We start from the raw sequence: 71,334 nt of genomic DNA on the forward strand, positions 1-71,334 counted from the left end.
ACGGTTGCAGGAACTGGGTATGTCTAGTTTAATAGAAAGAAGGATTAGGGGAGACATGATAGCAGTCTTCCAATATCTCAAGAGTTGCCACAAAGAAGAGGGAGTCAAACTATTCTCCAAGGCACCTGAGGGTAGAACAAGAAGCAATGGGTGGAAACTAATCAAGGAGAGAAGCAACTTAGAACTGAGGAGAAACTTCCTGACAGTGAGAACAGTTAATCAGTGGAACAGAAGTTGCCTCCAGAAGTTGTGAATGCCCCAACACTGGAAGACTTTAAGAAGATGTTGGATAGCCATTTGTCTGAAATGGTATAGGGTTTCCTGCCTAGGCAGGGAGTTGGACTAGAAGACCTCCAAGGTCCCTTCCAACTCTACTATTGTATTATTATTGTATTGTATTGTATTGTATTGTATTGTATTGTATTGTATTGTATTGTAACTATTAGGGCAGCAAAACAAACTCAAAAGCAAAAATTGCACCCAGCTCTTTTCCAGTCTAAAGGAGACGCAGCAAGGGGAGTTTCAATGAACAGGGCAAAGAAACTCAAAATACATATTTTCTTGAGGCTCCCAAGGGCAATCGGAAAATAATAATAACAACAAAATTATTATTATTATTATTAATAGTAGTAGTAGTAGTAGTAATAGTAATAATAAGCCAGAGGATTTCAAAAAAAGAATGATGAAACTGTGGAAGGAACAACGCCCGGAAAGTGATATAACTGAACAAAGATTAATGGATCAAAGGCACTTCATCATCCGTAATAAAGTTTTCACAGAAGTGGAAATGCAACATCTAAAAATATTGGCTAAAAAGAAAAAAACAAGGGGATGATGAACAAGCTGAAGAAATTGCTCAACACCTGAACAAATTGACCAGCCAGTAGAAGGAATACATCAGGAGGGTCCGCAAAATATTAAAATCAAAGCTGAATGCTGGAAACATAATTAAAGCCATTAATACATGGGCAGTTCCAGTGATAGGCTACTCAGCTGGAATCATCAACTGGACTCTGGCTGAACTGGAAAACTTGGACCATAAAACATGTAAACTTTTGAATATGTACCACGCTTTACATCCATGAATTGACATTGACAGGTTGTACCTGCCAAGAAAAATAGGGGGCAGGGGGCTATTGCAAATCCATCAAACTGTAGAAGAAGAAAAGTTTGATTATGTGAACCAAAGTACCGAAAAATTGTTACAGGCTGTGAAAACGGAGAACAGCATAAAAACAACAGAAACAAAGGCAGAATATAAGGGAAAACAGCTGGATGACAGATTAAATAGATAGAAAAACAAAGCTTTGCATGCACAGCACTTGAAAAACATTGAAGGAAAATGTGATGACAACTAGACATGGACATGGCTTAAGTTGGGAACCATCAAGAAAGAAATGGAAGGTTTAATACTGGCTGCTCAAGAACAAGCACTACAAACTAATGCCATGAAAGCGAAGATACAAAAATCCACTGACAACCCAAACTCCGACTTTGCAATAACAAAGTTGAAACGGTTTCACATTTAATATGTGAATGCAGCAAAATTGCACAAACTGATTACAAAGCTAGACATGACTGAGTTGCTAAATTAATCCACTGGTCATTGTGTAAAAAATATGATTTACCCGTATCCAGAAAGTCATGGGAACATAAAGTGGAAAAAGTTACCGAAAATGAGAAGGTGAAGATCTTGTGGGACTTTCGAATACAAACGGATTGTCATTTGGAGCTCAACACGCCAGAGATCACGGTTGTAGAGGGCCGAAGTGTGCATTTTATTGATATCGCTGTTCCTGGAGATTCCAGAGTCGAAGAAAAAGAACTAGAAAAAATCATGAAATATCGCGATCTGGCCATCGAAACTACACGGCTATGGATGAAGCATGTAACAGGGATACCCATTGTCATCGGGGCACTTGGCACCATGTCCAAGAATTTTACAAGATACAGCCACAAATTGCAGCTTCCTGCAATAACACCAGTGGAACTGCAAAAAACTGCGCTACTTGGAACATCTTATATTTTAAGAAGGTCCTTGGTTGATCCCTAGGACGCTGGCAGCAAACCGTATCAACCATTGGCCCCAGTCACTGGTATTTGTAATGCATTTTTCAATGTTCAGTTGGCTGAGATTCATGTTTAATGAATAAAGTATATAATAATATAGATGCTGGCAGCCACCTGTCTCAACTATCTGCACCATGATATTTGTGATACATTTTTAAATGTTCAGTTGACTGAGTTTCATAGAATCAGGATAGAATCGAGATCACGTGAAGGGTTAATACCACTTTGTAAGGTCTTGGTAAGGCCACACTTGGAATACGGCATTCCGTTTTGGTCACCACGATGTAGAAAAGATGTTGAGACTCTAAAAAGAGTGCAGAGAAGAGCAAGAAAGAGGATTAGTGGACTGGAGGCTCAAACATAGGAAGAACGGTTGCAGGAACTGAGCAGGTCTAGTTGAATGAAAAGAGGGACTAGGGGAGACATGATAGCAGTCTTCCAATATCTCAGGGGTTGCCACAAAGAAGAGGGAGTCAAACTATTCTCCAAGGCACCTGAGGGTAGAACAAGAAGCAATGGGTGGAAACTAATCAAGGAGAGAAGCAACTTAGAACTGAGGAGAAACTTCCTGACAGTGAGAAAATTAATCAGTGGAACAGAAATTACCTCCAGAAGTTGTGAATGCCCCAACACTGGAAGTCTTTAAGAAGATGTTGGATAGCCATTTGTCTGAAACGTTATAGGGTTTCCTGCCTGGGCAGGGGGTTGGACTAGAAGACCTCCAAGTCCTTTCACATTCTATTCTACCAACGGCATTGACCCTCAGTCAATTGCAAAAGGCAGTTTGACTCAGAATAGCTTACATCTTGTGACAATCCCTTTAACACCATCAAACATCCACATCTGTCCATCCCAGGTCCTTGGGGAGGGACTCAATAGGTGGACTAAAATGCCAAATGCAGTCTAAACATCTGGCTGTCTGTGCAATCAACCATAATCATAATAATTGTTGACAAGAAAGACAAAAATAATAACAATTGTTGATAATACATTACAAGTTTATTATTGTCATTTATTTTAAAAATGTGCTACGCAAATTAAAAATAAACCCAGACAAAGCATCAAACTTCCAGAGTTAAAGCTGCAAGAAATACATGTTTGACTGAAGAAAATAAAACCACAGAGATCCCAGCTAAATTAGAAAATTAGTTATTTTATTGTAATGAGTTCCCTAGCAAATTCTTTCTTCCCCATTTGCAGAAATGTTTAATCTATTTCTAGATTCTGCAAGCCTTTTCAAGACATGAGTCATTCAAATGTCAAGTAAACTTGGATGAAGAATTTATGTCATGTTATCACTACAGTAAGAGTTATTATTTTAATGAAGAACACAATAATCTTTAATCAGCTTTTCCCTAAGTTGTTAACCCATTTGTTGCAATAGAGTAAATCCCATATCCTGAGCAAAAGCTGAGGGGAATTGTAGTCCAAGTTGTCCAGAAAACCCCTGGCTGGGCAAAGCAAATTAGCCCAAGAGATTTAGCAAGAAAAATGCCCGGAAAAGCTTCATTCACACATGCAACTTAAATTAAGGGATCCATTTCTGGTTTGGCACATCACGTTGAAGTCTTGGAATGGGACAACTTGCCAATTTGCCACAGCCAATTTTCCATGGCCAACCTGCTGTGGGACAATTTAACATTTCTATTGAAGTATTTAAAATAAATAAAAATTATTTTAATTTTTGCCATTCACATTTCATTCTTCTGTCCCTCCTTTTGCATCCTTCCGCTACATTTTAGATTCATTCTTCCTTCCTTCCCTTCTCATTCTCTTCTCATGCCTTCCTTCCTCAATTTTTTGTCTTCCTTCCTTCCCTTCCTTCCTTCCTCCTTCCCATCTTTCTTTCTGCCTCCCTCCCTTCAGAAGGATCTTCCTTCCTTCCTTTCCTTCTCCTTCTCTTCTCATTCCTTCCTTCCTCAATTTTTGTCTTCCTCCCTCCCTCCCTCCCATCTTTCTTTCTGCCTCCCTCCCTTCCATCTTTCTTTCTTCCTCCATCCCATCTTCCTTCCTTCCTTCCCTCCTTCCCTTCTCATTCTCCTCATCCCTTCCTTCCTTAATTTTTGACTGCCTTCCTTCCTTCCCTCCTTCCTTCCTGTGGCAAGACGGCCATGTCGAGTTGTCTTGCAATGAGTTGGCCAAGGCCAGTTGGCCGTGGGGAATTGCCACAGTCCCTTGAAGACTTGGGGAGTGTATCACAAACACCACTCCATCAGAAAGCAAGCCAGGTTGCCCCACACGCAAGGGACTCTCTGCCGTGTGAATGCAATCTCTGGGGCTTTTACCTAGCTGGTTACGTGTCAGAAGTGAGTGTCAGAAGTAGCATTCGAACTCAGGACCAGGGTTCAGATTCACGTTGAGAGCCTGCTGGTCCTAATCAAGTTGGCGAGATTTGATGGCTACAAGAACCTTGAGGCTAACATTTCTGTTGTGAAACAAGGTAGTTGTGAAGTGTCTTGTGCTCCATTTCACAACCTTTCTTTTGCTCCTTGCGAAGTGAATCACTGCAGTTCTGAAGTTAAGTGGATCCGGCCTTCTCCCTTGACTTTGTTTGTCGCAAAGGGGATGCTGCCGGGACTCTGTGGCCGTCATAAATATGAGTCAGATGGCAAGGCTCTGAATGTTGATCCGGTGACCATTGGGAATGCAGCAACGGTCGTAAGGGTGAAAAACGGTCACAAGTCACTCTTTTCAGGATCATCTAAACTTTGGCCACTAAACAGCCATTAAATGAATGGTTGTAAATCAAGGACCATCTGAGTAGCAAAACCAGGAGAGTTGCACATCACAGCTGCTTCGCTTAGCAACGGAAATTCAGCCCCCAATTGTAGTCGTAAATTGAGGACTGCCTGTAACCTAATTCTCTTTCTCTGACATCTCATTCCACCAGGTTTGGGAGGAAAGAAGGAAGGAAGGAAAGAAGGGAGGAGGGAAGGAGGGAGGAAGGAGATGGAATGAAAGAAAGGGTAAGGAAGAAAAAAGATAAAGGAAGGAAGAAGGAAGGAAGAAAAAGAAAAGGAAACAAGTAAGTAAAAAACAGAGGGAAGGGAAGAAGAAAGAAAGAAAGAAAGAAAGAAAGAAAGAAAGAAAGAAAGAGATGGAAGGAAGGAGAAAAAAGAAAGGAAGGAAGCAGGGAGGTGGAATGAAAAGAAAGGGAAAGGAAGAAAGAAGATGCAAGAAGGAAAGAAGGGAGGGAGGAAGAGGAAGGAGATGGAATGAAAACAAAGGGGAAGGGAAAGGGAACAGAAGAAAAAAATGAAGAAAAAAGAATGAAGGAAGAAAGAAAATAAAGAAAAAGAAATATGTAAGAGATGGAGGGAGGGAGGGAAAGAAGAAAGAAAGAAAGAAATCTGGAGGGAAAACGTCCAGATCAGAATCCGATGCTGCCCCGAGCGAGGCAATATCCCAGTTTATTTTGGTTTCCAAAAAAGGCCATCACTCCAGTGTAGGTCTGAATGCGGATGGGCTCGCTCACCAAAACCACCCCGGGAATCCAGCCTGGCGCAGGGGCCATTTCTTGGGCATTCTCCACAGCTTGGACCAGCTGAGCCTTGAAAGCAGAAACCTGCAAATAAACAAGATAATCTATTTCCCCTCTTCCTTGCAATATTTCCCAGACAGGGTTAATTATCCTTTTTTTTAAATTGTTTTTCCTCTTACTGGAGCTTAAAAGTGCAAATATTAAAACTAATGCCAACTAAAAATATATATATATAAAAGAAACAATGCAGAAAGGAAAAAGAGAGAGAGAAATTTTTAAAAAAAGAAATAATTCATGGTTATTTTAAATAATTGGATAAGGGGTGGGGGGGAGTTTAAAAATGAAAAGATAAAGTATCAGCTAAAAAAATTGTGAGAGAAAAAAGTGGAGAATATAAACAAAGAAGGTAATTATCATTTTAGGTAATTAAGTAAGATTAATCATCATTTTTAATAATCATTTCTATTGGGTTTTTAAAATGCAGAAAAACCCCTGAAAGATGTAGCAAAAATAAAAAAAGGCAGAACCAAAAGGAGGGGGGAAATAAAGATAGGTAATTATCATTTTAGATAATTAGAGGAGATTAATTGTCATTGTTTTAATCAATGTTGAAGTTTAAAAATGCAAAACTAAAAGTAATGCAATATTAAAAGGCACAGTATACAGAGAGGGAAAAAAGAAGAAAGGAAACATACAAAGAAAATGGGTGATTCTCATTTCAGACAATTTTTTATAGTCTCATTGTAGTACAGAATACAAAATAACGGAGTTGGAAAGGACCTTAGAGGTCTTCTAGTCCAACCCCCTTCCTGGGAAGTCCTTGACTTATGACCATTTGTTTGGTGACCGTTCAAAGTTACAACGGCACTGAAAAAGGGGCACTTATGACCAGCCCTCACACTTACGACCATTGTAATATTTCTGTGGTCATGTGATCAAAACTCAGACGCTTAGCGACTGACTCATATTTATGACGGTTGGGTGATTCCCTTTTACGACCAAAGCAAAGTCAATGAGGAAACCACATTGATTCAGAGTTGAGGAAGGATAAACTGGGAACCTTTGGTCACAAATGATTTAATTACATTCCTACCTGGAGCAGGGGGTTGAACTAGATGACCTCTGAAGGGCCCCTTCCAGCTTACACATTGTATTCTTCTGGAAGGCGCCTGCTTGGGAAATTCCTGCCTGCATTTCCCTGGAGAACTAGAGGTAGCCCTCCACTTATGACCACAGTTCGGTCCAAAATTTCTGTTGCTAAGTGAGACAACCATCACTGTTGCTAAGTGAGAGGAGTCTTGCCTCATTATCCGATCTTTTGTGCCACAGTTGTTAAGTGAATCCGGCTTCCCCTTTGATTTTGTTTATCAGATGCAAAAGGGGATCATGTGACCCCGGGACACTGTGACCGTCATAAATACGAGTCAGTTGACAGTGAGAACAATGAACTGCTTGACCCCAGAAGTCGTGGCTGCCCCATCACCGGAGGCTTTTAAGAAGAGACTGGATCATTTGAATCACCTGAAATGATCTGCAGTCTGCTGCTTGAGCAGGGGGTTGGACTACAAGACCTCTAAGGTCCCTTCCAACTCTTATTCCGTTATTAGTGGCCAAGGGTCTGAATTTTCAACACAGGACCACAGGGTTGCTACAGTCACCATAAGTGTGTGGGGGGGGGAAAGTCCCTTTTTAAAAGTTCTGTTGCAAACTTGGAATGGAACGGAGCAGGAGAACTTATGGCTTACGAGAACATCTCCGACAAACAACTCCAGAAACCGGATCCCTCCATATGAGAGGGATCTAGTGATGTCCTTCAGCCACCTCTCCATCATAACACAGCTGGGACCCTCCCAGATTTTTTTGGGGGGGGTAGGGGGCAGAAGGGTGTTGTTGCCAAACACTTGCGAACGCGTCTCTTGCATGCAAAGGATATTTTTCATGCCCAGGTTTAAAAACAGCTTGGAGAGAGAGAGAAGGAGGGAGGGAGCGATCGAATGCACTAAAACATCCTCTCCATGCCAGGAACACAAAGGGGTTGAGTTACACACCCCACAACGACGGATGGACAACTGGAAAGCAGCCCAGTTCTCGAGGATAAACTGAGACAGAAGCAGATGGGGGGGGAGGGGGGAGGAAGGGGGGGGTCCCTCTCTGGATGGAAATGGAGCAAAGCACTTGACAGGCGACCTACGCTGACCCCTGTCTTGCTCGCTCGCTCCTGAACACCCATGCAGCTGTTTTTGCTTTAACTGGATTTTAAAATTTAAGACCCCCGTTCTAAATGTTTCCCGTGGCACTTTTACGGAAGGATTGTCTGCGAGATAAGCAGAATATAAGTTTGTTTGTTTGTTTGTTTGTTTCTTGCACTTAAAGGCAAAGGTTCCCCTCGCACCTATGTATTAGTCATTCCCAACTCTATGGGGCGGTGCTCACCTCTGTTTCAAAACCGAAGAGCCAGCACCATCCGAAGACGTCTCGTGGCCGGCATGACGAATCCTATTTCTCTATTCGCATTTCTTAAGTTCAAGTAAATGAGGGCAGATACGATATTGTTGCCATTACAGAAACTTGGTGGGATGAAACCGACAAATGGAACATACAGCTAGAAGGATTTAAATTATTTAAAAGAAATAGACCAAATAAAAGAGGAGGTGGAGTTGCACTATATATAAGAAATAACTACCTCTCTACAGAAATAGAGCACAACAATGATGAGAACTTCTTGAATGCATTTGGGTCAATATTAAAGGTTGTGGGGGAAATGACATTGCCATAGGTCTATACTACAGGCCACCCAACCAAGCAGAGGAAGTAGATGAACTTTTTGCTAGTCAGCTAACTAAGGTATGTAGGAAGCACACCACAATAGTAGTGGGGGATTTTAACTACCCTGACATCAACTGGGAAACAAACTCTGCACCAAGTGGAAGATCCAACAGGTTCCTAACAAACCTAGCAGACAACTTTGTTTCCCAAAAAGTAGAGAAGGGAACAAGGGGATCAGCCATATTGGACTTAATTCTCACTAACAGAGAGGAAATGATAAAAGGTGTTGAAGCCATAGGAACCCTGGGGGCAAGTGACCATGCAATATTGGAATTCAACATTATCCAAACAAAAGTAGTAGAACAAAGTCAAACTAGAGTCTTGGACTTTAAGAAAGCTAATTTCAATAAACTTAGAGAGAGCTTGGGAAAAATTCCATGGATGAGAATCCTCAAGGGGAAAACAACTCAAGAAGCTTGGGAAATTTTGAAAGATGACATTACAAAAGCCCAGTCTAGCACACAATACCAATGAAGAAGAAAAATAACAGCTCCCAAAAGAAACCAGCATGGCTGCATAAAGAACTCTCTGACAAATTGAAAGACAAAAAAGATAAGTATAAAAAGGGGAAAGAGTGGGACATAACTAAGGCAGAATATCAGCAAATAGCCCGAGCCTGTAAAGATGAAATGAGGAAAGCTAAGGCTCACAATGAAGAAAGACTTGCCACAAAAGTAAAAATTAACAAAAAAAGCTTCTTCCAACATGTTAAAAACAAGAAAAAAGTTAAGGAAACAATCGGTCCATTGCTGGGAGAAAGTGGCAAGAAAGTGACAAGCAACAGGGAGAAAGCAGAACTATTTAACTCATGTTTTGCATCTGTCTTTACACAAAGGGATAAAACAGTCCAACCTATCAAAAGCAGCACCACAAAAATCAGATTAGGAACACAAGTTGAAATAGGGAAGAAAATGGTAAGTGAGCACCTGTCTACCCTAGACGAATTCAAATCACCAGGACCGGATGGATTGCACCCCAGGGTTCTGAAGAACTGGCAGACGAGATCTCAGAACCACTGAATTATATCTTTCAGAGATCCTGGAGCACCGGGGAACTACCAGAGGACTGGAAAAGAGCTGATGTGGTTCCCATCTTCAAAAAAGGGGGAAAAATAGATCCAGGAAACTACAGACCTATCAGCCTGACCTCAATATCAGGAAAGATTCTGGAAAAAATAATCAAGCAACGAATTAGCGAACACCTAGAAGTAAACAAAGTAATAGCCAAAAGTCAACATGGATTTGTCAAAAACAGATCATGCCAGACTAATCTTATTGCATTCTTTGACAAAGTGACAAAATTAGTGGACCAGAGGAATGCCGTTGATATAGTTTACTTGGACTTCAGTAAGGCATTTGATAAGGTAGACCATAACCTACTACTAGATAAAGTAGAAGAATGTGGGTTGGACAGCATCACCACCAGATGGATTCATAACTGGCTGACCAACCGCACTCAATGTGTAGTCCTCAATGGAACTGCATCTACATGGAGGGAGGTATGCAGTGGAGTACCCCAAGGCTCTGTTTTAGGCCCAGTACTCTTCAACATCTTCATCAATGATTTGGATGAGGGAATAAATGGGAAACTCATCAAATTTGCAGATGATACCAAGCTGGCAGGAATAGCCAACACTCCAGAAGACAGGCTTAAAATACAGAAGGATCTTGACAAACTTGAACATTGGGCACTATCTAATAAAATGAAATTCAATGGTGAAAAGAGTAAGGTTCTACATTTAGGCAACAAAAACGGAATGCACAGGTACAGTATAGGTGATACCTTGCTCAGTAGTAGTAACTGTGAAAGGGATCTTGGAGTCCTAGTGGACAACCATTTAAATATGAGCCAGCAGTGTGCAGCAGCTGGCAAAAAAGCCAACACAGTTCTAGGCTGCATCAACAGAGGGATAGAATCAAGATCACGTGAAGTGTTAATACCACTTTATAATGCCTTGGTAAGGCCACACTTGGAATACTGCATTCAGTTCTGGTCGCCACGATGTAAAAAAGATGTGGAGACTCTAGAAAGAGTGCAGAGAAGAGCAACAAAGATGATTAGGGGACTGGAGACTAAAACATATGAAGAACGGTTGCAGGAACTGGGTATGTTTAGCTTAAGAGAAAGAAGGACTAGGGGAGACATGATAGCATTATTCCAATATCTCAGAGGTTGCCACAAAGAAGAGGGAGTCAAGCTATTCTCCAAGGCACCTGAGGGCAGAACAAGAAGCAATGGGTGGAAACTAATCAAGGAGAGAAGCAACTTAGAATTAAGAGGGAAACTTCCTGACAGTTAGAACAATGAATCAGTGGGACAGAAATTGCCTCCAGAAGTTGTGAATGCCCCAACACTGGAAGTCTTTAAGAAGATGTTGAATAGCCATTTGTCTGAAACGGTATAGGGTTTCCTGCCTAGGCAGGGGGTTGGACTAGAAGACCTCCCAAGTCCCTTCCAACTCTGCTATTGTATTGTATAAGAAGCAATGGGTGGAAACTAATCAAGGAGAGAAGCAACTTAGAACTGAGGAGAAACTTCATGACAGTGAGAACAAGTAATCAGTGGAACAGAAATTGCCTCCAGAAGTTGTGAATGCCCCAACACTGGAAGTCTTTAAGAAGATGTTGGATAGCCATCTGTCTGAAACGGTATAGGGTTTCCTGCCTAGGCAGGTGGTTGGACTAGAAGACCTCCAAGGTCCCTTCCAACTCTGCTATTGTATTGTGATTGTATTTGTATTGTATTGTAAGTGCTTTTGAACTGCTAGGTTGCCAGAAGCTGGGACAAGTCACGGGAGCTCCCTCCGTTACGCAGTGCTCGGGATTCGAACCATCAAACTGCTGACCTTTCTGATCGACAAACTCAGCATCTTAGCCACTGAGCCACCACATCCCTCTCTTATTACACTTACATGCTGCTTATCTGGCTGACATTCCTTCCGTAAAAGTGCCACGTAAACCGTTAGAACAGAGGTCTTAAATTTCAAAATCCAGTTAACGACAGCACGCTTGTGCGGCCTTTCACAGAACATGCTAAGCTTACTTAGCACTGCAGGGATCCCCCGACTTACAACCGTCATTTGAAGTTACGACGAATGTGTAAAAAGCGACTTATGGCCGCCTTTTTACGCTTACGAGCGCTGCAGCCTCCCCAGAGTCACATGATCAGAATTCAGATCACGCTTGGCAACTGACTTGGATTTATGACGGAGTCACGCGATCCCCCTTTGGTGACCTTCTGACGAGCAAAGTCAATAAGGAAGCCAGATTCACTTAACGACCGTGTCATCCACTGAGCAACTGCAGGGTGTCAGAGTTCCAAGTAACACCCCCAACAATAGAAGACTCCGAGGCTTGAGTTTCCTCATTCGCTTAACAGCCGTTGCAAGGAAGGTTGTAAAATGGGGCAAAGCTTGCTTCATAACTCTCTCCCTTAGCAGTGGAAATTTAGGGCTGGGTTGTGGTCATAAGTCGAGGACTGTCTGTAAAGCTGGTCGTTGTGGGAGCTTCATCACGGGAAGCTTTTAAGAAGAGACTGGACCGCCGTCTGTCAGAAATGGAGTAGTGTCTTCTACTTGGGTGTGGGGTTGGACTAGATGACCTCCAAGGTCCCTTCCAACTGTGGTATTCTACTGTATATTCAATGAAACAGAAGTTGTCTTCAGACGTTGTGGGTGCTTCATCCTTCATTGGAAGCTTTCAAGAAGAGGCTGGACTGCCACCTGTCAGACATGGTGCAGGGTTTCCTGTTTGGGTGGGTGGGTTAGACTAGATGACCTAGAAGGTCCCTTCCGACTCTATTATTCTGTTCTGTTCTGTGAAAGCTTTCAGCTACCATTTTCTATGTTTTTTCAATGTTTTTGGCAGATTCTCTCCAACACTTCCACCCCCACCCCCCCTCTGCTCAGCTCAACTTTCTCTTTTATTTATTTACTCTTTTATTTATTTATTCGGCTTCTAAACTATCAGGATTCAGTTTATTCTCTGCGGTCTCCTGAAATAAAACATCCAGAGCACAACACTACAGCTCAAATGGCAGAACCATTAAAAAAAAACCCAAAATCGGGATCATTAAGTGAAAATTAAAACGCTCGGACCATAACAATCGGAGGTGTTTTTTTTAAAAAAAATGTTCTTTCTTTTTTGGGCAGCTTTGAGTTCTAAGAATAAATGGGTAAAATTGCTGCTTTTTCCAAAGGCCTTGCGGCTTCAAAGAACATAGCATCCTAGGTCTGAAAGGGAGCTCGGAGATCCTCTAGTCCAACCCCTGGCTCAAGGCAGGAGACAGCCTTCCCTACAAGCAACTGCCGTGATCCACTTAACAACTGTGGCAAGGTCGTAAAAGTGGTCAAAACTCACTTAACAAAGTATTTGAGTTTCTTCTTCAGGATCTGGCCTTCTAAAGAGCAGTCAGGGTGGATCTCCTCCAGGACTGACCGGTTGGATGGCCTTGCAGTCCAAGGGACTCAGTGCAGGAGTCTTCTCCAGCTCCAGAGTTCAAAGGCCTCCATTCTTTGGTGCTCAGCCTTCAAGTGAAGGGGGGAATTCAGCCATAATTAAAATGAGGTCAGATGAGACTGCAGTGGGGCACTGCCGAAATGGTGTCCCTGATAAATGACTGGGTTTCTTTTGAAACTTGGCTCGAAGCTCATGAATTAATTAGAGCATCTTTCGAAACCTGACATTTTTGTTATGTAGAAGAGACTGGCTCAGGCCTTTTAATGGCCCATTGAGAAAGGCTATTAAGAGTGACTCTGTTTCCTGCCTAAAAACATGTTTCTCCATTTCTGATCCAGGGAAATATAACATTCTGCCTTTTTCAATATTTCCCAGGATATTTCATTTTTCTAGGGGAGGGGAGGGCTTTTAACTTCCTACACAAGAATCCGTTTTTTTAAAGTGCCCCACTACTCAAAACAAGCAACGGAGCATGTTTAATTAGCCGAAGAATATTATTTGCATAAGCTACCTCCTCGTTTTAATGGATGTGGGGATGTATGATTTGGGACAGGGGGTCTCCAACCTTGGCAACTTTAAGCCTGGTGGACTTCAACTTCCAGAATTCCCCAGCCAGCTTTGCTGGCTGGGGAATTCTGGAAGTTGAAGTCCTCCAGGCTTAAAGTTGCCAAGGTTGGAGACCCCTGATTTAGTATGTAGCAGGAAATAGGTAGGGGGAGGTCAGGAAGCGTGTAACCTCATAGCAGCTCAGCTAATGGGGAACACGGAGGCATGCGGTGCTGGGGACAGAGTGATATAAAGAAGGGGATATTTTGGATCAGAACCTTGGAGAGAAACCAAGTTTTCATAAGCTTCTCTCATCGTTTGTCGTCATAAATGTCTTTGCTGGTTATTGGTCAGGCGAGCTTGCCTCTGGCCACCAAGGGAAGGAGCCAGGAGCAAGTAAACAGCCTGAAAATGTGTGTGTGTGTGTGTGTGCCGGAGAGAAAGAGCACACATGTTGTGGGATGCAAACATCCCCCCTCCTCCCCAGCCACGTATCTTCCCATCTGCAATTTGGCTTAGGAGAGAATTAGTAACCGGATCTCACCCATTTTAGGAGAGAAAAACAGCAAGCAAGAAGTAGTCTTTGAGATCAAGTCTTTCGGCTGGAGGGAACACGTGGGGCTTTTCTTTCTTACAGGGAGGAGGGGTATCAAGTGAGGGGGGAAGGATTGGGGGGGGCATAGGCCTATGGTTTTCCCAGTTGCAATGGATGGCTGTGAAGGTTGGACCATAAGGAAGGCTGAGCGCCAAAGAATGGAGGCCTTTGAACTCTGGTGCTGGAGAAGACTTCTGCATTGAGTCCCTTGGACTGCAAGGCCATCCAACCGGTCAGTCCTGGAGGAGATCAACAATGACTGCTCTTTAGAAGGCCAGATCCTGAAGAGGAAACTCAAGTACTTTGGCCACATAAGGAGAAGAAAGGACTCCCTGGAGAAGAGCCTCATGCTGGGAATGATGGAAGACAAAAGAAGAAGAAGAAGGGGACGGCAGAGAAGGAGGAGGCTGGATGGAGTCACTGAAGCAGTTGGAGTGAGGCTGTGAGCTTAAATGGATTCCAGAGGATAGTAGAGGACAGGAAGGCCTGGAGGAACGTGGTCCAGGGGGTCGCGATGGGTCAGACAGGACTCCATGACTAACAACAACTATATAGAATTCTTGCACAAGGAACTTGCAGAAAAAGATGCAGCTACAGGCCCAAAGCTCCAGGAACAGAGACTGTATGGCATGGCCAACCTCTAGCACAGGGGGGTCCAACCTTGGCTGCTTTAATCAGAATAGAGCTGTGAGGGGGCTTGGAGGTCTTCTAGTCCAGCCCCCTGATCAAGCAGGAGACCCCCATATCCTTCCAGACAAGCGGCTCTCCAGTCTCTTCTTAAAATGAAAGGTGGAAGAATTCCTTGTCTTTCAAATGTTCTGCGCACTGCAAATGCAGAGATTCGAAGCTGAAAACTTGTTCCTCCTGCAAAATATTTGTTTCTCTTCTCACAATTCTCTCAACTAGGTCAAGTAGTAAAGGCTAAATTAGGATACTATTACCTAATCCAGATTATTTTCTACTGCGTGATCCCAACTTGATGGGTTAATTGTGGTTCAATGATGGGGTGAACTTGGGACAAATGTCTTTACAGGTATAGATTAAGCAGGATGTATGAACACACCCATACTAGCTAACCAAGTTTGTTTAGTTTATGGTTAAGTATCAGACCCATTTGTCTGAAATGCTGTAGGGCATTGATGGCGAACCTATGGCACGCGTGCCACAGGTGGCACGCGGAGCCATTTGTCAGGGCACGCGAAGTCACTTCCGGTTTGCTCGGAGGGTCGTTTTAAGTGCTCCGAAGGCGTCAGGGAAGCCTCCGGACGGTCCCTGAAGCCTCCGGAGGGCCTCCGGGGGAGGCTCTTTTCGCCCTCCCCAGGCTCCTATAAAGCCTCTGGAGCCTGGGGAGGGCGAAAAAAGCATGTAAAAATGGGGGGTCACGCATTGCATTATGGGTGCGGCATGCCCGCACACGACCCCCCTGCGCTCCCCCCAGTTGTGGCATGCGAGCCAAAAAAGGTTCGCCATCGCTGCTGTAGGGTTTCCTGCCTAAGTAGGGGGTTGGACTAGAAGCTCCCTTCCAACTCTGCTATTCTATTCTATTCTATTCCAGTCCAGTCCAGTCCAGTCCATTCTCTATTCTATTCTATCCTACCCTACCCTACCCTAGTCTAGTGTAGTCTAGTTTACTCTAGTCAAGTCTATTCTTTCTCTTCTCTCCTCTCCTCTCCTCTTCTCTTCTCTTCTCTAATCTATTCCATTCCATTCTCTATTCTATTCTATTCTATCCTATCCTATCCTATCCTCCCCTCCCCTAGTCTACTCTACTCTACTCTACTCTACTCTACTCTACTCTAGTCAAGTCTATTCTTTCTCTTTTCTCCTCTTCTCTTCTCTAATCTATTCCATTCCATTCCATTCTCTATTCTATTCTATTCCATTCTATTCCATTCCACTCCACTCCAGCCCAGCCCAGCCCAGTCCAGTCCAGTCCAGTCCAGTCCAGTCCAGTCCAGTCTAGTCTTTCTGTCCTGTTATGTTCTCTTCTCTTCTATCCTTGCAACAGACGCTTGGTGTATGTTAACCATGGTTGGGTTTTTCATGGGTTAGGGGAACATGCAAACCCAACTCTATAACCTTCCATCTATTTTGCAAACTAAGGAAAATGGATTAGTGTGAATGTAACCACTCTGGCATATAAAACTCCCCCTCCTCCTTGCAACCTCCCCCCCTCCCTCCATTTGGTTGAGGTGGTCTCTCGGTGACCCACCTGACAGATGGGGCTAAGCCTCGGGCAGCCATTTTTGACTGGGTGCTCCGTGAAGGTGGTGTAGGGCATATTGGTGGACCATGGGTTCCAGCGGGAGAGGAAGTCTGGTTCTTGCTGTTTGTCCCAAAAGATCCTCAGGCCTTCTCCATTCCTCCTAGGAAACAAGACATTTTGGATCAATGTTTGGCCACTTTAGCCACTTGAAAATATGTGGACTTCAACTCCCAGAATCCCCCAGTCAGCATCTGTGGACTTCAACTCCCAGAATCCCTCAGTTACTGTTTTGGCCCAACAGTGGCCAGCTGAGCTGTTGGTGGAATCTGACAGCGATAAACACTATGGGACTGCCCTGGAGGCTGAGGAAGACTCTGGGGGATGTTCGGAGTCAGAGCAGGGACTAGAGAGGCCTGTTGGCCACCAGGTGGCGTCAGAGTCAGGGAGCAGTGAGGAGGAACAGAGGGAGGCTGTCCATGATGTGCGTATATGTAGGGCTGCGAGGAGGAGGGAGCAGCTTTGGAAAAAGGGTCACAGAAGGAAATAGGAACAGGTGGCTACTGATTGGCCCCTCCCGGAGAGCTTATAGGTTGGGCGACGGGAGGAGAATTTTGCAGGAAACAACAATTTACTGATCCGGCCTAGAGAAAGATTGGGAGAATTTCGTGAGTTCAAGCCTTGTTTCATAGAGATATCTTTCTGGGCTCCCAGCCAAGGGGTTGCTTATCTCCCTCCTTAGTTGTGGCAGATAGCCAAGTCTGCAGCCATATATATTGTAGAGGCTTGGGACAGAACAGTTATCATGTGTAGACTTCAATTCCCAGAGTTCTCAGTCAGCATGAGTGGAGTTCCCCAGCCACATAGGTGATCTTCAACTCCCAGAATCCCCCAGTCAGCATGTGTGAGCTTCAATTCCCAGAATTTGTCAATCAACATGTGTGAACTTTAACTCACAGAATCCCTCAGTTACCATGTGTGGACTTCAACTCCCAGAATTCCTCATTCAGCTTGTGTGGACTTCAAGTCCCAAAGTTCCTCAGCTAGCACTATTGGCCTTCAAATCCCAGAATCCCTCATCCACCATGTATGGATTTCAACTCCCAGAGTTCCTCAGCCACCATGCTACCTGGGGGAATTCTGGGAGTTGAAGTCCACCTATCTTCAAATTGTCACGGTGAAAGGACACTGTTAGGGGTGAAGTGGTCTTTTTGGCTTGCTCCAAAGGTGGGACTCCTTTAGATGAACCAAGCATCCAAGTTCTCCAGAAGAACCAAAATGCCTGGACATACAGAACACAGAATAACAGAGTGGAAAGGAACTTTGGAGGTCATCTAGTCCAGCCTCCAGGGATGGAGCACCTGGTGATCCCTGCAGGGAAGAAATTCCTAGGACCTAGATGGAAGAAGGTTTTGAAGGACATAGTACCTTCATGGACGTAAGGTAATGTTGGAAGAAACGTCCTTCTGGGTTCAGCTCCAAGTGGGGGGAAAGACACTGGAGACATGGAGGCTGCTTGGAAAGATGGTTTAATGGTGGACAGGTTCCCATGGCTTGAGCTCCTGGACAGAAAAGGGGGATCACATCCTTCCAGATGTTGGGTGAAGAAGAAAAGAGAGGGGGGGAAGGGGCTTTCTGAGCATTCCGGAATTTTTTATACTCTGTTCGGCCCCCACCTCTCTGTTTCCTCTTCCTGTGTAAAAAATATATATTCTGATTGGTTGTCAGACTCCCAAGGGCGGTGTATGTGTGTGTTTAGTGTTAGCTAACTTTGTACATTGTTGTGTCTTTTGAGTCCCAAGCTTGGTTGAGTTCCCAGGTGCCATGTGGTGAGTTTCTGTTGCAAGCTGATCCTACCTATGTTACTAAAGAGTAAGGTTCTACATTTAGGCAACAAAAACGGAATGCACAGGTACAGTATAGATGATACCTTGCTCAGTAGTAGTAACTGTGAAAAGGATCTTGGAGTCCTAGTGGACAACCATTTAAATATGAGCCAGCAGTGTGCAGCAGCTGCCAAAAAAGCCAACACAGTTCTAGGCTGCATAAACAGAGGGAGAGAATCAAGATCACGTGAAGGGTTAATACCACTTTATAAGGCCTTGGTAAGGCCACACTTGGAATACGGCATTCAGTTTTGGTTGCCACGATGTAGAAAAGATGTGGAGATTCTAGAAAGAGTGCAGAGAAGAGCAACAAAGATGATTAGGGGACTGGAGACTAAAACATATGAAGAACGGTTGCAGGAACTGGGTATGTTTAGCTTAAGAGAAAGAAGGACTAGGGGAGACATGATAGCAGTCTTCCAATATCTCAGGGGTTGCCACAAAGAAGAGGGAGCCAAACTATTCTCCAAGGCACCTGAGGGTAGAACAAGAAGCAATGGGTGGAAACTAATCAAGGAGAGAAGCAACTTAGAACTGAGGAGAAACTTCCTGACAATTAGAACAATGAATCAGTGGGACAGAAATTGCCTCCAGAAGTTGTGAATGCCCCAACACTGGAAGTCTTTAAGAAGATGTTGGATAGCCATTTGTCCGAAACGGTATAGGGTTTCCTGCCTAGGCAGGGGGTTGGACTAGAAGACCTCCAAGGTCCCTTCCAATTCTACTATTGTATTGTATTGTAAATGTAGAATAGACTGACCCAGGCATTTTAATGGCCCATTGACAAAGTTGGGGGCTATTAAGAAGCCAGTTTCCTTCCTGAAAACATGTTTCTCCATTTCGTATCCAGGGAAAATATAATATTCTGCCTTTTCAATATTTCCAGGGTATTTCATTTTTCCAGGAGAGGGCTGGGTGCTAACTTCCTACAGTATTGTAGGACTTGAAAATGTTTGGAGAACATGGGAAAGTGAAGCATTTCCCATCTGAGCTCCTGGAAAAAACCAATTCATGCATGAGTCAAGATTAAAAGCACCACACAACTCTTGTCTGGACGCTCCCCAGGATACAAGCAACCCCTCAAGGCAGGGAGAAGACAATTGCACCACAAAATGAAAGGTGAAGAACATTGAGGTTCCCCCCCCCTCCTCTAGCCAAGGGAGGGAGGGGCAAACAAATTCTCCTTCATTGCCCCAAGGCCATGCGAGCTGGTTGCACCACCAACTGCCTTGTGCATCCTTCTGGCTCTCAACCGCACCCACATCTTCTCTGAAGTTCCTGAGACATCTCCCTTCCCTTCAGGAACCGTGCTGGGCCCAAGATCCTATAAGGCCTTGGGAAGGCCACACCTGGAATACGGTACCCAGTTTTGGTCGCAAACCGATGTAAACAAGATGTGGAGACTCTAGAAAGAGTGCAGAGAAGAGCAACAAAGAGGATGAGGGGACTGGGGGCTAAAACATATGAAGAACGGTTGCAGGAACTGGGTAGGTCTAGTTTAATGAAAAGAAGGACTAGGGGAGACATGATAGCAGTCTTCCAATATCTCAGGGGTTGCCACAAAGAAGAGGGAGTCAAACTATTCTCCAAGGCACCTGAGGGCAGAACAAGAAGCAATGGGTGGAAACTAATCAAGGAGAGAAGCAACTTAGAACTGAGGAGGAATTTCCTGACAGTGAGAACAATTAATCAGTGGAACAGAAATTGCCTCCAGAAGTTGTGAAGGCCCCAACACTGGAAGTCTTCAAGAAGATGTTGGATAGCCATTTGTCTGAAATGGTATAGGGTTTCCTGCTTGAGCGGGGGTTGGACTAGAAGACCTGCAAAGTCCCAAGTCTGTTATTCCTATCTTCCTTTTTTCCTTCCTTCCTTCCTTTCTTCCTCCCTCCCTCCCTCTAAAAAAGTTTTTAAAGAAGAGACAGCCACTTGTCTGAAATGGTATAGGGTGTCCTGCCTGAGCAGGGGGGTTGGACTAGAAGACCTCCAAGGTCCCTTCCAACCATATTCTTCTGTTAAGCTGCTCCTTGGAGGCACCACAGTTGCACCAAACAATGTCACATGATCCCATGCCTTCTTTCTCTTCTTCTCTAAGCATCTTTAGGAGGCAGGATTGGAGGCCTAGAGATCCCGTTGGGTGGCATCTCCCAGAAGAAGGTCCAAAATAGACCTCAGTGGCTGCCCACTGCATCTTTTGATGATGCTGAAGATTGAAATGAATTAGGGGATGGACTGAGAAACACCCCCTCCCTTCCCAACGATTTGGAGAACATTGGTAGGTCTGTGGCAGGAAAGTTTTCAGGAACCAGAGCACATAAGGGGACATTATCTTGATACCGATATTCCTCGACTTACAGGCATCCACTTAGTGGCCATTTATCTGCGTCTGCACCTCTATAACTGTCTGCTTTGGCTCTGCAACCCAACAAGAGAGACACGGGCTTCAGAGGAGAATCAGAACTGCAGAAAAAACAATGGCTACTAATCTGCCTTCCATTGAGGACCTGGACACTGCACGAGTCAAAAAAGGGCCGTGAAAATATCTACAGACTCCTTGCATCCTGGACATAAATTGTTTCAACTCCTACCCTCAAAAATGATGCAAAATGGGCACTGCACACCAGAACAACTAGACACAAGGACAGTTTTCCCGAATGCCATCACTCTGCTAAACAACTAATTCCTACAACACGGTCAATTTTTTTATTAAGGCTGCATTACTATTACTATTAGTCTCCTCATCATTCCTATCACCCTCTCCTCCCACTTATGACTGCAGGACTGTAACTTTGTGGCTTGTATCCTTACGATTTATATTGATACTGATGGTTTCCTGATTGCTTATTTGTACCCTATGACGATCATCAAGTGTTGTACGTTGTGATTCTTGACCAATGTATCCTGTCTTTTTATGTCCACTGAGAGCATCTTCTGCACCAAAGACAAATTCCTTTTGTGTGTCCAATCACACTTGGCCAATAAAGAATTCTATTCAAAGTTACAACTGCACTGAAAAAAGTATCTCACGGCTGTTTTTCACACTTAACAACCATTGCAGCCTCCCCAGAATCTCGTGATCCCCGTTTGCAACCTTCCTTCTCCGGCTTCCGACAAGCCAACTCCACGAGGGGAGCCAGATTCGCTTAACAGCCGTGCAACTCGCTGCCGTGCATCCATGGTTCATGAAATTGGGCCCGGTTCCCTTAAGAACCGCCATCGTGCTTGAAAATTCCCGTTGCAATCGTGGTCGAAATTAAACATGGAAATTCCCGCTGTGATTGCAGTCGTAAGGCGAGGACTGCCTGGCAGACAGATGTTGCGACCGAGGGCTGCTGCGTGTTGGAATGTCTTCTTTGGAGACTTTAATTGTTCAAGGGAAACAGATTAGATGCGGCGTTCCTTCCCTTGTCCCCAAAACGATCAGGTTTCCCATTTCAAACACAATTATTATGAAAAAGCCCCACAAACACCTATGGCAAAGATGCCAAAATTCAGGCTGGGCCAACTCCCATTTCTTGCCAGCCCAACAAATCCTCCTCTTTTTCCCCCCTTTTAATCTTTCTGTTCCTTCCTTTTTAAAGACATAATAATAAACACAGATCGGCTCCTAACTCCCGGCCAGAGAAAGCCGAAGAAAAGGAGAAGAAACAAAAGGAAGAAAAATAATAAACAGATTTTAAGACCTGGGTTCTTTTTCTTTCCCCTTTCCTTTTTTCCTTTTCCCATTCAAGAAGCACCTGGCTTTCGAGAGAGAAGGAAAAACAAAACAGGATGCCTGCGTTTTCTCCCCAGACGGAGCCAGGTCTCCAAGCTGTGCCCACCCCCTGGATTCAAAATCCACTACATTGCAAGTAGCAGAAGAGGGAAATTGTAGTCGTCCCCCCCATTTCTGGACAGGAGTAAATTTTGGGGTGTCTGTGTATCACTTGCAAATATTTGTGGATCCAGGCTCTTCCTTGGAGAGATGAAGTCCTGTACGAATTACAGATTAGATTACAGATTAACAGAGTTGGGAGGGACCTTGTAGGTCATCTAGTCCAACCCCCCGCCCAAGCAGGGGACCCTACACCTCTTCTGACAAATGACAATCTACAGGCAGCCCTTGATGCAAAACTATTTGTTTAAGGGTCGTCCGAAGCTACAACTGCGCTGAAAAAAGCCACTGATGACTATCCTCGCACTTATGACAGCCCTGCAGTCAAAAGCTGGCAGCCGGCACGTCTTTGTGGCAGTTGCAGGGTTGCCATTTCTGACCTTCCCAGGAAGCTTCTGACAAGCAAAGTCATTGTGGGAAAAGGGATTCACTTAACAACCCTGGTCTGGGTGACTGAGAAGCTCCGTAGATACCTGGGGAAGAGATGCAAGGATCCTCCAGGATTCAGAAGGTTTGGAAGTCCCAAGGTTTGGGAACACACACCTATGGGACATGTATGGGTATCAGGTCCCTCAGCCAGCATGTGAGGACTTCAGCTCCAGTTCCTTCTCTTTCTAGTCATGTCCAACACAAAGTTCCTTCCACAGTAAATGGAAAAACCTAACAGATTTTACACACCTTGACTGGTGTCTCACAAGTTCTCCAGATGTTCCTTCACCTCATCCCCAGCCATGGATCAAACTGGAGCAAATCCTCCTTTGCTTCTCTCCAGAGAGGAGAAGGAACATCTTGAGAACTTGCGAGACGAGAAGGAGAGAGGAACATTTGAACATCAAAGAAGGATTTAAAGATTACTCAGCCTGCTTTAATCTGAGTTACTTGGAATTATAGAGTTGGAGGGGACCTTGGAGGTCATCTAGTCCAACGCCCCCACACAAGCAGGAAACCCTGCACAATTTCTGATAGATGGCAGTCCAGTCTCTTCTTAAAAACCTCCAGTGATGAAGCTCCCACAACTTCTGAAGGCAACTTCTGTTCCACTGGTGGATTGTCCTGACTGTGGGAAATCCCACCCTAATTCCAGGTTGCTTCTCTCCTTGATCAGTTTCCATCCAATATTCCTTGTCCAATCTTCAGAGGCTTTGGAGAATAGGTTGACCTCTTCCTCTCTGTGGCAGCCCCTCAAACACTGGAACAGTGCTGTCATGTCTCCCCTGGTCCTTCTCTTCACTAGACTAGCCAGGCCCAATTTGCTCCAGTTTGATCCACGGCTGGAGATGAGGTGAAGGAACATCTGGAGAACTTGAGAGAAGAGAAGGAGAGGGGAACATTTGCTCAGCAAAGGAGGATTTGCTCCTGTTTGACTCATGGCTGGGGATGGGGGATGAATGAACCTTTTGAGAACATGTCAGAAGCTGCGAGATCCACCTGCAGTTCATACAACTGGGATGAAGTCCTCAAAGGATTTGGAGAAGGGCGAGCGGACCAGCCTGTCGGTTCACTCCTTGGGAAAAATAATAATAATAATAATAAAGCACCGCTTGTTGTGGTGGCCAACGTTAAACTTCTGAACGTGGTCAACCCAAGAAGCCAAGAATGTTTGACTGTTAAGCCCCAGGGACCTCTGGGGTAGAAAACTCCTCCTGTCTTTTTTCTAGCGGTTACCTTATTTTGGGAGAACAATGAAGGTGGTTTTAGAAAGGAGAAGAAGGCACAGAAGAAGGGGGGGAGTTGGGTGGCCCTGCATCCTGTTTTGGGGACCAGGTGTTTTGGGTCAAAGCTTCAGAGAAATGGACAGACCCACATGATCTCTTTACGAGGCCAATTGGGGCCTGGGGCCTAATTATATTAGGGGAGGGGGCCATGCATTCAATTAGACCTGGAAATGAATCGAGATTTGGAATCAAGGGACAAAGCAGAGAGCTGCATTTTTCTATAGGACCTTGTTTCTCTACTGTGGTCTTTTCAAGATGTGCGGACAGACTTCATCTCCCAGAAGTTCGCGCATCTCAGGGAGTTGAAGTTCATGCATCTTGCTACATCCAAAGGCGACAGTGTTCCAATGTTCCTCTTTCCTCCTCCTGCTCCTTCTCATTGTTCTTTTCCTGGCCCTCTTCTTCTTCTCCTTCCTCCTCCTGCCCCACCACAATTCCTTCTTCTCCTTCTCCTTCATCACCGGTCCTCCTTCTTCTTCTTCTTCACCATTGGCACCACCGTTTCTCCTCCGTCATCACTCCTGTCCATTCTCCTCCTTCTCCTTCTCAACCATCAACACCACTTCTACTCCACCATCAACCTTCTCTTCTCCTTCTTCTCAACCATCACCACCATCCCTTCTCTCCTCCTTCTCCTATTCTCCTCCTTCTCTTTCTTCTCCTTCTCCCATTCTCCTCCTCCTCCTCCTTCCCATTCTCCTTTTCCTCCTTCTCCTTCTCTTTCTGCTTTCCATTCCCCGCCTCCTCCTCCTCCTCTCCTCTTCCTCCTTTTCTTTCTCCTATTCTCCTTCTTCTCCTTCACCTTCTTTCTGCTTTGTGTTACCCATCTCCTCCTTCTACTTCTTTTCCTCCTTCCTCTTCTCCTTCTCCTCCTTCTCTTTCTTTCTGTTCCCCATCTCCTTCTCCTCCTTCCCCTTTCCCTTCCTCTTCTTTTCCTTCTCCTTCTTCTCTTTCTTTATACTTCTTCTTTTTCTCTTCCTCCTCTCCTCCTCCTTCTCCTTCCCCTTTTTCTTTTCCTTCTCCTTCTTCTCTTTCTTTATCCTTCTTCTTTTTCTCCTCCTCCTCTTCTCCTCCTTCTCTTTCTCCTTCCCCCTTTTCTTTTCCTTCTCCTTCTTCTCTTTCCTTCTCCTTCTTTTTCTCCTCCTCCTCCTCTTCTTCCCTTTCTCTCTCTCTCCCGTTTTTTCCACTCCCTCCCTCCCCCTCCTTTCATTTTGCAAAAGCCCAGGATATCCCTGCCTGGCATCCTGAGTGCTGTTCAGGGTCCTGTTTGCACAGGAGCCTCAACAAGCAGAGAAGCTGGCACCTGGAGGGCAGGGACGGTGTCACACAAAGGGCGTCCGTCCCCCACCCTCACCCTGGCAGGCCAGCCCTGGAGGCGAGAGGTTGGGCTGGAAGCAGTTCAAATGACGCCCTCCAGCTCTTCCATCTCCCCACCCCCCACCAAGCAGGTGCCGTCTTTCTGGGCTCCGGAGTCACCTGGCCCCCAAGCAAAAATCTTTGGCTTGCACCAGATCAACAAGCCCCCCTCCTTCTTCCTGTTCGGGGGGGTCAGGAAGGAAAAGTCCAAGAACAGGATGAGAAAGTCCCACTGTTGATGTTACAAAGTCTGGTAACGAAACATTCAGAAAGTGATTTAAAACAAGCCAGGAGTGGAAACCATGGCCAAAAATCTAAAACCCTCCAACTATTTTCTATTTTCCCAAGTCTTCCCCCTCCCCAGGAAGGGCCAGAGACCCCCCGCCAAGAACACCACAAGCTCTCCACCCTTCTGGTTGGATGCAAAAAAAAAAAATATCACACTTTTAAACTCCAAAATATGACCTTGTGGGGTTTTATTTATTTTTGCTTACAATTACTTACTTTACTTTACTTTTATTCATATTTATAGACCTGACAGGATGGCCTGTCTTCCCAGTTGCAGGCAGCAGGCTGAGAGCACGGCAGGAGTTTAAGATAGACTGCTCTTGTCCAATGCTTGGCTGATGCCACAGCTGCTTAGGGGATGCTTTTTATTTTATTTCATTATATTATTTTAGTTTAGACAATAGATGATTAGATTAGATTAGATTAGACCAGGGGTGTCCAAACTTGGGAACTTTAAGACTTGTGGACTTCAACTCCCAGAATTCTGCTGCCAGCTCTGCTGGCTGGGAAATTCTGGGAGTTGAAGTCCACAAGTCTTAAAGTTCCCAAGTTTGGACACCCCTCGACTAGACAGACAGACCCTGGGCAGTTTACAAACAGTTGTTTTTTTCCCATTTGGAGCCCTCATCCTGATGTGAGGGAGGGTCCAAGGGGATGGTGGACCTCCTCCTCAGACGGTCCTGCTTTAAAGGTGGTCTGGAGCAGCATTCCTCAACCTTGGTCCCTTGAAGATGGGTGGACTTCAACTCCCAGAATTCCCTGGCACTAAAGCATTCCTCTTGATATGGATACCCATTCTTACTCTCTTGCGATCCCTTTCTCTGCAGTCTCTCCACTCTAGAGGGCAGAAGAAGAAGGGGGAAAAAAACTCTCACGCATGGATGGATGGGGAATTCTGGGATTTGAATTCCTCCTTAGTTCTAGTCTGGATCTCTCCTGGGCGCATTTCCATCCATTGCACCTTCTCCTGCTTTCAGGTGCTTTGGAGAAGAGGTGGAACCCCCCCTCCTCTCCTTTGGGGCAGCCCGTCAAACATGGGAGCTGCTCTCTAGGACCCCTAGTCCTTCTTTTCACCAGCCCAGCTCTACCCCATTGCCTTTGCTAAGCGAGTGGGGAGGTGCAGGGCAAGCCAAGCCGGCCTGGTGAGAAGCGATGGGTGCGATGAGTCCAGAGGTTCTGGATGGGCGAAGGAGGCACCTGAGAGCATGTCTCTTCTTGACTGGGTGCAAAGCAGCCGAATTAGAGGAAAGCAGCTTCTGTCACAGTGGAGGGATGAGGAAAAATGCAGCTGGGAGCCACATTGGAGGTGTATTTCCCTCTTGGTTTGCAAATTAAATTGGGGGATGGAGTGGGGTGGGGAGGGGAGGGGGGGAAGAGGAGGAGGCGGGCACGAGCCATGCCAAGATCTTAAGGTTTGATCTGCTGAAAGCCACATACCCCTCCCCACCCTCCTCCTCCTCCTCCTCATCTCCTTGCAGGCGTCTCTTGAGTCATGCTGATAATTTGGGCTCCGTTTTCATCCCCTCCAGGGGATTGGTGTGTTTCTCAAAAGCCCTGCCCAAGTGGGAGAACGGTGCCAAATCAATCTCTCCAGGGTGTGTGTCTTTGTGTTAACGCCTGTAATTGCAGCTTGCGTACTCCCTGCTCTTTGCAGGGGGCAAGGGCTGCAGGCCTTCCAGCACAGCTCGGCTCAAATTCAGAGCCTCTGGCTGGATCGTTGCCAGTTCAGCTGGAGAGAAGAATGGAGGGGGGGGGGGGTGATGACCTCCTCATACTTCAGGGGTCTACAATTTTGGCAAGTTTAAGACTTGGGGGGACTTCAACTCCCAGAACGGAAGAGAATTAAATTAAAGCGGAGAGATTGCAGAGGAAGGGATCGCAAGAGATTAAGCATCGCTGGCTGGAGAATTCTGGGCGTTGAAGTCCACAAGTCTTTAAGTGGCCAAGATTTGGGGACCCCCCCCCCTAACTGATGGGGCAAAAGAACAGGCACCATTTCAACAGCCAGACAGGTTGTGCAGTACAGGTAGTCCTCGACTTACAACAGCCCATTTAGTGACCGTTCAAAGTTACAGCAGCACTGAAAAAAAGGACTGTGTTTCAGAGTTACAACCATCATAGCATCCCCACGGTCACGTGATCAAAATTCAGGTGCTTGGCAACTGGTTCCTATTTATGACCGTTGCAATGTCCTGAGGTCACGTGGTCCCCTTTTGCGACCGTCTGAAAAGCAAAGTCAAGGAGGAAGTCCTGATTCACTTAACAACCGTGTTGCTAACTTAACCACTGCAGTGATTCACTTAATAGCGGTGGCAAGAAAGGTTGTAAAATGGGGCAAAACTCATTTAACAACGGTCTCACCTAGCAATGGAAATGTTGGCCCCTACTGTGGTCGTAAGTCGAGGACTACATGTATTGCTAGCTGGTGACTGTGGCCCCTTGCTCAGGGCCATTCCCCCAGCCCCTTTCCCTGGTGTTTCTTTCCCCCCAACCCTGGCCCCCAGCCCAGCTGGCCCTCTGCATTCACCCCCCTTGTTCACTGCCTGGTGCTTCGTTTTAAATAAAATCTTGCAGGTTATTATCTATTTAGCGTATATTGAGAAGGCGACAGAAGCGAAGTAAGCCTACACACCCATCGGAGAGGGAAACAGCTGAGCTTGCAAAAGAGAAGGGAACTGGCCTGCAAAACGATCGCCCTTTTAGCAAGAGGGCTGGGCGCGAAGAAGACCCCCTCATGGCTGAAACTGAGAGCAAGTGAAGGAACTCACAAACGCAGAAAGGATTTCCTGATCAATGAAGTTTCCTGGTTGAATTCCTGCACTCACCAGAGGGGTCCTGGGTGCTCTCTGACCCTGGGGGCTTTCTTGCAGATGTTTCATTACCCAAACTAGGGAACATTGTCAGTGCTACTAACTGATGGTGTTACCTAGTTAGGTCATGAAACAACTGCAAGAAAACCACCAAGCTCAGAGAGCATGAAGGAACTCTCATTTCAACTCTGATTTACAAATATTCTCCTCTATTTGGTACTAAGCCAAGGGGCTGAGCTAGATGTCCTTGAAGAACCCTTCTACCTCATACCTTCAGGGATAGAATAACCAAAGAGATGGAGCCAGCAATACATCCTAAACCATGGAGAAATAACAGAAGTTTCAACTTGAGCGAATTTGACCTGTTGGGTGGATTCATCCCTTGGTTCTTCAGAAGATGTGGGTGCTTCATCACTGGAGCTTTTTAAGAAGACTTGAACAGAGTAATAGAGTCAGAGGGGACCTTGTAGGTCATCTAGTCCAACCCCGCCCCAAGCAGGAGACCCCACACCATTTCTGACCGATGGCAATCCAATCTCTTCTTGAAAGTGTCCAGTGATGAAGCTTTCACAACTTCTGAAGGCAACTTCTGTTCCATGGGTGGATTTTTCAGATTGTTAAGACAATGAACCCATGGAACAGCTTGCCACCAGACGTTGTGGGTGCTCCATCACTGGAGGTTTCTAAGAAAGAGACTGGACAGCCATTTGTCTAGAAATGGTATATAGGGTCACCTTCTTTGATGAGGAAGTTGGACTAAAAGACCTCCAAGGTCCCTTCCAACTCTGCTAGTCTCTCCTGTGAAACAAACCTGGTTAAATGTGCGATGGGAACACCTTTCCCGGCATTTAAGCACAAGTTCCTAAATTGGTCAGCCATCCGACGAATCTAGGAAGTGAGGCTGGGTGAGGTCAAAAGCTGCACTGCCAGAAAATGTCCATGAATATCAACACTCTTGAAACCAAAGTGTCCTGGATCTCTTGCAATGCGACAGGAGAGGAGACCAGGGAAGAAGAGATGAATGGAAGTTTTAGGTGGCCTCAGACCAAGAATGCCACGTCCCTTCCAACTTGGAGATGCCACCCAGCTTTGGAAGGTCATGTGCTTTCTCGGTTTCTCTCTCTCTCTGGGGCGAACAAGGCGAACTGGGACGCGGAAATTAAAAGTTGGCTGGGATTCTTAGCTCTTGGAGACCCAGTGAGTTCCTGCTGAGGAGGTCAGCCCTGCCATCTCAAGAGAGAAGACTGCCATCTGCTGAAGGATGGAGAGAAAGCTTGACAAGCAGCTTCCATGCCACCCTCCTGCCCCCAATTCAGAATAACAGAAGGGACCTTGGAGGTCTTCTAGTCCAACCCCCTGCCCAAGAAGGAAGGAGGGAAGGAGGGAAGGAGGGAAGGAAGGAAGGAAGGAAGGAAGGAAGGAAGGAAGGAAGGAAGGAAGGAAGGAAGGAAGGAAGGAAGGAAGGATAGCAGAATAACAGAGTTGGAAAGAACCTTGGAGGTCTTCTAGTCCAGCCCCCTGCTCAAGCAGAAAACCCTTTACCATTTCAGACAAAGGGTTGCCCGATCTCTTCTTAAAAACTTCCAGTGTTGGAGCATTCACAACTTCTGGAGACAAAGTCATTCCACTGATTAATTGTTCTCACTATCAGAAAATGTCTCCTTAGTTCTAGGCTGCTTCTCTCCTTGATTAGTTTCCATCCGTTGCTTCTTGTCCTGCCCTCAGGTACTTTGGAGAACAGGATAAGCCCCTCTTCTCCTAGGCAGCCCCTCAAATACTGGAAGACTGCTATCATGTCATCCCCTAGGCAATAACTTAATTTGATTGCCCGATCGCTTAAACATGAGCCAGCTGTGTGCAGCAGCTGCCAAAAAAAGCTAATACAATCCTTGGTTGTATAAACTGAGGCCTAAATTTTAAATCATGTGAAGTATTAGCACCGCTTTATAAAGCCTTAGGGACATGGTGGCTCAGTGGCTAAGATGCTGAGCTTGTCGATCAGAAGGTCAGCAGTTCGGCAGTTCAAATCCCTAATGCCGCGTAACAGAGTGAGCTCCCGTGACTTGTCCCAGCTTCTGCCAACCTAGCAGTTCGAAAGCAGGTAAAAAATGCAAGTAGAAAAATAGGAACCACCTTTGGTGGGAAGGGAACAGCGTTCCGTGCGCCTTCGGCATTGAGTCATGCCGGCCACATGACCACAGAGACGTCTTCAGACAGCGCTGGCTGTTCAGCTTAGAAACGGAGATGAGCACTGCCCCCTAGAGCTGGGAACGGCTAGTACATATGTGCGAGGGGAAACTTTGCCTTCTATAAAGCCTTAGTAAGGCCACGCCTGGAATCCTGCATCCCGTTTTGGCCACCACATTACGAAAAAGATGTCGAGACTTTGGAAAAAGTGCAGAGAAGAGCGACTAAGAGGATCAAAGGCCTGGAGACTGAAACATAGGAAGAACGGTTGCAGAAATTGGTTATAGCTCGTCTAGTGAAAAAAAGGACCAGGGGGGACCTGATAGGAGTCTTCCCGGATTTGAGGGGCTGCCACAAAGAAGAGGGGGTCAATGTATTCTCCAAAGCACCCGAAGGCAAGACAAGTGTTGGAAATCATTGTTGGAATGTATCTTTATGCAACAATTACAGTAGTATTTAGCCAGTAGGTGGCAGTGTTTACCAGGTTGGATCCATGGCCTCTAGCCTCTTTTGTTCTAAGTAAAGTTTCCTTTTTCCTGTTACAGTTATATAGTTCAGCAGTAAAGCACATGGTGACTGTATGTTTGTTCTATGCGGTGCTTTATTTTATGGAAAATAATCAAGGAGAGAAGCAACCTGGAATTAAGGAGAAACTTCCTAACAGTGAGGACAATTAGCCAGTGGAACAGCTTGCCACCAGAAGGTATCGGTGCTCAATCTCCGGAGGTTTTGAAGAAGAGATTGGACAGCCACTTGTCTGAGATAGTATACACTCTCCTGCCTTGAGCAGGGGTTGGACTAGAAGGCCTCCAAGGTCCCTTCCAGCTCTAGTCTGATTTATAGCCCTTCTTTTCATTAAACAAGACATACCCAATTCCTGGAACCATTCTATATGGGTTTTAGACTCCAGCCCCCTAATTATCTTTTGCAAAAGAAGAGCCCTGGGGGGCTGAGATGCCAGAATATGAGCGTTGAGACACTCCTGGAAAATCCTGGAGCACCACTACCGTCTTTTTCCCAAAATAAGACAGGGTCTTAGTTTCTTTTGACCCTCGAAATATGGTCTTGGCCTAAGTGTCGGAGGAGGGGGCTTATTATTTTGGAGCCAGGCTCTTCGGGACCCTTCTCGCAAGAAAGCAGCTGCCTGGCAACCCCCCCCCCCCTTCAGCCGGGCAAAGCGCCACTCACTGACCCAGCATTACCCCAAAGCCACCAAGCTGTACAAGCTGCAAGTGGGGAGGGGGGGGGAGAACCGGTGCTCACACAGCTTGGCGCCTTCGGGATAGTGCTGGGTCAGTGAGTGGCACTCTGCCCAGCTGGGTGTATGTGTGTGGTGCGAGCATCTGCCCCCCCCTCCCCACTTGCGCGCCTATTCCAAGTGTGGCCTTACCAAGGCCTTATAAAGTGGTATTAACCCTTCACGTGATCTTGATTCTCTCCCTCTGTTGATGCAGCCTAGAACTGTGTTGGCTTTTTGGGCAGCTGCTGCACACGGCCGGCTCCTATTTAAATGGTTGCCCACTAGGACTCCAAGATCCCTTTCATAGTTACTACTGTTGAGCAAGGTACCACCTATACTGTACCTGTGCATTTCTTTTTTCTTGCGTAACCCAAAAAGTCCAGTTACCTTTTTGGAAAAGCACCTTTGGGGTTGCACTAAATGTTCTCTCGGCAGTTTCCGCCATGAGATCCTACCCAGCTGGCCATCAACATGGCTCTTCCATGTTGTTCATCTTGGCAGTTGAAGTGCATCCACCCTTGGAAAGCTACTAGATCCCTTCCCTCATCACCAATGTGTCAGGGTTCCAAATAGCATCCAAAATGAAATCAGAGTCCAAGGCAAAGGATTCCTCAAAGTTCCAATTGATGGAGAGAGCCACGTTGGCACATCTGGGAAAACCTGAATCTGAAAGCTTCCCAGTTTCCCCCACCCAATTGAAAGTTCAAGATCTTGCCCCCAAACCCACAAGTCCATCCCATGGTCCAATCTCCCACTGCCATGCTGGCAGTTCCACCCATCCAGTTCCGGTCAGGTGCAGAGGTGCAGCAACAAAGGATGACCTTGGTTTTCTAGAAAGAATATTGTTATGGTTACATAGCATCTAACTCCATACAATCCCCCCTCCCACTTTCCCACAGTAGAAAGTGTGGCAAAAAGAAAAGATGGCTTCCTGGCATGACACGATGAGCCACGGGACCTCACCTGTCCAAGGACTTCTCTGGAAATGCGAAGGGGCCCGTGGAGATCTTCTCGATGTAGCCCAGGGGGATCCTCTGGAGCTCCAGGCATTTGAGCATGATGAAGTCATATTTGCACACCAGGAGGGCAGCATCAGTGAGCACCACAATCCGTTCCTTTTCAATGTTCCAGTGATCAATTCTGGGAGGAAGCAGAGGGAGAACTAATGGCAAGAAGACTCTGGACAACTCAGATCCCCAATCTCTCTGCCCAGGGAGAAACCAAGGTTAGTACACAGTGTAGAAAGTTAGCCCCCACCCCCAAAAACAAATTAGTCAAAAATAAAGAGAGAAATGGTGGGAAAAAGAAAAATTCTGGGGAAGATTATCCTCTTAACAATCTATCGGAAAGTGGTAGAAAAGATTCAAAAGAAAAGACATAATACATATAAAAAGAAGAAAAAGGAAAAAAAAGGGGGAATCTAGGAACAGGGGATTAGTAGAATAAAATGAAATATGTTAATCCTGATAAGGATATGTAGCCAAATAAGATGTGAGTGAATAATACCAATATTATTAATTGTGGAAACTGACTTAGTAAAACGTTGATTATATAAAAACTGAATTTGAAGATACATGTTACTTACAGAAAATAGATGGAAATGAAATGATGAATTTGGTTTATTTCTAAAGGGATAAATAATGACATTGTTTATGTGTAAAAAAAAATTAAGAGTTGGAAAACATGGGAAGAAAATAATACGGCTAAAATTGGAAATGGAAATAGAATGTAAAATGAATTATGTATATGTGAGAATGTTAAAGGGGGAAAACCGGACAACACTCTGTTTACAAAAGAATTTTAAATATGTAACAAAAATTTTAAAACTTTGCTTGAAAAAAAAATTAGCACCCACCCCTCTCCTAGGAGAATGAAATATTTTGAGAAATATTAAAAAAGACAGAATATTATATTTCCCTAAAGGAGAAACATGTTTTTTTTTTCAGACAGAAAGCAGCCCCCACCTTCCTCAATAGCCCACAGCAGATGTCAGCTCTTAAGAGATAAAGCGATAGATAGCTCTATTCATAAGCAAATTCCATGCAGCAAAGCCTGAACAAAGGTAGGAATAGCCCTCAACCACAGTAGGAATTGCCCAAGCCCCTTCATTGCATTAGCAGACCAAACTTCAACCAAGCGTAGCTCAGACAAACATGACCCCTGCATGGCCCCCTGGGAGTCTGACAACAGCCAATAGAATGCACGTTCTTGCACAGGAACAGGGAGCTCCAGTTCAAAGCCCAAGAGAAGGTATAAAAGCCACCCACTCTCAACTCCATGTTGTCAGCTGCCCAGAACTCATGTGGTTCTGCTTCATCATTAAACCATCTTTCCAACCAGCCTCCGTGTTGTTTCCAGGGTCTTCCTCCTGGCTTGGAATTGAACCGGATGGATATTTCTTCCAACAGTAGAACACAGAGTAACAGAATTGGAAATTATATATTCAGTATTATACGTGGGTGGAAACATAATCCAATGGATTTAAAGTCCGATGAGTGATAAATTAAGGTTTAACGGCACCATGGGAATGTACCCAGGGACCAGTGCAGTCAGCCAGAGGTCAAAAAAAGTCAACATGACAATTGCAAGCATCGAATTGAAGCTCCACCTAATTTTACATGCAAGGCACATTAAAAACCAGGTGGAATGTCAACTGAATACAGAATCACAGAGTTGGAAGGGACCTCGGAGGTCCGGTAGTCCAACCCTGTGCTCATGCAGGAGGCTGTGTATCATTTGAGACCAATGGCTATCCAACATCTTCTTAAAGACTTCCAGTGTTGGGGCATTCAAAACTTCTGGAGGCAAGAAGTTCCACTGATTCACTGTTCTCACTGTCAGGAAGTTTCTCCTCAGTTCTAGGTTGCTTCTCTCCTTCATAGGTTTCCACCCATTGCTTCTTTTCCTGTCTTCTGGTGCTTTGGAGAATAGCTGGACTCCCTCTTCTTTGTGGCAGCCCCTCAAATAGACTAGAATAGAATAACAGAGTTGGAAGGGACTTTGGAGGTCTTCTAGTCCAACCCGCTCCTTACCATTTCAGACAAATGGTTATCCAGCATCTTCTTAAAAACTTCCAGTGTTGGAGCATTCACAGCTTCTGGAGGCAAGCAATTCCAATGATTAATTGTTCTAGCTGTCAGGAAATTTCTCCTTGGTTCTAGGTTGCTTCTCTCCTTGATTAGTTTCCATCCATTCTTCAATCCTTGTCAAGGTCCAGGAATAAGGAAGGATGTGGGAATTTGCATTTTTCATTATAACACAATAACACCTTTGGAAGGGACCTTGGAAGTCTTCTAGTTCAATAATTATTTTGGATTTATCTACAGCGGAGCAGGCTTTTCCAATCTTAGCAACTTTAAGATGTATGGACTTCAACTCCCAGAATTCCCCAGCTCGCAAAGGGATTCTGGGAGTTGAAGTCCTCGCATCTTAAAAGTTGCCCCAAAAGTAGGAAGCACAATTGAAACAAAGCTAGGGTGCAGTTCTCTTTGCGCCCTCCGGGTGGCAGTACAAGAAAATAAATCTCTGCGCTTCACTCTACGCAAGACTGCAACAAACTTTATTAAACAAATTCTCTGCTGTTTTATATATAACAACGTTTGAGCTTGCGGGAATTGGCAATTAAATAATTTCTGCAAAGTGACTATTTTGAGCAGCCCCTAGAGGAGGCAAATGTTGAAATTCAATTTTAAAAAATTTGCTACTGAGTGTAAGGCAGCTTTAGGGATGATTAGGGTGCAAGGCGTGATTCTATTCATCACAACAACTACAACTACAATAAGCAAATATCCCCAAAGAAGGCAGAATTTAATTTTAGAGTAAAGGAGAGAATCGGGAAGAGACCCATTAAAAGAAGAGCAGGAATTAAGACTCCTAAGCAGGCATTAAATAAATTGCCCATATTCCCCCCCCCCCAACCCTTCACATTTAACAAGCTGAACAAAACAGGTTTGTGTATCTGTGTGTCTGTTTGTATCAGTGCAATCCACATGGGGTGTCCATGGAGATTCTCCGTCCTCAGGTCACGGTTGTCCCAAAGGTGCTTTTTCCAAAAGGTAAATGGACTTTCTTGTGTTTTTTTTCCCCTTGAAAACATTTTGCTTCTCAGCCAAGAAGCCTCTTCGGTTCAGTTCAGTTCTTCTTCTTGTTCCTGGATGAGAAGCAAAACGTTTTCAAGGGGAAAAAAATACCCCAAGAAAATCCTGTTGCCTTTTGGAAAAAACACCTTTGGGGCTACCAAGATAGGGGTACCCTTCCTACTATCTGCTTAATCCGTGCGCCAAATTCATCCAGAACACCTATTAATTTCAGAACATTTATAATCGTTGCCATTCATTATTTGGTTACTACAGTCTGTCCTCAAATTACAACCACAATTGAGCCCAGAATTTCCATTGCTAAGTGAGACAAGTAAGCTTTGCCCCATTTTACGTCCTTTCTTGCTGTTGTTGTTAAGCGAATCACTGCAAATGTTAAGTCAGTGGCTGACTTAAGAAGCTGGCTTCCCCATTGCTTGTCAGAAGGTCACAAAAGGGGATCCAAAGACCCCAGGACAATGCGACCGTCATAAGTCTGAGTCAGTTGTCAATCATCCAAATGTTTAGGACGTAACCCCCAGGGATGCTGCAACAGTCACAAAGGTGAAAAACAGCCATAAGTTTCTTTTTTTTCAGTGCCGTTGTAACTTCGACCGTTCACTAAATGAACGGTCGTAAGTCGAGGACTACATGTACAGGAAGTCCTTGACTTATGGCTGGTGACTTATCAATTGACCCCAGCAAAGGTTACCTAGGGCCTAGTTTTGAAGTTCCAGCATCAGATTCCTCGATGATCACATGACTGCATTTCAAACACTGACAACCAAACAGCATTTCAGAATCAGGACAGAGCTGGAAGGGACCTTGGAGGTCTTCTAGTCCACCCCCCCTGCTCAGTCAGGAGACCTAGACCATTTCAGACAAATGGTTGTCCAGTCTCTTCTTAAAAACCTCTAGTGATGAAGTATCCAGAACTTCTGGTGGCCAGCTGTTCCACTGGTTGATTATTCTCACTGTTAGGAAATTTCTCCTTAATTCCAGGTTGCTTCTCTCTTTTGATTAATTTCCATCCATTGTTTCTTCTCCCGTCTTCTGGTGCTTTGGAAAATAAATTGCCCCCCTCCTCTTTGTAGAAGCCCCTCAAATACTGGAATTCTGCTATCAAGTCCCGCCTAGTCCTTCTTTTCTCTAGATTAGGCATACCTAATTCCTGCAACCATTCATCCTATGTTTTAGCATCCAGGCCTTTAATCCTCTTAGTTTCTCTTCTCTGCACTTATTCCAAACTCTCAACCTCTTTTTTTGTAGAGTGGTGACCCAAACTGGATGGAATATTCCAGCTGTGGCCTTACAAATCGGTACTAATCCTTCACGTGATTTTGTTTTGGTTTAGTTTGGTTTTATTGGACTTCTATGCCGCCCTTCTCCCAAAGGATTCAGGGCGGCGTACAACATAAAAACACATATGACAAAAGTTAAAAGAAAGATTAAATAGAATATCCAAAAAACCCAATAGACATTTACAATGAGATTTAGAAATTAGATTAAAATTAACAATTAAAATTAATCATTTATTTTATTCAGGCCAGGCCGGCTTTCTGGAAAAGCCAACTTTTTAGGGCGCGTCGGAAGGACCGGAGGTCGGGGATTATGCGAAGCTCCGGGGGCAGCTCATTCCAGAGGGAAGGCGCTCCCACAGAGAAGGCTCTCCCCCTGGGGGTCACCAGCCGACACTGCCTGGCCGACGGCACCCTGAGGAGGCCAACTCTGTGGGATCGTACTGGACGGTGGGAGGCTACTGGTGGCAGTAGGTGGTCTCGCAGGTACCCTGGGCCTTTTCATTCTAGGCCTCTGTTTATGCAACCATAAATATTACGGTTTTAGCTTTTTTGGCTGCTGCCACGCACAGCTGGCTCTTGTTTAAGGGATCGTCCCCTTGGACTCCAAAGTCCTTCTTCACAGTTCCGGTTTCTGAGCCACTTTTCACCTAATCTGTGCTTGTCCCTTTGGTTTTTCCCTGCCCAGGTGTAAAACCTTGCTCTACAGACTTTGCTTTTGGGTGTTTTTGCAAGGGGATCTGTGTTTACTTCCAGTCTCTGCTGAATATCGGCCCGTAGCAAAGAGTGGATTCGCTTAATGTCCCCACCTTTATTTTATAACCATTGCAGAAAAGGTCATGAAATGGTCATGTGTGTTTCCTTCTATCATGACGAATGTCCATAATTGCCAGACTACATTCGTGGGGTTTGATTTAGCATTAACATGCAATGGGTGCAGAGAAGCACAAACAATAATACAAAACAATATAATAGCAGAGTTGGAAGGAACCTTGGAGGTCTTCTAGTCCAACCCCTTCAAAAAGGCAGGAGACTTTATACTAACCCACAAAAATGGCCCTCCAATCTCTTCTTAAAACCCACCAGGGATTGAGAACCCACAACTTCTGGAGGCAATTTCTGTTCCACTGATTAATTGTTCTCACTGTCAGGAAATTTCTCCTCAGTTCTAAGTTGCTTCTCTCCTTGATTAGTTTCTACTCATTGCTTCTTGTTCTACCCTCAGGTGCCTTGGAGAACAGCTTGACTCCCTCTTCTTTGGGGCAACCCCTGAGATATTGGAACACTGCTATCATGTTTCCCCTGGTCCTTTTTTCTCTTAAGCTAAACACACCCAGTTCCAGCAACTGTTCATCGTATGTTTTTTTTTGTTTTTTGTTTTTTAAACATTTATGGGAAAAGGTAAGGGGATACATAGAAAATTTTGGCAGCTCCCACACTAGTGATAGAAATCCATCCAAATCTCACAGTTTTTACAATCTTAAAAACAAAATATAAAAGGTAAGCAGAAAACAGAGTCTTATTCTATATTGTCAACCATGTGTTCAATCATTTTTCTTTTGTCACTTTCTAGAATATCAACAATTACTATTATTTCAAATTCTTTTATTTTTGTGACCGGAGCCTTTCCGATATTGCTCCTTCCTCCCTGTCTCCCAAGGGAGCCACAGCCCCCCCCCTTCCTTCTTGTCTTGTACCTTGCTATCCATTTCACTACCTTCGCTATGTTCGCCCTCTAGGAGGGGGAAATGCTTTTTAATGAAGGCTTCAGCCTCCTGCACTGTATTAATTCTAATCCTATTTCCCTCCCAGAAGATCAACATTCCCTCTGGCAATAACCATCTAAACCAAATTCCTTTATTGTATAATTTCTTTGATAAGGAGGAATACTTCCTCCTTCTCTCTCTTATCTTTTTTGGAATTTGCTTAAGAATCGTGATTTCTTCATCTTTATATTTTAGTGGTCCCTCCCTTTGGGCCCCAAGTACCTCATCCCTTGTGGTCCTCCTGAGGAATTTAACATGCACCTCCCTTGGAACATTATGACTTCTAGCCAGTGACGTGCAGTCAGGTGAGGCACGTGAGGCACAGCCTAACCTAACCTCTCATCATCATACCCCAAGTTCTGGAAATCATTCTGCACAGAAAGTACATCTTTTTGGGACAGATCATTTGTGCCAAGATGTATAATAGCATCAACATCACAGTCCTTACTTGCATTCTTGACTATCTTAAGAATACGTCTCTTGTCTCTGCTGGCGGTAGCACCTGGCAGACACCTGACCTCTTTTAAAACCTCCATATTCTTTCCTAAATTTACATCCCTTACGATTGAATCACCAACCAGAAGGTGGCTTCTCTTTTTGTATACCTTGCTCTTCTTGTGCGACTGATGTGTGATACCTGGTTCCCCATTTTGCCTTTCCGAAGTAAGTTATTCGTTTTGGACCACGATCCCCTGTTTATTTGAGTCATCATTATCACAACTACCTTGACCTGTCTCTTTAGTGTCCCCATTAGGGTCAGCAAGGGCGCTATATCTGTTATGCTGGGTCACAGTAAAAGCTTTGTGTTTATGGTTCACAGCTCTCACCCTGCCAGATCCCACAGTTGTCCAGACTGCTCTTCTCCTGCAGGATCTTTGCGGTAGGGGGGGGCTTATAGCGTGGCATCTCCATAGAGTGGAATGGCCAAATTGGACACCCAATTTCTGCTTGGAGAGCACAGAGTAGAGATTCTAGCTAGGTAATCTGTCTATGTAGACTAGTAATTTGTTTACAAAGGGGACAGTATCCAAATTTGAAAAGAGTACTGGGAAAGACAGTTGCAAGGCATCTATTACATTGAACTAAACTGGTCATTTTGAAATAAAATAAAATCACAATTTCAAGCACACTAATCCAGAATGTATTATTACTATTTTGGTTTATGGACATATGATTCTACCTACTCCTCTTTGTCTCTCTGCTTCCCCCTTTCCAGCCAGCAGCTCCAATCACCAGCCACAGGAAAGTTCAAATGAAACAACAAGACCTCCGTAGAGCTTACTCAGTGAGTAGCCAGAAGCTCTGAGCCACTTCTCCCTTGTTTGCTGCCAGCTGGGTCTTGAGGTCCTCCATGGCTTGATCGAAGGCTCCTGGCTAAAATGGAGAGGAGGAAGAAGAAGATGGTCAAAGCCACAATGTGATTTTGGATTCCTCCTATGCCCCGTCCTCTGTCCCTCCAGCCTCCTAGGGGTCCCCACCTGTCTCTAACCACCTGCCATGGTGGGGTGAATACCATTGGGAAGAACAGCCAGGTCTCCAGGCTTCCATCTCTGGTGAAGGTGGCTGGTCTCTCACTGATGGGGAGAGGAGCCAGGTGTCCACCTCTCCTCTTCTCAACGTTAAGGTAAAGGTAAAGGTTCCCCTCGCCCATATCTGCTAGTCATTCCTGACTCTAGGGGGCGGTGCTCATCTCCGTTTCAAAGCCAAAGAGCCAGTGCTGTCCGAAGACGTCTCCGTGGTCATGTAGCCGGCATGACTCAATGCCGAAGGCGCATGGAACGCTGTTCCCTTCCCACCAAAGGGGGTTCCTATTTTTCTACTTGCATTTTTATGTGCTTTCGAAGTGCTAGGTTGGCAGAAGCTGGGACAAGTCACGGGAGCTCACTCGGTTATGCGGCGCTAGGGATTCGAACCGCCAAACTTTCTGATTGACAAGCTCAGCGTCTTAGCCACAGAGCCACCGCGTCCCTTTTCTCAATTTTGAGAACAGATAATTTAAAAATACTGGTAGTAAACTCTTTCCGGTTGGATATGACTGCACCCTCTATGCATTGACAGGCTCTGTGACAGATGCTTAAGACTCAGGCGGTTGTAGTATTAGCACCATCTAATTCACCCCCCTGGTAAAAAAAATATCTTATTTTGGTTAAAACATAGAATAATAGGGTTGGAGGTCTTCTAGTCCAACCTCCCCACCCAAGCAGGAGACCCTACACCATTTCTGACAGATGGCAGTCCAGTCTCTTCTTGAAAGCCTCCAGGGATGAAGCTCCCACAACTTCCGAAGGCAACTTTTGTTCCATGGGTTGACTGTTCTCCCAGGTTGAATATCTCCTTGATCGGTTTCCACCCATTGCTTCTTGTTCTGCCCTCAGGTGCCTTGGAGAATAGCTTGACTCCCTCTTCTTTGTGGCAACCCCTGAGATATTGGAAGACTGCTATCCTGTCTCCCCTGGTCCTTCTTTCTCTTAAGCTAAACATACCCAGTTCCTGCAACCGTTCTTCATATGTTTTAGTCTCCAGTCCCCTAATCATCTTTGTTGCTCTTCTCTGCACTTTTTCTAGAGTCTCCACATCTTTTCTACATTGTGGCAACCAAAACTGGATGCAGGATTCCAAGTGTGGCCTTACCATGGCCTTATAAATGGTATTAGGAAATTCCTCTTTAGTTCTAGGTTGCTTCTCTCCCTGATGAGTTTCCATCTGTTGCTTCTTCTCCTGCTTTCAGGTGCTTTGGAGAATAGGTGGACCTTATTATGCTTAGCCTGCTTTAATCTGAGTTTACATGGAAGAGCAGAGTTGGAAGGGACCTTGGAGGTCTTCCAGTCCAATCCCCTACCCAAGCAGGAGACGTTATACAATTCCAGACAAGTGGCTATGTGGTCTCTTTTTTAAAATCTTCCAGTGTTGGGGCATTCACAACTTCGGGTGGCAAGCTGTTCCACTGGTTAATTGTTCTCACTGTCAGGAAATTTCCCCTTAGTTCTAAGTTGCTTGTCCTGCCCTCAGGTGCCTTGGAGAATAGTTTGATTCCCTCTTCTTTGTGGCAACCCCTGAGATATTGGAACACTGCTATCATGTCTCCCCTGGTCCTTCTTTCTATTAAACTAGACTTACCCAGTTCCTGCAACCGTTCTTCATATGTTTTAGTCTCCAGTCCCCTAATCACCTTTGTTGCTCTTCTCTGCACTCTTTCTAGAGTCTCCACATCTTTTTTACATCGTGGTGACCAAGATTGGATGCAGGATTCCAGGTGTGGCCTCACCAAGACCTTATAAAGTGGCATTAACACAAGTTTTCAGATACACATCCTGTCCCTTGCTGAGCTAAGGAAGATCTTCGGTGATTGCTCAAGAAGCCACCAGAGTGAGGGGTCTGTCATGGCCACCCTTGCCAACCCCGTGGAGACCCCCTCCCAAAGCGGCTGAGTCAACTCACCCTTGTCACAAAATACTTCCTGGAGTCATATAAATCGGCGTGACGTTGGGGGTACAGGAGGGTCCTGGAGTTGGACGGCGATTGTGTGGCGAAGGTGGCCTTGGGTTGGGGAGAAACTTCGGCCCTGCGCAAAGAGCCTCCGCCCTTCTCTTCCATCTCTTTCCCTACGTCCGATGCCTGGACCTCGCAGTGGGTTCCTCTGGCCGACTACCTTAAGACAAAAGCAATGCAGGATTACATTGACGGCCACCTTCCCCCCCTTTACCAGTTGCATCAGATAGGAGGTTAGGATGGGTGGGCTTAACTTCAAGATGGCAGATGCAACCAGGTGGTCAAACTCCCCTCTTAAAGAGGTGGAGTTTCAATCACTCGGTTGGGGCTGCCATCTTGTCTTCTTCGACTATGTCTTTAGTCCAGAGCTTCCTGTTTCTACACTTGATTGCTCTCCCTGTCAGGAAATTCCTCCTTATTTCCAGGTTGAATCTATCCTTGGTCAGGTTCCATCCATTGTTCCTTCTCTGGCCTTCAGGGGCTTTGGACAATAGTCACTAACCCCCCTCCTCCTCTCTGGGGCAGCCCCTCAAATATTGGAAGATGCTCTCCTGTCTCCCCTGGTCCTTCTCTTCACTAGACCACCCATGCGCAGTTCCTGCAACCATTCTTCATAGGTTTGAGCCTCCAACTTCCTAATCAGATTCAGATTAATAGAGTTGGAAGGGACCTTGTAGGTCATCTAGTCCAACCTCTGCCCAAGCAGGAGACCCTACACCATTTCTGACAGGTGGAAGTCCAGTCTCTTCTTGAAAGCCTCCAGTGATGAAACTCCCATAACTTCCAAAGGCAACTTTGGTTCCATGGGTGGATTGCTCTCACTGTCAGAAGTTCCTCCTTATTTCTATGTTGAATCTCTCCTTGATCAGTGTTAGATTCGGGCAACGAGAGAACAGACTGCGGACATGAAGTGACTTAACAGCTCTTTATTAGTAGTAGTAGTGATCCAGCTTGCTCTGTGGCCGGAGGGTTCCCCTTTTATAGGAATCGGGTACGCCTCTCGACCAATCAGAACGATACCTGTTTCCCGCCGTAGCGGCGGACCAGAGAGGAAACTTGCTACGATATATGTTAATATCTAACAATCAGTTTCCATCCATTATTCCTTGTCTGGCCTTTGGGGGCTTTGGAGAATAGCTTGACCCCCTCCTCTCTGGGGCAGCCCCTCAAATATTGGAAGATGCTCTCATGTCCCCCCTGGTCCTTCTCTTCCCTAGACTAGCCAAGCCCAGTTCCTGCAACCGTTCTTCATATGTTTTGGCCTCTAGTCCCCTAATCATCCTGGTTGCTCTTCTCTGCACTCTTTCTAGAGTCTCCGCACCTTTTTTATAGAGTGGTGACCAAAACTGGATGCAGGATTCTAGGTGTGGACTTACTAAGGCTTTATAGAAGGGTATCAGTACCTCCCTTGATCTTGATTGAATCCCTCTGTTAATGCAATTTAGGATTGCATTGGCTTTTTTGGCTGTCGCCACACACTGCTGGCTCCTATTTAGCTGGTTGTCCACTAAGACTCCAAGATCCCTCTGACAGTCACTGCTATTAAGCTGGTTTCACCCAGTCTGTAGGTGGACTTTTGGTTTTTCTTGCCTAAGTGTAAGACTTGACTTTTCTCTACGTTGAATTTTGTTTTGTTTGATAGAGCCCAGGGTTCAAGTCTATCAAGATCCATCTGGATCTTGAGCCTGTCTTCTAGGGCAGGGATGGCTAACCATTTTTGGATCGAGTGCCAAAAGTGGGAGGAGCACGGGGGGGGGATGTCGTGTGCTGGTGTGCCACATCCATTATGCTATGCATGGAACCCCAGCATGCATGCGTGCCCACCCACCCCCACATGCATGCGCATGCAATCAGAGAGCTTCCCTGAACCACCACCACTCCCGAGGGCGAAAACTGGACCTACGGGGAACCCAGAAATTTGGAAATGGTGACTTCTGATTTCTCCGTAGGGCCCTTTTCACCTTCCGGAGCCTTTAGGGAAGCATCCTGAAGACTCCGTAGGGCGAAAAACATCCCTATGAGCAAACTGGAAGTCTGTCCCCGAACTTCCTGTTTGCCCATAGGACCGCTTTTTCATGCTCCGGAGACTTCAAAGAAGCCTCAGGAGGGCAAAAAACGGCCTTAAAAGAAGTCTAAAGTCAGCTGGCCAATGACCATGGTTGAGATTGGCAACTCCATTGCTAAGCCCTGCTGCTCCTAGGTGGAAAATCCATTCTATTCTATTCTATTCTATTCTATTCTATTCTATTCTATTCTATATTCCAATATCAATTCCATTCCATTCCATTCCATTCTATTCTTCCAACTCTGTTGTTGTTGTTGTTGTTGTCTCCTTTATTCATTAAACATGAAACTCAGTCAACTGAACATTTAAACATGTATCACAAATATCATTGACTGGCACTGATGGTTGATACGGGTTGCTGCCAGCATCCTATGTATCAACCAAGTACCTTCTTAAAATATAGGATATTCCTAGTAGCACAGTTTTTTGCAATTCCATTGGTGTTGTTGCAGGAAGCTGCAATTTCTTCTTCCTCCTCCTCCTCCTCCTCCTCCTCCTCCTCCTCCTCCTCCTCCTCCTCCTCCTCCTCTTCCTATTATTATGTGGTTAATCTTTGATGAGATTCACAGCCTTTGGGGCTCGAGTCCTAACCAAGGACCTAGGAACTGTTAAGGTAACGTCGGAGGATATAAGTTGTTCCAAGTAGGGTGGTTTTTTTGTAGAGTCAGAATGTTCAAGTCAGGTAAATTTAGAATTTCCAAATAGCGAGCAGGTAGCCCTTTAGGTATTGCTCCAAGGGCTCCAATTACAATTGGGAGAACACTCGATTTCTTTTTCCATAGTCGCTCAACTTCAATTTGCAAGTCTCAGTACTTTGTAATTTTCTCTTGCTGCTTATCTTCAATTCGCACATCACCAGGTATTGCAATGTCAATGAACCAAACTTTTTTCTTTTCAATTATTGTTATGTCAGGTGTGTTGTAGGCCAAACCTTCTCAACCTGATGGTCTCAGTGGTTTTTGCTGTACTCAAATCCAAACTTTTGGCACAATTTCCAGTGAATGATCTTAGCAACGCAGTCATGGCGTTGTAGGTAGTCAGTTTGTGAAATTTTGCTGCACCCGCTGATCAAGTGGTCGACTGTCTCATCTTTCTCATTACAGAGGCGACATTTGCTGTTGGTGGTAACATGTTGAATTTTTGCCTTCATGCAGTTTGTGGCTATGGATTGTTCTTGAGCTGCCAAAATAAAGCCTTCTGTTTCTTTTTTCAGTACTCCTGATCTTAACCAGTTCCAAGTTAGTTTTTGGTCAGCTTTGCCTTCAATACTTTTCAAGTATTGGCCATGCATAGCTTTGCCAATTTTCAGCTTGTTTCTCAATTACTTCTTTCTTATATTCAGCTTTTAACTTAGTTGTCTTCAAAAGGCCTCCTTTATTTACTTCCTTAATCATTGGTTCTTCACTTTTCTGGATGTAATCATTCAAGCTGTGTCTTTCTTCTTCCACAGTCTGCTTTACTTGTAGGAGTCCTCGACCACCCTCTGCTCTTGGTAGATACAATCGGTCAACATCACTTTTAGGATGCAAAGCATAATTCATTGTCATGAGTTTCCTTGTTTTTCTGTCCAAATTGTCCAACTCCATCTGGGTCCAGTCAATTATTCCTGCAGAGTATCGAATTACAGGTATAGCCCAGGTATTTATGGCTTTTATGATGTTTCCTCCACTCAGTTTGCACTTTAATGTCTTGCGAATTCATCGAATGTACTTGGCTGAGATTAATTCCTTGACTTTATTATGCATTAAGTCAGAGGCTTCTAAAATCCCCCAGTACTTGTAGCCTTCTTCTGGTTTTACTGCCTTTATCACTTCTTCATTCTCAAGTTGTATTCCATCATCTTCTAGAACCTTGCCTGCCTTGGTTGCCATTGTTGCACATTTGTCAATTCCAAACTGCATACCAATGTCTTGGCTAAATTCTTTTGTGCTTTCAATTAATAAACTCAGTTCAGCTTTTGTTTTACCAAACAGCTTCAAATCATCCATGTCCTACTATTACTACTACTACTACTACTACTACTACTACTACTACTACTACTACTACTACTTATTATTATTATTATTATTATTATTATTATTATTATTATTATTATTATTATTTTATAATAATAATATTTAGTTGAGAGTTCGTGCATGCAAACTGAGGGCCTTGGGGAGGATTAATTGAAGGCTGGAGAGAGAAAGTTGGTTTTCCCACTGCTGGTGAGATCACTCATGCAATTTGGGTGCATTTCTCGGAAAGCTTCCTTCCGCAGCCAATTAACCATTCTCGCCGTCAGCTCATTACTGTCTTGTCCAGCCAAAACCTGTCCAAATCTTGTCCAGGGGCCTTGTTCTGTTTGGCCGCCGACCGTCCAGAAAAAAACGGATGTTCTTATGTGCCCTCTACTATCCTGTGGTGGCTGGTCATCCTCAGCAGCTCCTTTTTCTTTTAACCCAACTTTTTAAAGCGCACGCACAAAAAGGAACTGACAGCCAGCGAATTTGAAAGAGGACTCCGCCTGGAAGAGCTCCAATTTCCCGTAATGGGAAAAAAGAACACAATTTATCAGATGAAGAGATGCACTTAATCTGTGTGGCCTCCGAATTCCCGCGGTTGGGAGCCAGGTTTTTTTTTTTTAATTTTTAATGTATTTACATAAAGCCATCCTCCTCTTCATTGAAATTCCTGCGTTGGAGAGCCTCGAGATCAGATTGCAACACACACACACAAACACAGGCATACACAATGTTCCCGAAGCAAAACAGCCTGGTTGTTTTAGTTCATTTGGCACTGATGTCATCAGCTACTTCAGAATAAGAGAATCACAGAGCTGGAAGGGACCTTGGAGGTCTTCTAGTCCAACCCCCTGCTCAAGCAGAAGACCCTACACCAACTCAGACAAATGGCTGTCCAATCTTTTCCTAAAAACCTCCAGGGATGGAACATTCACAGCTTCTGGTAGCAAGCAGTTCCACGGGTTAATTGTCCTCACTGTTAGGAAGTTTCTCCTTAATTCCAGGTTGCTTCTCTCCTTGGTCAGTTTCCATCTGTTGCTTCTTGTCCTGCCTTCAGGGGCTTTAGGAGAATAGCTTGAAACCCCCCCCCCCCCCCCCCGTCAGAGGTTTGGAAGTGTGACTAGTATTATGAGAGAAACCCCGGAGCAAAACAGAGCACACAGCACACAGAGCCTTAAGACAATTAATAGAGGTTTATATATACATATATACAGACATACACACGGTAGATAAATCCCTTACCACTCAGCTACAGACACAAGGAGAGAAATGAGATACATGACGAGAGAGAGAAACGCCCTCTAATGGCCACCTATATATATAGACATCACATTGCATCAGTTTACAGATTACAACCTTACATCAGCTGGCAGCTATTAAATCCTCAGTATCTGACACCCCCTCTTTTTTGTTTTGTCACGTGTGATTGTGAAGCCCGATTTGCCTAGAAGTGTCTTTCCAAAGCTGCTGCCCCCAGACAGAGTTAATCCCAACTCCCAGCCCTTGGTGCGAATTGTAGAAAGGCCGTCCCTGGAGGAGGCTGCACGGAAAGGCTAGGGAGGACTCCCATAGTGGAGAATTCGACTTTTGAGTTCCTAGCCAATGATGGCTAACCCTTTTGTTGTTGCATGCCGAAAGCGCACACACGCACCCACACCCATAATGCAAGGCGCATGTGACAAACCCATGCACCGCACCCCCCTGTGCATGCACACACAACCCTCATGCTCTCCCACACATGCGCATGCAACCTCTCCCCCACCGCTTTCCCTCCGCCCCCTGACCCTGCGCACACAACACCCTCCCCCCATGCCCCGTTTTGGGCCAAGTAGGCCTCACGGGAGCCTCACGGGAGCAAAAATGGGCTGCAGGAGGGGGCACACACCCCACAGCCCCCCCCCACGCATGCACGGCAGAGACCCCAAAGTCATCTGGCCCGGCGGGAGGCATGTGCGCATGCGTGGTGGAACTGAGAGGGCTCTGCGTGTCCCCTGTGGCCCACATGCCATAGATTCGCCATCACAGTTCTAGTCCTCAGGAACCAGTGAGTGATCGACATTTCGGCCAGCTCTTGTTCTTTTTCTGATTCCAACTGAAATGAGAGGAGACCGCCTGTGTGAGAACGCAACCCTCTGTTCAGAAAAAGAAGACAAGGGCCAGGAGGTGGGGAGGGGATGCTACAATGGTCGTAAGTGCGGAAAACGGTCCTAAGTCGCTGTTTCCAGCGCAGTTGTAACTTTGAACGGTCACTAAATCAACTGTTGTAAGCCGAGGACTGTTTGATCACAGTAATGGTGGGAGACTATATTCACACAACCCCCTAGACCTGGGTTTAATTAACCCACATTCTGGGCATGTAATAAGATTCGCGCAGCACTGCAAGCCACAAAGAAGCTAACCAGGGTTAACTGGAAGCTAGCTAGCTGAACAGGTTGTATGAATGTATGGCTTGCGGTTGCATGTTGTGTGAGTAAAGCCACAGCAGTGTAGTACTTTCCTGCTGGCTTGGCTATTATCTCCCATGGTGATGCCAACCGAGGTTAATATTAACCAAAAGTAGCCTACTGTGACAGCATCTGCTGGTCTTTATTTCACCTGCTTCAACATCTCAATCAGAAAGTTCCGCAAAATAATTTTTCTGTTTGTTTTTGCTTCATTTGGCTGAGTTTTTAATCCATTTCCGTCCCTGGACAATTCTCACAAGGGTTTATTTTTGAACATTTATTTCTGAACATTGAAATAAACACGGAGACACTGGACCAACATTTCTCTAAAAGATTTGCCTTGCAGAATGCCTAATCTCTTGGAACCCCTGCAAACACAAACCTGCTTAAGAATGTCATGTCAACAGATCAACCAAAACATAATGTATCTACCCAGCTTGGATTCACAAGATACTAGAAAATCAGGGTTTGTGGGCGTGTGAGCCAAAAACTGCCTTCGCATGTCGCTTGGGTCTGAATGAGTGATTTCCTGTGTTTGCACTCCCACGTGAGCCAAAGTGCCAACAAAGAGTTGGTCACACTCAACATGCTAAGCCAGGTTTCTTGGCCTTGGCAGCTTGAAGATGGTGGACTTCAATTCCCAGAATTCCTCAGCCAGCCAAGAACTCAACTCCCAGAATTCCCCAGCCAAACAAGCCCCAGTGATGTCATGGCTGGCTGGGGAATTCTGGGAGTTGAAGTCCACCAACCTCAAGTTGCTAAGGTTGAAAAAAACCTGCTCTTAGCTATTAAAACAAAACAATTCCACCAAACCAACATTAACATGGTTAGTTATCTCATGCTGGTCCTAGGACTTTTATCCTGGCTTGGATCAATGCACTGGGTCATGTCCGTTCCTGCTGTACCCCTCTAACAACCCCAGAAATGGGAGAGGGAAGGACCCACGAGTGAACTTTATTAGCCCCTCTCCTCCCTTGTAGCACCCTCCCCATAAACACACACACACACACACACACACACACACACAGGGGGGGGGACTCAAAGAGAACAGATCCAGCGGCCCTTACCTGCCTCAGGTGTGCCGCACCAGCTCCTTGCAAGCTTCCTAGGTCTGTCTGCCAGTTAACCTGACTGACAGGTTGGGCCAGGCGGACGAGGAAGTGCAAGGAAGAAAATTGGCTGGGCTCTGGCAGCCGGAGAGAGAGGTTTGCCCTACCTGGGCAGGTCTCCAGGCCCCAGAAGTGGTAAAGTCCACACACTTGAGATGGGCACGTGAAGTGGGAAGATCCAGTTCAGTTTGCACCTGTTTGGCTTCTAGGGTGGAGCTCTGGATAGAGAGAGAGAGACAGAGACAAAGTGAGAAAGAAAGAGAGAGAGAGAAAGAGAGAGAAAGAGACAGATAGACGGAAAGAGAGGGGAGAGGGAGAGAGAAACAGAGAAAGAAGAGGGAAAAAACACACACAGAGGGAGACAGACAGAGAGAAAGAGAGAGAAGGAGAGAGAGAAAGAGACAGGCAGACAGAGAAAGAGAGAGAGAGAGAGAAATAGAGAGAAACACAGAGAGAGAAACAGAGGAAGAAACAGACAGACAGACAGAGAGAAGGAGAGAGAGAGGCAAATAGACAAACAGAGAGAGACAGAGAGAAAAAAGAGAGAAAGAAAGTGAGTGAGTGAGAAAGAGAGAGAAATAGAGAGAGAAACAGTGGAAGAAACAGACAGACAGACAGAGAGAAGGAGAGAGAGAGGCAAATAGACAAACAGAGAGAGACAGAGAGAAAAAAGAGAGAAAGAAAGTGAGTGAGTGAGAAAGAGAGAGAAATAGAGAGAGAAACAGTGGAAGAAACAGAGGGAGAGAAATAGAGAGAGAAACAGTGGAAGAAACAGAGGGAGAGAAATAGAGAGAGAAACAGTGGAAGAAACAGAGGGAGAGAAATAGAGAGAGAAACAGTGGAAGAAACAGAGGGAGAGAAATAGAGAGAGAAACAGTGGAAGAAACAGAGGGAGAGAAATAGAGAGAGAAACAGTGGAAGAAACAGAGGGAGAGAAATAGAGAGAGAAACAGTGGAAGAAACAGAGGGAGAGAAATAGAGAGAGAAACAGTGGAAGAAACAGAGGGAGAGAAATAGAGAGAGAAACAGTGGAAGAAACAGAGGGAGAGAAATAGAGAGAGAAACAGTGGAAGAAACAGAGGGAGAGAAATAGAGAGAGAAACAGTGGAAGATGGGTGAGATAGGGCAGATTTGCCCATCTCCAAAATCAAGCTTTACAGAGAGTCCTCAACTTACATTTATTTATTTATTTATTTATTTATTTATTTCTTAGATTTTTAGACCGCCCCCTCTCCCAAAAAGGGACTCGGGGCGGTGCCCCTAGTTCATTTAGTGACTATTCAAAACTACAGTGTCAATGAAAACAAGTGACTTCACACTTACGACCGTTGCAGCCTCCCTGTAGTCACGTGATCAAAATCCAGGCGCTTGGGGAGTGACGGTTGCAGAGTCTTGGGATCACATGATCCCCTTTCACGATCTTCAAACAAGCAAAGTCAATGAGGAAGCCAGGTTCGCTTCACAACCCTCTTATTCATCACTTCCATCAGTTGTTAAGTGAATCCTCAGTTGTTAAGTGAGTCCAGCTCCACACACACACACACACGTTGACTTTGATTGTTGGAAGCTGGCTGGGAAGGTCTCAAGCGCTGATCCCATGATGCTGCAATCATCATAATTACATTTCTGGTTTTTCTTCTGAAGACCTTTCGCTTCTCCTCCAAGAAGCTTCTTCCGCTCTGACTGGATGGTGGTGGACGGAAGGATTGATGCTCCTTGCAGACAGCTGGTCATTGGCATCCCTTGAGAGGGTCGTTGGGGGCCACTTGGGGGCTTCTCTGTGTCCTCGGGGTCACCTGTAGTCTCCAGCTTTAAAAGCATGTTTGGGGCAACCACCACCTGGATGGCGGAGAATCTTCGCTACAGACTTTTAGCTACACAATTTGGGATGAAGGCCCTTGGAATGGGGTGGGGGGGGGAAGGGATTTCCAACAGTGGTGGGTTGCTCCCGGTTTGGCCCGGTTCAGCTGGACCAAGTAGTAGCATGCGCAGAAGTGCTGTGCGCACAGGAGCGCATCCAAACCAGTAGTAAAAACACTTGCAACCCACCACTGATTTCCAGAGGACAAATTGCAGACTGCAGGAACCATTTGCACCACTCAGGAGACCCTGAGGACACAGATAAAACCTCCAAGTGGCCCCAACGACCCTCTCAAGGGATGCAAATGACCAGCTTTGTCTGCAAGGAGAGTCAGTCCTTCCGTCCACCGCCATCCAGTCAGAGCTGAAGAAGCTTCTTGGAGGAGAAGCGAAACGTCTTCAGAAGAAAAAACCAAAGAAAGTCCAATTGCCTCTTGGGAAAAAAGCCCCTTGGGGACTTTGGATTGATGGCCCCCCCTTAGGGTCTTCTGCACCCCAATGAGTTGCAAACGATTCCACCCGGGTGTGTGTGTGTGTGTGTGTTGTTGTTGTTGTATATCGTAGATATTTTATGTTATATGGGACACCTCGCAACGGCCAACTCACAACAGCCAACTCATCACAGCCGGCTCACCACGGTCAACTCGCCGCAAGAAAAACTCACCTCGGGGCAGTTTTAAGTATTCTGTTCAATTATTTAAAATGGAATAAAACTATTTAAAATGCAAAGTCTATTTTAATTCGCATTAATTCATTCTGTCCCTCCTTCGGCATCCTTTCTCTCACGGTTCTATTCTTTGATGTCGGTGCTACTTTTGTCCCGCGGCGAGAAGGCCGTGGAGAATTTGTCATCCATGCACACACGCATGCACAGACTCACACGGTGGGGGAGCATCCGAGTCCTTCACCTGGGAGGTCCTACCTTGAAGGACCTCAACCATGCAGCACAGGCTGGTCCAACCCAGGCGAAGGAGACCAAGAGGGCGGGATGGGAGCCAGCTCATTACGGCGAAGTACCGGAGGATGTAAGCTGATCTCACCCGCTCCACTTTGCTTATTCGGCGTTGTTTGCCAGCGGATCTGTTCCAGGAGGGAGGGAGGGAGGGAGGGAGGGGAGGCAGGGAGCCAGCATTGATGTAAAGGTTGGAGAGATAAGTGCAGGTTAAACGGGGTGACATCGCTGGGCCTACGGAGGGAGTCCTCAACTTACGACGACGACCCGGCCCAGCACTTCCACCGCAGCTAAGCGAGAGGCTTCTTAAGAGAAGCCCAGATGAGACGAGACAGCCTGGCTTGGTGGCTAAGACACTGAGCTTGTCGATTAGAAAGGTCGGCAGTTCGGCGGTTCGAATCCCTAGTGCAGGTTTCCTGCGTGAGCAGGGGGTTGGACTAGATGACCTCCGAGGTCCCTTCCAACTCTGTGACTGTTACTTAAAGTGCGAGATGCTGAATCCGAAGGCACAACGTCCAGATTTTGTTCCGTGAAGCATCGCCCTCGTGACCCTCTCAAGTTTCCTCTTTCCACCATGTATTCGAAAGGGGCAGTGGTTAATATTGATAAGGTATAAGACAAGAGAAAAGAGGAGAAGAGAGAAGAGAAGAGAATGTGTGTAGCATGTGTACAGTGTGCTGTGAATGAGAATGAGTTATGGGTATATATATATATATACCCAACAGAATTTCATTTTTAATGTGGGCCAATGTGCTCACAGTAAAAAAAATGACAATAAACGTTATTTTGTCTTGAAATCTTATCTTACTTTTATATCTTATATCTCATCTCCTTATCATCTTTCCTTACCCTTCCTCTTCATTCATTCATCCTTTCCTTCCCTTCCTCCCTTTCCCTTCCATCTGTCTCTCCTTCCTTCCTCCTTTCCTTTCCCTTTTCTTTTTCTTCTTTTATCATCTTATTTTATCTTATCTCATCTCATCTTATATCTTGTCTTACGTCTTATAGCAACTCATCTCATCTTTTTTGTTTAATGAGTTTTGCCCCGTTTCACGACCTTTCTTGCCACAGTTATTAAGCGTATCTCTGCAGCTGCTAAGTAGGTAACACGGTCGTTAAGTGAATCCGGGTTCCCCAGTGACTTTGCTTTTCAGAAGGTCGCAAAAGGAGACCACGTGGCCCCGGGACGCTGCAGCCTTCATAAATACGACTCAATTGCCAAACGTCTCTATTTTGATCTCGTGACCTTGGGGTCATAAGTGTGGGGGAAAGAAATTTCAGTGCCATTGTAACTTCAAACGGTCGCTAAATGAACTATTGTAAGTCAAGGACTGCCTGTATATCCAAATGCAAGGCTCTGAACTGCAATCACGAGATGCTGCCATGGTCCTAAGTATGAAAAGTGGTCATAAGTCCTTTATTTTCTCCCAACGCTGTCGTATTTTTGAATGGTCACTAAACGAAGCATCGTAGGTCAGGGACTACCTGTAGTGTTGTGTGCCTGCTTGTGAGCGAGTCATGGCTAAGGAAGAAGATAACAAACCCAGTTCAGTGAGTTGCAAAATCAAGCGCGACTCACTTAAGAACCACCGTGCTCAGCCATGGAAATTCTGGTGCCGACTATGGTCATAAGGTCGAGGACTAGCCGTAAATTTGCACTTTGGGGCTTGGCTACCCTGGGTCTGTCCAGGCAGGCTGCACACCCATTTAAAATTCAATTTACACACACACACACACACACACACACACACACAGACACTGACATCCCCCAGCAGCCTTTTGAAATGGGGACGTTTAAAAATAGTTTCTTGGAAGAAAAAGCAGGAAAGAATCTTCAGGAAGGATGCAAAGATTTCTTCTGCGCATTTCTAGAGATTTATGGGTCTCGGTCTGGGTCCATGAGATCAAATGCGCCACATTTTGTTCTGCCCAGCCATTTTAGCATTCTTTTAAAAGCACACACAAACACACACACACACTGGTATTTGCATCTGGAAATCTTCAAAGCTAATTCTAATTTCCTAATTCTGTGGAAAAACTGGGAGGACTTTGCTACAGGTAGGGACTATAAGAGGTTCCCAAGGATCTACCTGGGGGATACTTAGTGGTCATCTGTCCGAGTCTTAGACACAGGGCAACTGACCCGCACTTATGGCTGTGTGCTGCATCCTATGGCATCTGAAGGCATTTTGCCACGTTTTTGCTGAAAAACAGCCGTTTGCAGTCCTTGGTGCTCTCTGAACTTGGTTGTTTTCTTGCAGATGTTTCAATACATAAATTAGGTCAACCCATCAGCACTGATGATGTTACCTAGATGGGTATTTAAATGTCTGCAAGAAAATGTGAGCTTGGAGAGCACTAGTCGTCTTCTTCTTCTTCTTCTTCTTCTTCTTCTTCTTCTTCTTCTTCTTCTTCTTCTTCTTCTTCTTCTTCTTCTTCTCCTCCTCCTCCTCCTCCTCCTCCTCCTCCTCCTCCTCCTCCTCCTCCATCTAGCCCTACACATATGCAGAATAAAATAAGTAATAAAATAATATTTTTTTAAAATAATAAAAAATAAAATGAAATAAAAATATAATAAAATAGTAAAATAAAATAAAATAATGAAATAAAACAAATAAAGAAATGAAATATGAAATAAAAAAATAAAATGAGATAAATGAAATGAAATAAACAAAATAATTAAATAAAATAATTAATGAAATGAAGTGAAATAAAATGAAATGAAATAAAATGAAATGAAATAAGATGAAGTGAAATAAAATAATAAAATAAAAAATAAAGTAAAGTAATAAAATGAAATGAAAATGAAAATGAAAGGCACCCAGGAAAGAGTTGCTTAGTGGAGGAAAACTTCTGCAATTTAGGGAATTGTGAAAGAAAGGGGAATTTAAATCCGATGACACCCCCCCCCCCGCTCCCTGCAACCTCTGCCAAGGTCAGCCAAGCCACCAAGAAGGTGAGGGTGATGCCAGGCTGGCTTTGCACCCCGAAAACCTCCCCGTGTCTCCTGTCCTGACAAGACTCCCCCCCACCCCGGAGGATCCTGGAGCCCGGCCAGCCCATTTTCTCATCCGTTTGCCTTGGCTCCTGGCTTTTTTAGCTGATTGCTTTGCAAAGGACACACTTCTTAAATATCCAGGCACTTTCCCCAAATAGCCCAGGGAGAGAGGTTGTTGTTTTTTTGTTTTGCAAAGGGTTTTAAGAGGCGAGAGAGGACGAGGGCAGGGAGGAGAGGCAGGGAAGTCCCACCTGCAGCGGCTGGGATGCTTCTTGGTCAAGCGAATGTGCCAGATCTCTCCACGGCCACCAGGGTTACACCCGGAGCAAGGCAGGAATATCCTGGGTGTACGGCCTCCTTGGTGCGCAAGGGATGCTGTGTTCCCTTTGGAGCGTTTTGGTCCCACTCATTCCCAAGTGAGCAACGGGAGGCCTGACACAAGTGCCTGCTTGCACACGCAGTGCAAATGTTGGGTTGTGGAAAGGAGAAAAAGGAAGGAAGGAAGGAAGATAAAGGAAGAAAGAAATAAAGAGGAAGGAAGAAATAAAGAGGAAGGAAGGAAGGAAGGAAGAAATAAACAGAAAGGAAGGAAGGTGTCATTCAGGGTTCTTTTCTCTTTTGAGGAAGGAGAAAGGCCTTTTGAAACATTCGAAGAAGAACAGAACAGATCAAACCATAGACAAAAGAGCAGAACACAGAATCAGATGCAAAATAGGAAACAGAAATTAGAACAGACCAGAATAAGCAGGGGGGATGGGGTTGGACTAGGAGGCAGTAATGGTATCCTATTTTCTTCACTACTGGTTCAGTAACGGGAGCTTAGACTTATATACCGCTTCACAGTGCTTTACAGCCCTCTCTAAGCGGTTTAGAGTCAGCCTCTTGCCCCCCAAAATCTGGGTCTTCATTTGACTCACCTCAGAAGGAAGGAAAGCTGAGTCAACCTTGAACAGTGAGCAAAGTTAGCTGCAATACTAGGTTCTAACCACGAGGGAGGGAAGGAAGGAAGCTGAGAATAGGAAGGAGGGAGGAGGGAGGTATGAAGGACAAATAGAAAGAGTGCAGAGAAGAGCAACCAAGAGGATTAGGGGACTGGAGGATAAAACATAGGAAGAACGGTTGCAGGAACTGGGCATGTCTAGTTTAATGAAGAGAAGGACCAGGGGAGACATGATAGCAGTCTTCCAATATCTCAGGGGTTGCCCCAAAGAAGAGGGAGTCAAACTATTCTACAAAGCACCTGAGGGTAGAACAAGAAGCAATGGGTGGAAACTAATCAAGGAGAGAAGCAACTTAGAACTGAGGAGAAACTTCCTGACAGTCAGAACAATGAATCTGTGGAACAGAAATTACCTCCAGAAGTTGTGAATGCCCCAACACTGGAAGCCTTTAAGAAGATGTTGGATAGCCATTTGTCTGAAACGGTATAGGGTTTCCTGCCTAGGCAGGGGGATGGACTAGAAGACCTCCAAGGTCCCTTCCAACTCTACCATTGTATTGTATTATTGTAAATGAGGAGGGAGAGGGAGGGAGAGAAGAAGGAAGGAAAGACAATAGCACTTAGACTTATATACCACTTTGACCCACCTCGGAACGATGGGAGGCTGAGTCAGCCTTGAGCCTGGTGAGATTTGAACTGCCGAACTGCAGCCAGAAGTCAGCTGAAGTGGCCTGCCGTACTGCGCTCTAACCACTGCACCACCTCAGCTCTTATCAGGAAGGAAGAAAAGGAAAGGAAAGGTGGGAAGGAATGGAGGGAGGGAGGGAAGGAGGGAGGAAAAAAGGAAGGAAGGAAGGAAGAGTACTTAGACTTAAATCCCACTTCGCAGTCTTTACAGCCCTCTCTGAGTAGTTTACAGAGTCAGCCTCTTGCCCCCAACAATCCTCATTTTACCCACTTTGGAAAGACGGAAGGCTGAGGATCGAACCGCTGGCAGTGGGCAGAGTCCGCCTGCAATGCTGCATCCTAACCACTGGGCCACCACGGCTCTTGATCCACGCCTGGTTTACCGATGCTGGAAGCCTTCACCAGACTTTTATGAAGTTTGTTCTGGCAAAGTCAGAGCTTCGCGGTGGGAGGAGGGGCAGGACGGACCCTGCAGGAATCTGGCGCCTGGAATCCCAGGGGAATCTCTGCCAAGGAGCATGTTGAAGATTTGGGGGATCCTGGACCACAATCTGAGGCTCCCAGAAATCCATAACATGGGTAGAAGCATCTTCGGCCACTTAGGAAGGCTGCCTAGAAGCACCAGCTGGAGCCAATGCCTCCCAGGCAAGTCCTCGACTTACAACCGATCCTTGAGAGACATTTCATTAGTTACAACAGCGCTGGAAAAAGTGACTTACGACCAGTCCTCATGCTTACGACCATCGCAGCATCCCCCACGGTCATGTCATCGTAATTCAGACGCTTCGCAACCAAATCTTATTTATGATGGTTGGGGGGTGTCACACAATCCCCTTTTGCGACCTTCTTGCAAGCAAAGTCCACGTGGAAACCAGATTGGCTGAACCGCCAAATAATTCTCTTTATAACGGCAACAATTTGCTTAACAACCACGGCATAGGAGGTCATAAAATGGGGGCGTGGCTCACTTAACAACCGCCTGGCTTAGCAAGGGAAGTTCCGGTCCCCCTTTTGAGGTCATTAAGCGGGGAAACGATCTATAAGGGTTATTCTCTTTTCTGGGACGGGTGGAGTTTGGTGCAAGAAACACTCATTTTGCACCCGGTGTGAACACCAAAGGGCCCAGAAGGACGAGTGTACCCGATCACAAAGTTGTTTGCACAAACTCCAGGCTCTTGAGCGCTGCAGCTCTTACAATTGTGAGTCTTTAAGCACAACTGGAAAAATGTAGAAAACCCTCCAAATGGACCATATGATCAAACAAAATCTGGAATCTGGGCAGAAATTGATGGGTTAACTCTAAAAATCAAAGAAAAAGAAGATTCGGAATATTTTGTGATACGGGAACTTTTTTACAAATGGTTCCTTGACACATACAGAGGTTAGAGGAGAGGATTTACGTGAAATAGGGACTACAAGAGAAATAAAAACTGATTAGTTTACCATTAAAATTAATGGTTATAGAATTATAATGGAAGATTAGTAGACTTTTCAATAACGATTGATATTACCATATATATATATGTTTACATGTACATGACTATAAAGATTATGATGATGATGTTTATATTTTAAAACTTTGAACATCTAGAAAACACACCGATCCATGTAGAAATGGATGGTTATTTAATTGATATCACAATGGAAGATAGTATATTTTTCAATCACGATTGATATTATCACATATCTGCTTATGATGTTTATATTTTGACACTTTGGACACCTAGAAAACACGCAGGTCAATATAAAAATGGAAATGGAATTCATGATATAAAACAATAAAAATATCATTAAAACAACACACACACAACCAGAGTGATGGAAGGCAGCGGTAGAGGAGACCCAAACAGCATCCGCACAGATCTGATGGCAGGTTAGGAGCTGGTTTTTCAGGCCTGGGGGGAAACGAGGACCCCAACTCTGACGCATCCATTTCAAGGTTTCTGAAGAAGTCAGAACAAATTGGAAAAATTGGAAGGGCAGGAAGTTGAGAGCAGCAAGGATCTCACGGTTGCCATCCTCCTCTTCCTCTCCACAAACTCCCTTCCCTTCAGTACTGATGGTGTTCCCTAGTTGGGTCATGAGATGCCTACGAGAAAATACCCAGCTCAGAGAGCATCCACAGTCCTCCTCCTCCTTTTCCTTTCTAGTACTAATAAGGTTCCCTAGTTGGGTCATGAGATGTCTGCAGGAAAACCAACAAACTCAGAGAGCACCGAGGAATCCACAGTCCTCCTCCTCCTCTTCCTCCTCTCTGTAAACCCCACTTCCTTCTAGCACGGATAACATCACCTTGTTGGTTCATGAAACGTCTGCAAGAAATCAACCAGCTCAGAGGGCACCAAAGACCTTTGGGTCTTCATTGTAGGATGACCTGCCTCAAGCCAACCAAAAATAAAATGAAAGAAATTGTTTGAGCAGAGAGGCTGCATTTCTGGGAAACCTCCCAATACTTTGCAGACGGAGGAGGAGGAGGATTATTTTTATGAATCCTCCCCAACACGGGTTGAGCGTCTCTTGATGCTCCGTTCGCTTACACGGAAAACAGATCTATTTCGGGCAATGCCAACCTGTTTGCTCTGGGTTGAGTGCCAGGCGAGCAAATTCTCTCGGTGCTTTCATGGCTTCCTTTCGTTTATTGTTCCATTTACGGGCATTTTAAAAGGGCATCAATGTGGCTTTCCCATTGCTTGGCATGGGGGTGGCTGCTGGAAAAGGAGGCTGGCATGGGAATAAACTGGCATTTGCCCAAAGGTGTTAAACAGGCTTGTTGGGTGGCTCCAGAGACCCCAGGGGGAGGTCTGGTTGAAGTTTTGGGAGGGGTCTCCTGCCCAAACCTGCTTTTTTTTAAACCTTAAAGGCAGTTTAAGGGGGTAAAGGAGAGCGATGAAGGCAGGACCCCTCATTTTGGGGGTCTGTAAGCTTAACTTAGAAGAGACATGGTAGCTCAGTGGCTAAGATGCTCAGACCTTTTGATCAGAAAGGTCGGCCATTCGGTGGTTCGAATCCCTAGCACTGCATAACGGAGTGAGCTCCTGTTACTTGTCCCAGCTTCTGCCAACCTAGCAGTTCGAAAGCACGTAAAAAATGCAAGTAGAAAAATAGGAGCCACCTTTGGTGGGAAGGAAACAGCATTCCATGCGCCTTCGGGAGTTGAGTCATGCCAGCCACATGGACCACGGAGACGTCTTCAGACAGCGCTGGCTCTTCGGCTTTGAAACAGAGATGAGCACAGCCCCCTAGAGTCAGGAACGACTAGCACACATGTGCGACGGGAACCTTTACCTTTAAGCTTAACTTTGAGGAAAAAGCAAAAGAGTCACAAAAATTCAGCTATTCATTTGATTTGATTTCTTTATGTTATTTTATCGTTTTATTTTATCATTTTATTTTTGTGTTTTATTATTTTATTTGATTTACTTTATTTTAATTATCTGGAAAGAGCGCAGAGAAGGGCAACAACGACAATTAAGGAACTTGAGGCTAAAACGTATGAAGAACGGTGGCAGGAACTGGGGGTGTCTCGTTTAATGAAAGGAAGATTAGGGCAGGGGGGTCAAACTCGATGTCATTGAGGGCGCATCAGGGGTTGTGTTTGACCTTAGGGGCCAGGAGGGCCAGGGGGGGCCATGGCCAGCTGAACATCACTCGTGTCAGGGGTGCCTGTGGCAACTCGAGGGCTCTGCCAATGAAAATGGGCTCCCAAGCTCCATTTTCGCTGGCAGAGTCACTGTGGGCCAGCCCTTCACTTTTTCCATGGCTGGCCCGCGGGCCAGATCCGGCCCCCGGGCCTTGAGTTAGACACCCCTGGACTAGAGTAACATGATAGCAGTCTCCAAGTATTGGAGGGGCTATCGTAAAGAGGAGGGGGTCCACAGTTCTCCAAAGCACCTGAAGGCAGAAGAAGAAGGAAAGGATGGAAACTAATCAAGGGGAGAAGCAACCTGGAACTAAGGAGAAACTTCTTGACAGTGAGAACAATCAACCAGTGGAACAGCTGGCCACCAGAGGTTGTGTGTTCTCAATCCCTGGAGGGTTTTAAGAAGAGATTGGAGGGCCATTTGTCTGGGCTGGTATAAGGTCTCTTGTCTTGGCGAAGGGGTTGGACTAGAAGACCTCCAAGATCCCTTCCAACTCCGTTATTCTCTTAATCAAGGAGAGAAGCAACCTAGAACTAAGGAGAAACTTCCTAACAGTGAGGAGTTGTGGATACTGTGGATGCTCCAACATTGGAAGTTTTTAAGAAGAGCATGGACAGCCATTTGACTGAAATGGCCGAGTGTCTTTTGCTGGAGTAAGGGGCTGGACTAGAGGACCTCCAAGGTCTGTTATCTCTTCAGAGCATATAAATCTTTTGCGTTTCACTAAAGATTTCCATGGAGATGAATGTTTATGAGCACACAGCTACATTTTTGAGGCTTTCATCCTGCAAGCCGCCCAGCATCGCTTCAAAACAAAACAAAACCAAAATAAATGAAATAAGGTCCCTTCCATCTCTGTTGTTCTCTGTTCTCTGTGTTTACGTTCATACTTTCTCTTTGGCTTCTGTTTTTTTTTTCCACCTGTTGTCTCAGGAAAACACACAAACACCTTTCGCTGATGTTTTGTTGGCTTGTTTATTCACCCTTGAGTGAAATATTTAGAGCCCTTCTGCTGTTCTTCACACTCTTTTTCCTCTTCTTCCCACCCGATGAGTCAAAGGCAGCATTCTCGTTTCCTTCGAAATGGACACAAAAATCCTCTTTGTTTCTCATAGGTTTCTCGCCACGTTGTCCCCACATGTGGGTTTGTGGATGCAACCAGAGTGGGTTTTTTTCTCTCTCTCTCCTTTATTGGCAGATTTGGCTGGGTGCACCGAGATCTCAGGTGTTCAGGGCCAAACATGATGATGCAAATGGGTGGAAATTGCGCAGTGACTCAAGAATGCAGCCTTTTGTACTTCCATGGTGAGGCTGTTGGATCGAAGTTGGAAGTCAGGGCATCACAATTTTGCAACGGACGTTGTGCCTTGTTTCGCCCCGTCTCCCCTGCACGCATTTGTGGGCGAGGTTTCAAGAGAAGCTTTGGCCTAAGCCAACGATCGGCCTTTGATGGAGTTGGCTCATTCTCTCAACCGTGAAGGGCAGCCTCCCTCCACCTTGGCTGCTGGGAGAGGGATGGGCCTCAATTGAGCTGGCTGTGGGATTCTGGGAGTTGAAGTCCACCCATCTCCCAGTGACAGACAGGTGGATAGAGGGATAGAGGGGTAGAAGATAGAATAGATAGATGGATGGATGGGTGGTTGGATGGGTGGGTGGGTGGGTGGGTGGATAGAGAGGTAGAAGATAGAATAGATAGATAGATGGATGGGTGCATGGATGGGTTTGAGTGGATAGAGGGATAGAGGGGTAGAAGATAGGATAGATAGATAGATAGATAGATAGATAGATGGATGGATGGATGGATGGATGGATGGATGGATGGATGGATGGGTTTGAGTGGATAGAGGGATGGAGGGGTAGAAGATAGGATAGATAGATAGATAGATAGATAGATAGATAGATAGATAGATAGATAGATAGATAGATAGATATGGTGGGTGGGTGGATGGAGAGAGGGAGAGAGGGAGAGGGTGATAGATCAATATATAGCATAACTGGATGGATGGATGGATAGAGATAGATAGATAGATAGATAGATGATAGATAGATAGATAGATAGATAGATAGATAGATAGATGATAGATAGTTAGATAGATAGATAGATAGATAGATAGATAGATAGATAGATAGATAGATAGATAGATAGATAGATAGATAGATAGGCAGGCAGGCAGGCAGGCAGGCAGGCAGGCAGGCAGGCAGGCAGACAGACAGACAGATGGATGGATGATATGATAGATGGAGGAGGGAGGGAGGGATAGATTAATATATAGTTGTATAAATAGATGATATAGATGATAGACAGATAGACATAGGGATGGATGGATGGATATAGATTATAGATAGACGTATAGCTGGACAGCTAGTTAGCTAGCTAGCTAAACTGATGCATGGACAGATGGACAGACAGACGGATGAACTGATAATTAAAGGGCCCCTTGTCCAAAGAAAGGAGACCCTTCCTCCCCCCTCCTCCTTCAAGCAGGCCGAGGGGAGAAGAACATGCCTCATTTTGGGTCCTGCAGGCTGAACCTCTGCAGCCCTGGAGGCCTCCTTTTGCACAGAGGAGCAGCCAGCAAGGCCCCTGGAGGCCCTGTGATTGGCCTCGGCTCCGAGCAGCGGCCTCCAGGGCCCGTCATAAATTAGCCTCTGGGGGGCAGGAGGCTAATTCTGTGAGCTCGCTGGAGGCCGATGGCTTCATTCAGCTTGGAAAAAGTGAGCCCATTCATGTTTCTTTCCCAGGCAGCTGTGGTTCTTGCAAGCCACCAAGTCAGAATGATAACAGAATAAAAGAGTTGGGAGGGACCCTGGAGGTCTTCTAGTCCAACCCCCTGATCAAGCTGAAGACCCAATACAAATGGTTATCCAATCTCTTCTTAAAGACTTCCAGTGTTGGGGCATTCACAACTTCTGGTGGCAACTTCTGTTCCACTGGTTAATTGTTCTAACTGTCAGGAAATTCTTCCTTCTTTCTAGGTTGCTTCTCTCCTTGACAAGCTTAGAGGGTTGGGGAAGGGGGCCCTTCTGCCCTGGGGGAGAAGGCCATGACTTGCCCTGCGTATGTCCTAGAGCAGATGGAACAACCAAAGACAGAGTATCTTCTCACTGTCTAGCATCAGATCTCTTCATTGGCCTGTTCTCTCAACCTCTGGTACCTCCTCCCTTGGATGGAGTCTCCATGGATTGTGTTAACTCTTACAAACTGGGAGGGTGGGTGATTTAAGTCCTCCCCCAGTTGAGCCCTTCTTACAAGGTTTCCACAAGAGGAGAGGAAGGTGATGGTGGATTTGACCCGTCAGGATGAATCACTTGCTATGAACTAGAATGCCTTGGGAAAGAGGGGGAAGGAAAGGAAGACAGAGGGAGCAAGGGAGGAAATGAAAATAGGAAAGAAGGGATGGACGGGGGGAGGAAAAGAAGGAAGGAAGGAAGAGTGGGAGTGAGTGAGGAAGGAGTAAGGAAGGATGGAGGGAATGAGGGAGGGAGAGGGAGAATAAGGAGAGGAAGAGGGAGGAGCAAGGAAGGAGATGGAAATAGAGAAGGAAGGAAGGAAAGACAAAGGAAGGATAAAAAGAGGAAGAGGGGGGGAGCGAGGAAGGACACGTAAATAGGAAACAAGAAAAGAAGGAAGGAGAGGAAGGGAGGGAGGGAAGGAGGGCTAGAAGCTTTTACAGACCACAGTTAAGATTTCTCCACCGTCTCTCCTGCTCTCTCTCTACCCACCTCCCTACCTAAATCTTTCCACCTCCTTTTCCCACCAGATCCACATGGACCACGACTGCTCCGCGTCTCCTCCGAGTAGCAGAGCGGAGTGTTGTTTGCCTCTGCCGGATCCTTCCCTGCACAACCCACCCCGATGGGCTGAGAGCAGGTCTTTAAAGCGCGTTGCACAAACAACACACCCAAGTTTTACAACAACCCCCCTCCCCCACCCCCTCCTTGCCAGATGAAGGAAGAACACCTGCGATTTTGCAGCTGAGCATAAGGTTGGCACCCACCGAGGGTTTCATTCAGTTGTGAAGGACACAGTGTACCTTTCTGGCAACCCACAAGTTTTGACACCCTGCCAGGAAACTAGAGCTACGTTCTCTAGCCTGTGATCTTGGCCCCACCCTGGCCTCTTTTCCCCGGGAAGCTGTCGCAGATCTTCTGCCTTCCAGCCCTCAAAGGAGGTGGACACTTAATTAAGAGGTCCTAGGGTGAGGGTGACCACCAGACCAGCAGAAGAACCATCGCAATGGCTGGGGATTCATTTAGGTTAGATAGGTAAGTGCAGAGAAGAGCAACCGGGATGATGAGGGGGCCCGAGGCTGAAACATACAGTGAACGGTTGCAGGAACTGGGCCTGGCTAGTCTAGGGAAGAGAAGGACCAGGGGAGACAGGATAGCAGTCTCCCCATATTTGAGGGTCTGGCACAGAGAGGAGGGGGGATCAAGCTGTTTTCCAAGGCACAAGAAAGAGAAAGAAAGAAAGAGAAAGAAAGAAAAAGAAAGAAAAAGAAAGAAAGAAAGAAAGAGGAAGGGGGGATGGAAGGAAGGAAGGAAAGGAGGACGGAAGGAAGGAAGGAAAAAATAAGGAAAAAAGAAAAAAGAGAGACATGGCTAGTCTAGGGAAGAGAAGGACCAGGGGAGACAGGAGAGCATCTTCCAATATTTGAGGGGCTGCCACAGAGGGGAGGAAGGGGCTCAGGCTTTTCTCCAAAGCCCCTGAAGGCCAGAGAAGGAAGAATGGATGGAAACTGACCAAGGAGAGATTCAACCTGGAAATAAAGGAGGAATTTCCTGACAGGGAGAACCATCAACCCATGGAACAGAAGTTGCCTTCGGAAGTTGTGGGAGCTTCTTCCCTGGAACGGCCACCTGTCAGAAATGGTGTAGGGTCTCCTGCTTAGGCGGGGGGTTGGACTAGATGACCTCCAAGGTCCCTTCCAACTCTGTTATTCTATTCTATTCAATCCCAGCTGCTTTACATTGGGTGCAGCACTGAGTTTCACTTATTTTTACCACTGCTTCGCGCATATGTGCACCTTCCGTGCATGTGCCCGGCCTTCTGTGCATGCACATGGCTTGCGCGTGTGCCTTCCCCGCATGTGCCCAGCCTCAAAAAACGTGGCTAAATAACATGGCATAGAGCCGGGGCACGGGGCCACCTGCCCTCTCCACTGCTGGTTCGCCTGACCTGGTCCAAAGCAGCTGAATACCACTTCTGGTGGGGTGGACTACAACTCCCAGAATTCCCCAGCCAGCCATTCTGGGAGTTGTAGTCCACGCCGCTTAGAAGGGCTGGGATCGAGAAACAGATCTGCGCCGAGTCTTGAACTGCAAACGAAGACAACAGGTTGGCTTTTCCCCAAAATCCTGAGCCCTCCAAAAACTTAACATGAGATTGAGACCGCTCAACACATTTCTTTATTCCCTGAATTTTGAAAGCGTCTCGTCTCAGCGGCCGTCCTGTCAACCTGACTTCAGTCCAGCCGTCTGTGGCAGTCCGAAAGAGGAAAGAGAGAATCAGAAAGCAAGGGTTTTTTCAGCAGTTTTTGTTTTCCAAAATTCAATTCAAAAGTTAATGAATAAAATTAATTCCTTGATGGCTTCATTCACGAATCACTGGAATGGAAGTTGCCTCCAGAAGATGTGGGTGCTCCATCATTGGAGGTTTTCAAAAAGAGATTGGATGTCCATTTGACTGGGATTGAATTATACAGACTCCTGCTTGAGCAGGGGTTGGACTAGAAGACCTCCAAGGTCCCAGTTCCAGCCCTGTTCTACGTTCTTGTGTTTTAAATTGTGCTTGAACCCGCAAGGCAAGGGATTAACGTTTGACCAGCAGAGGGCGCCAAATGCCCAGCACTCATGGATTAGAAAAAGATTATCTATATTAATGAAAAAGAAAGCTCATTAACAGAATAAGAGAGTTGGAAGGGACCTTGTAGGTCATCTAGTCTAACCCCCTGCCCAAACAGGAGGCCCTACACCATTTCTGACAGATGGCTATCAATATTGAGAATGAAGATAAAAAGTTTTCCTACGCCAGAGGGTCTCCTGCTTGGGCAGGGGGCTGGACTAGAAGATCTCCAAGGTCCCTTCCAGTTCTGTTATTCTCAACCTTGAAGATGGGTGAACTTCAACCACCAGAATCTGGGTAAAATTCCTGAATCGGGTAAAAATGACAATAGGAAACCCATTAGATGTTAACCTAAATAAAGTACGTTGGATGAATTTTTTAAAGCAAATAAAAGACAATGATGAGAATGTATTTATTTACACATAAATAATTGATAAACTACAGGTAATCCTCGACTTACAACCGCAATTGAGCCCAACATTTCTGTTGTTAAGTGAGACATTTGTTAAGTGAGTTTTGTCCCATTTTATGAACTTTCTCGCCGCCGCTGTTAAGTGAATCACTGCAGTTGTTAAATTAGAAACACGGTCATTAAGTGAATCTGGGGACTTCGCTGGTCAGAAGGTCGCAAAAGGGGATCACGTGACCTAAGGGACACTGCAACCATCATTACTATGAGTCAGTTGCCAAAGTGTCTGAATTTTGATCATGTGATTGTGGGATGCTGCAGTGGTCGTAAGTGTGAAACAGCATCTTAAGTCACTTTTTCAAGAGTCATTGTAACATCGAATGGTCACTAAACAAACTGTTGCACATCAAGGTCTCCCCATATGGCATTTTTTCTATAAAATAAATAAATAAGGAGAAGAGAATCATGGTTTAATCCACCAAAATGATTGGCTAGATCTTGAAAATATTTGCAAAAATTAGCAATCATTAACTGTCCTCTTCTCCTCATTCATTTAGCATCCCTTCATTTAACATTGTTGCAAATATCTTATATATATATATATATATATATATATATATATATATATATATATATGTGTGTGTGTGTGTGTGTGTGTGTGTGTGTGTGTGTGTGTGTGTTGTATTTGTGCTGCTAAATAAATAAAGGGAGATTAGTTGTAACACAACTACACACACACACACACACATATATATATATATATATATATATATATATATATATATATATATATATATATATATATATATATATATATATATATATATATATATATATATATATATATATATATATATATAAACATAAACATAAACATAAACATAAACATAAACATTTACAGTGTATTGTCAGGATATACCATTTACAAAAAAAAGAAGAAGAAGAAGAAGAAGAACCAGAGTAGAGAAGGAGATTTTAATCCTTAAGTTAATAAGTAAAGCAAGAAAAAGTCGAAGAAGAAAAAACCGGTCTGTTCACTTTAAGAAGAGGAGAGAGAGAAAAAGTTGCGAGCATTTCAATCCACAAATTGTAATTACAAAAGAAAAAAAAGCATACTATTCAAAACAATCCAATGCAGGTCAATTTCGCTGCTTACTTCTTCTCCTTAAGGATTTAATTTAGAATAAAAAAAGTTTTTTGGGGGGCAGTCTTTTTCAAAACAGAAAGGATTCCTCACCAGATGGACACACTTTCTGTTTCTGTTTCCTTCCATCCTGGAGCTGTCCCAACTTCATCAGCCTAGGCTGCCTTTTGTCGCCAGCTTGAAAACCTTCTCTTGGATCAATCAGGGACTTTGCGGGGTCCCTGAGATCAGCAAGACATTGGCTTCCTGTTCACCGTCTCTTCGGGACAGTTTAGGTCCGATTGGACCACCCAGCGGCAAAAGTATCGGCAGCGGTCTCGAAGCATTGAGACCGTACATCTATACCGTCGCGATGTTGGCTCCTCCTTCAAATCTTTTTATATTAGCTTATTTACATTTTTGTAAATAAACAATATTTTTGTAAATAAACAATATTGACATGATTGTAGTTGTAAACCATCTTTATTTTTAATACACACATTCATAGTCTTTCTTCCTCTAATTCAGTGTTTCTCAAACTTGGCGACTTTAAGTCCTGTGGACTTCAACTCCCAGAATCCCCCAGCCAGCATAGCTGGCTGGGGAATTCTGGGAGTTGAAGTCCACAGGACTTAAAGTCGCCAAGTTTGAGAAACACTGCTCTAATTTCTACCTCTCTTCTCTAACCATTCATAAAATCTATTCCATATCAAGTAATACTCTGTGTTTTCTTTGTCTTTTATTTTTAAAGTTAGTCTGTCCATTTCAGCAAAGTCTAATATTTTTCGCAAATCTCTTTAATATGCGGCCTATCTCGTTTTCAATTCCTGGTTCCAGAGGGGGTCTTGGAAGGGGGTAAATCCCCCCCCAGGGGTCCGTGAACCCCACTTTAAGAAAGTTTGACCTGGAGCGATCGCTCTGCCTTGCTCCAAAGTTTGAAGAATTGCTTGTGGCCGTGAAGGTCACTTCAGGTAAGATGTGCCAGCCGGGGAGAAGGAACGAAGGAGGAGGAGGAGGAGAAGCAGCAAGGGACGGGAGAAAAGTGTGTATTTGTGTGTGTCCGAGTGTGTGTGTCCGTGTGTCCGTGTGTCCGTGTGTGTGTGTGTGTGTGTGTGTGTGTGTGTGTGTGAAAGCAAAGTCCTTCGCTCGGGGTGTAAACAGCCATTTCCTTGCCAAGCCTCCAAAGTGGGACTCAAAGGAAACGGACCAAACAAGGACGAGAAAAATGAAAAAAATGTGAGTCCTCGACTTACAACTCCAAGGGAGACCAACATTTTCCTGGATAAGCAAGACAGCTGTTGCGTTTTTGTCCCATTTTACGACCTTTCTTGCCACCGTTGAATCACTGCAGTTGTTAAGCGAGTAACTCAGTTGTTAAATGAATCTGACTTCCCCACTGACTTCACTGGTCAGAAGGTCGCCAAGGGGGATCGCAGGACACACTGGCCATCGTAAATAGGAGTCAGTTGCTAAGCATCTGACTTTTGGCCAGGGGGATGGGGCAACAGTCATAAGTGTGAAACACAGTCATGTCGGGAGTTTTTTTCAGTGCCGTTGAAACTTCAGACAGCCACCAAATAAGTGGTTGTAAGTCAAGGACTTCCTCTATGGAATGTATTGAATGTATTGGATGTGGATACGCCAGATCCCCAAAATGGGATTTATAATCCAGATTTGAAGTTTGGCGGTTTCTTTTCCAGCTAATATATTGACTTAAAAGATGTGCTTTCTATTTCTTTTAAAAAGATATTTGTTAACTAGTGTAATGAAATGCAAGAGAAAAGGGTCTTGGATGCCCACTGTTGAATGACACAAAATGAATAAACTGCCAAGCAGAGGCAAAACATAAATAAAAAACACTGTGGGTGAAAAACTTAATATATCCTTCCCTAACCATTCATTTATTTCCACAACTGTTGACCACAATATAATTTCACAAAGCATGCAACAATAATGTTAATCTCTCTCTCTCTCTCTCTCTCTCTCTCTCTCTCTCTCTCTCCTAACCCAACCCAACTCAACTCAACTGAACCCAACTCAACTCAACTCAGTTCAGCTCAAGCCAACCCCACCCTCTCAATTCCACTCAACTCAACCCAACCCAACTCAACCCCACCACACTTAACCAACTCAACCTAACCTAACTCAACCCAACCCAACTCAACTGAACCCAACTCAACTCAACTCAGTTCAGCTCAAGCCAACCCCACCCTCTCAATTCCACTCAACTCAACCCAACCCAACCCAACTCAACCCCACCACACTTAACCAACTCAACCTAACCTAACTCAACCCAACCCAACCCAATGCAACTCAACTCAGCCCAATGTAATTGGAGCGTGAAGGAAGGAAGAGATTTGGGATCTGGTCAGCGTGCGATCCTGCTTTTCGAGAGACGACACCAGATGTTCGGCTGCTGTGGCAGCCCTCCAAGTGGGCGCAGAGGGAGGAGTAGCCAAAGCCTCGGGGGAATGATTGCAAACGGCCCGGGTTGCGGTTGCAAAGGAAAAGAGGCTAAATACTCCGGGGACTTGCAATGATCTTAATTGAAGACATGAATTGCATCCCAGGCGCTTCTCTGTGAGAAAGAAGACTTGGGAACTGGTGACACACAAACACACAACAGAGAGAGAGAGACACCCATACACCTTCCCCCGATGTTGCCAGATTATTTTGGCCTGAAAATGCTCCTCCGCAACAGTGGCCAGAGTGCCCCGGGATGTTAAATTTAAAAAAAGAAAAATAAAATAAAATTGGGAGGGGGAGAATAAAACCCGTCCATCCTCCTGTCAGGGTGACTTCCCCAAGAAAGGCCCTGTTTGTTTTCCTTTGCTGTGGTTTTGGCCACTGGGAGAAAGTTTCTCTCCAAGGTTCATTCAAGCAGGAAGATCCGTGGATTCTTGCCTGGGTCACCGTGACCTCAGTGGAGAAAGCGATCTAGTCTGTTTCCAGGAGTTCTTAAATTAAAAAAACAACTTTCTTGTGGACTTCAGGATGGCCTGAGTGAAGACCAGAAGCTTTGGCAGAGACATTGCTGGGACTCTCCAAGAAACACAACAGTCTTTTTCAAGCTTGGCCACTTGAAGAGGAGAGGACTTCAA

The 71,334-nt window shown here is 45.3% G+C and overlaps 1 protein-coding gene and 1 long non-coding RNA gene across 3 annotated transcripts; one reads left to right on the top strand and one right to left on the bottom strand.

Annotated features, from left to right (window-relative positions):
• Positions 1-3,055: 3,055 nt before the first annotated feature.
• Positions 3,056-5,310, top strand: LOC309393677. Its single transcript, XR_014175630.1, has 2 exons — positions 3,056-4,960; positions 5,036-5,310. It is a non-coding gene; the product is annotated as an uncharacterized lncRNA (long non-coding RNA).
• On the bottom strand, positions 5,110-49,832 carry TPRG1 (tumor protein p63 regulated 1). 2 transcript variants are annotated; one of them, XM_081956141.1, is made up of 6 exons: positions 49,737-49,832; positions 42,110-42,320; positions 39,954-40,045; positions 32,495-32,671; positions 16,188-16,341; positions 5,110-5,635 (listed from the first exon to the last, which is right to left on the bottom strand). In XM_081956141.1, exons 2-6 carry the CDS (start codon positions 42,263-42,265, stop codon positions 5,441-5,443), a joined length of 774 nt encoding a protein of 257 aa, XP_081812267.1. In that variant the 5' UTR covers positions 42,266-42,320; positions 49,737-49,832; the 3' UTR covers positions 5,110-5,440. The 2 variants fall into 2 exon arrangements, with proteins under 2 accessions (XP_081812267.1, XP_081812268.1); XM_081956142.1 differs by having other exon boundaries at positions 42,110-42,316; positions 49,737-49,824.
• Positions 49,833-71,334: the final 21,502 nt, after the last annotated feature.

The sequence above is a fragment of the Natrix helvetica genome, assembly GCF_964273705.1.
Source record: "Natrix helvetica genome assembly, chromosome: 5".
Classification (NCBI taxonomy): Eukaryota; Metazoa; Chordata; class Lepidosauria; order Squamata; family Natricidae; genus Natrix; species Natrix helvetica.

What these genes read in the sequence shown, in the direction of transcription:
- TPRG1 (XM_081956141.1), bottom strand. Translation starts at nt 42,265, where the DNA reads ATGGAAGAGAAGGGCGGAGGCTCTTTGCGCAGGGCCGAAGTTTCTCCC. An exon ending in AGCTTCTGGCTACTCACTGA is followed by an intron (nt 32,672 to 39,953) that starts GTAAGCTCTACG and finishes GCTTCCTCCCAG; the next exon opens with AATTGATCACTGGAACATTG. An exon ending in GGCTTAGCCCCATCTGTCAG is followed by an intron (nt 5,636 to 16,187) that starts GTGGGTCACCGA and finishes GTTTATTTGCAG; the next exon opens with GTTTCTGCTTTCAAGGCTCA.